At 38.5% G+C, this 72,089-nt stretch overlaps 2 protein-coding genes across 3 annotated transcripts; both read right to left on the reverse strand.

The window, feature by feature from the left end:
• Nucleotides 1–22,434: 22,434 nt before the first annotated feature.
• On the reverse strand, nt 22,435–53,866 carry LOC135473193 (cell division cycle and apoptosis regulator protein 1-like). The gene is given in 24 exon segments (XM_064753064.1): nt 22,435–23,568; nt 29,755–29,976; nt 31,261–31,390; nt 32,141–32,313; nt 32,722–32,776; nt 33,932–34,069; nt 34,801–34,869; nt 35,407–35,613; nt 36,619–36,810; nt 39,181–39,261; nt 39,923–40,063; nt 41,867–41,950; nt 42,579–42,789; nt 46,186–46,466; nt 47,416–47,641; nt 48,117–48,275; nt 48,277–48,321; nt 48,677–48,785; nt 49,482–49,509; nt 49,789–49,903; nt 50,573–50,799; nt 51,370–51,578; nt 52,161–52,222; nt 53,771–53,866. Coding segments are annotated over 23 exon segments (3,396 nt in total). The 5' UTR covers nt 52,213–52,222; nt 53,771–53,866; the 3' UTR covers nt 22,435–23,326.
• A 3,704-nt stretch (nt 53,867–57,570) lies between these two features.
• On the reverse strand, nt 57,571–71,046 carry LOC135467415 (uncharacterized). Of its 2 annotated transcripts, XM_064745191.1 has the most exons (5): nt 70,901–71,046; nt 69,740–70,065; nt 63,932–64,135; nt 59,670–60,054; nt 57,571–58,891 (listed from the first exon to the last, which is right to left on the reverse strand). In XM_064745191.1, exons 3-5 carry the CDS (start codon nt 64,106–64,108, stop codon nt 58,572–58,574), a joined length of 882 nt encoding a protein of 293 aa, XP_064601261.1. In that variant the 5' UTR covers nt 64,109–64,135; nt 69,740–70,065; nt 70,901–71,046; the 3' UTR covers nt 57,571–58,571. The 2 variants fall into 2 exon arrangements, with proteins under 2 accessions (XP_064601261.1, XP_064601269.1); XM_064745199.1 differs by lacking the exon at nt 69,740–70,065 and having other exon boundaries at nt 70,901–71,025.
• Between the last annotated feature and the right edge of the window lie 1,043 nt (nt 71,047–72,089).

Raw genomic sequence — 72,089 nt, forward strand, 5'->3', positions numbered from 1 at the left:
CACAGAGAGAAAACAATGCTCCTCATCTGTCGATACAAACTTTCACAATGTCACAATAAAGGAAATGCTAGAAAGACAACAGTTCAATGTCACTGAAAGACCCCCTATATTCCACATTCAGGCATTTCCTTTGCATTATTTTTTTAACTATCCATCATAATTTATGCTCTTAAAAGCGAATCTTCATTATGGTAATGGCAAGTCGACAAGACGACATTTTTTATTCAGACCCTTTACACGATACAAATGAGGACACTTAAGTAAGGAAGGAAAAAATTATCGTCAATAAAACATTCAAAAAAAGATGTTGGCAAAAAGTGACAACCACTTATCAGTCCGATCACTTGCGTACAATTATACACCAAGTCAGAATATTTTCATTTGGAATCTTGTAACGAACCTTTCCGACTCGGTTGAGCCATTTCTAAAGATCAAAGCGTCACTGCGGCACAAATGTATGACGTATCCTATTTCTAGAGCCTGGTTGAACTAAATTTCTATAGATCAAAAACCCACTGTCCCAACTTATCTCCTCTAAATCATGGAGATCAATATCGATTTTTCTGGGATTAACATGTGACAGGATATAATGGCGAGGCAACAGCTTGCTTGGATTTGTGACATGGAATCAATGTCAATCCCAGTGTTAAAAAGCATATTATGGATGTACTGTGAACAAGTGGTCAAAACTGGCCTGGGAGAATCTGTCCCACGTCGCTAGCATTATTTGTAATGGAGAGATGATTTGATTATGTCACTTATGGTATGTAATATGGCAAATCAATCTAAATGTGTTTATTTAATAATTCATATTTTGCGTAAATTTTTGTGGAATTATGTTTTGTTCTATTCTTCTATTTTGTTAAATTATAGCCCAGATTTGCTCCGCGCCATTTTCGGGTGCCTTTGTAGTGCATTTTAAATCCAATTAAATTCGCCATGCAAATCGCTTAACACGTTTATTTGTCGCAACATTTTGTGGTATTGCTTTTTTTTAGTTCTGCTTGGCAATTTTACTAATTTTGGTCTTTTACCGCATGGTTCTTTTATACCTATTTTCACTATTGATGTGAGTGAGTGTTTAGGTGTTAACGTCGTATTGAACAATTTTTCTGTCACATGACGACGAAGAGTCCTTAGAGTGCATGTAATGTTCCTCCTTGTTGCAGGATGAATATTCACCGATCTTTTATCTAGTGCTGCTTCACCGAGACGACTTACCGAAGGGTCAACCTTTAGTCAGCGACACGTAACAACCAAGCTCTACAGATGTTGGAGGTTCATATTCTTGCAAAGAAAATGAAGTTAGATGACATTTTCTAATTTATAACGTTAAACTTCACAGGCATCTAGACACCAAGAACTCATGGCCCCGGTTGACGTCATAATTATTCAGAAACACTGGATAATGGGCGTGGAATGTGATTTGTTTTACAATACATGCATCAACATGGGGTTAGGACAAACTGCATGCAGTAACACATCCAATCTTCACTACTGTCTCCGCGAATCGACTAGACTGTTTTTATTACAGAATTTCCTAACATGCAACTCTGAAATCATTCTGCCGTTAGATCATACACTACAAGATATAAAGTATAATTCATCTATTCAGGTTATATCATAATAAAATCCGTAAATAATTTTAAATATGACTGTGTCAGAAACACGGTTTAGAGTGAAGTCGAAACCCAAAATATTCCAGACTCCACCCATTCCCCAGCATGACACTTGTTTTTGAATAATTATGACACCCAAGGCAATGAGTTATTGCCGTCGAAACTGTAATTATGCAGGTATAACATTATGAATTAGAAAAGGTGTTCTAAATTCATTTCCTTTGCAAGGATATGAATTTTCAACATGTGGATGTGCACAGCTTGTGTTGTTACGTGTCACTGACTAAAGGCAATCTCCGCATGACTGATTTTACAGATAGCTCCTACAAGAACTGGCCACACGTGGAACCGAAACTCCGTATTTAAAAACTACGATTTTGCTAATCATTCTTGCTATGCAGTTAACAACCCATTGACTATTTTTAAATTTCCAAGCAACTCTAAAACAGTTACTATCAAAGACATTGTTGTTCTTTTACAAAACTCTTCGTTGTCGTAATTTTTTAATGTCTATTTCAACACAAAAGCGTTTAAAACATTTTTCCCACCATGCATCAGTCATTTCTCAAACATTTGCTGCGCAATAGAGAGAAAAAATACATGGTTGCACAGATACGTCCCAAAATGTGTTAGAGATCGACGAAAAGTGTGAAGTGTCGTGGAGACTACCTATAGAGAAGTTGCACACTTCTACATAATGGACTTCTGGTTATAATACTAAGACACATGAAGAAACAGAGAAAAGTACGTGGGAAAAAGAAAAGTAATACATTGGCTTTGAGCCCGAAGCCTCAAGGTACCACATCCAATTGGTTTAGTTCTAATGAAATAACGCGAGTTGACCCTCTGCTCATAGCCAAAAACGAAAGACAGAAACAATATATTGTTGTAAGGTTGATTTCGTTCCCACCGTGAGCTGCAGTAAATCGTTTCGTGCAGCTTGCACGAAGCATCAATGTTAATTAGATGATGACTTTCGAAAAGTTTTGAAAACTTATGTTGCTAATTGCGTGAAAACTACACTTCAAAAACTAATTGCAGACTCGTGATCATGATGTCAAACTATACTAGACAATGCATTATTCTGGTTCTTTTAAACGGTTATTAAAACGCTTAGTAAAACCAAAGTCTTGCATTTAACGCCGTAAAAGATCACGAGGAGTGACTGCACTTTCATAAGTGTTAATGTTTGAACAAGCGCCAAAGTGTTCACATTCCAACGGGTTAATTGACATCTTCAACCATTACTTGGATCACAGTAAAAACCAATTTAATGCAGATGGAATATAAACACTTTGAAGGGTGTTGAAACATTACCACTTTATAATAACTGGTCGGACACATCTTATAAGTACAGTGTTAAAGTAAAAGATAGCTAAAGTATGAAGTCAGATTTATCACACAGACAACTTAAAACTATGCGTAAAAATAACTTCATTTATTTTTAAGATTTTTTTTAGAGTCTTGAAAGCCATTCAAGTATTTGAAAACTATGGTGGGCTTTATAAGCCATACTGACGGTATCTAGAAACTCTGACCTCACATCACCTTTTTTTCCTGATGTTCACCAGAAGGGGGGGGGAATTTTTGGGAATATTATTTCAGTAATCTTTCACTTATTGGTAAGAAGAGTTTTTCCACCATTCTGTGTCGTGATAGAGTGACGTCAGAGTTTCCAATGTCTGATAGTATCGTCCATAAAGCTCACATTCCAATTCAAATGTTTAAGCGCCCTTTAACTCCTTTCATAAAAATCTCAAAAAATAAATGAAAGTATATTTATGTATAGTTTTAAGTGGTCTATTTAGTGATGTCTGCTTCAATAGACGTCTTTTCCAGTTTTAAAAGTGTCGTTCCCCTTTGACTCGGTCGTATAGACTTTACAAACAGAACACTAAGAAAAGGTTTCGCCTCAGGCCACTCCATTCTCGAGCAAAAATCTGTCAAGGGTGTCCTCAAACATGAACCAGGCTTCACTTTGTACACAAAATCCTTTCCTATTCCATTACGCAAAAGCTCAATAAAGTAGAAGGAACTGCTCAGTTTCTGTGCAAAACCGAGCACAGAAAAGCAAATCTTCATTGTGGTAATTTCAAGTCGATAAGGCAAGGTTTTTTGTTCATTGACACTTTATTTGGTACAACTGAGGACAGTAAAGTAAGTCAGATGAAGGGAGACCAAAATTATCCCCAACAAAACTTCCAATAAAAAATGTTGGTAGGAAGTGACAACCATTTAAAAATCCGATCATTCCCATATCAACCTTACAACAAGGCAGAAGGTTTTTCCTTTTAAGTCTTATAACGAGCCACTCTGAGCCGGTTGAACCATCTCTAAAGATCAAAGCGTCACTAGGCTAACTTACTAGTATCTTGCTTGGGTTGTAGAGATCAAAATCAGATTCGCTGGAAATCGCAAGAGACTTGATACAGTGTGGTAGACAATAGGTTGTAGGGCTTTGTGGTCTTGAATCCCTATCTATCCTCCAGTGTTGGTTGTGTCAGGATGACGGTAAGATACCACACAGCCAACCTTTGTTTTGGACATCTCACAAGGGAGTTGCTGATAGTAACCCCAGTCTGCCGTTGGTAAAATATTGACCGATAATGGCGGTTGCGAAACAGACGGTTAATTCTCGAAGCTTCACGTGACTTCCGACCTTGGCTTCTAACCCATGCAGGGCAATAACGAATCGGACCCAGTATTAACGGCGCACCGTAACATACTGCTGACTTCGGTCATTGTAGCGCTAATTCCAAGGCTTCTGTAACTCTAAACCAAGCAAGCTTTAGGGCTAAAATGTTCGGCTCTCGTTATATCCTTTCCTTTCATGGGGCTTAAGGCGTGAACAGAACATACGAAATAAAATTAGATTAAGGCATCCCGTTGTCGTATTCGAAGAATAAAAGTGAATAGGGCACCATTGATCAATAGCTACATAATATTAGTCAGACTATAACAACCACACTCTCCATTATCCCAAGAATGGCACTAAATCTTGAAACGGGATGCCGCTCATCTAACCATGAATCCCATTTGTCAATGTGAATTTTCTTGAAACTTCGATAGGACGGACACGTGAACATGAGTCTGTCTGATAACATCGGATCTCGCTTGAAGCGTGATTCAGGGCGAGTTTGTGGTAATCTTGTTTCATATATCTACCTGTACTACAATGTAATTTTTCTGACATAAAATATTTACAACTATTTTTTTTCAGTTACAAAATATACTGTGTCAGTGGTTTGTTAATATGACCAAATGTAGTCTATGTAAAAATATGAAAGCACACATGATCAAGGAAACTCTGAAACGGAATTGCAGTCCTATATTTCTCGGACAGCGTCCTCTGTCACTCCTGGTGCAGGTTTATCCTAACAAAGCCAGAAGGGAGGGAAAGGGCCTAGGGGATAACTCTTTTGGCGCGAGATTGTATGTGACCGTCTTTGCTTTCTTGTCTACTTGTTCAACAAAACCTGACACAGAATGCTATGCTACTTGCAGTAATACACTGAACGTTGGGCGGACCTATCTCTGATCTCTCTCTTCTTATTGATTTATGATCTCCCGGGATAATGTTAATTGCTTCTCTATTCATTTTAGCTTCAATATAGTAGTTAATTCTAAACATCGCTACACATATGTCAACCACATTTCGTAAACCATTATCATACAGAGCATCCAAACATCGCGATCTCTTTAAACTCCCGTTTCTTTCAGTAGATGAGAACCCGTCTACCAATCGATATAAAGTTCCTGCCTTCCATACGTGTTTCGCTTCGACAAGGCTGCAATATTGCCATAATCATCCATGCATCCCTAAATTCATGCAGACATCATGCTGATAGTCGCGAGACGAGATGTTCTTCCTGACACAAGTCTCTGCTATATTGCTCTATGAACATCTTCATCTCTTCTGCCTGTAATACCAGATGTCCCTGAACGGTTATTCAGATTCTTATTCCAGAGTCGTTCAGACCAGCTATGTATCTAGGACAAAACTTCAGTGATGCCAGAAACATATGAAGAATGAAAACTATTGCGTCAAGTCGTGTTCGTGCCAATGAGCGTTCTATGTATAGATTACAAGGTTTAAATTCCATATTCATTAATAATGTCGTAAAGAAGGGGAAAGGCATTTTGAAGTATCTTATTCAAGCTTTCGATGCGACTGTTAATATATACCTAAAATTGATGTTAAAAGCTGCATACGTTGGCAACCCATGTAGAAATTATTGCGAATTATAATTCAAACCGAAATTTATTTATTTATTTGATTGGTGTTTTACGCCGTACTCAAGAATACTTCAATTATACGACGGTGGTCAGCATTATGGTCGGAGGGAAACCGGGCAGAGCCCGGGGAAAATTTACGACCATCTGCAAGTTGCTGGGAGACCTTCACACGTATGGCTGGAGAGGAAGATAGCATGAGCTGAACTTGATCTCACAGCGACCATATTAGTGAGAAGCTCATTACGCTGCGCTAGCGTGCTAATCAACTGAGCCATGGAGGCCTCCAAAAACCGAAAGTTAGAAAACACTAACCACACTCTGGTTTTCTGCAGAAGTATATTTTCTTCAAAGAAGAAGTATGCTCAGTATAATTATATTTCAGGACAAGCACCTTCACTTCCATAAAATACATTTATCGGATGAAAACAAATTACGAATAAGTTGCATCACCTCAGACTCTTAATCACTGGGATACCAAACTACCCCAAAGGCAACTAAGTTTTATAACGAAAGCTTTCAAGGAACTTCTCCAAAGGGCTTTATTTGTTGAAAACATCAAAAGCCCACTTGAGACCCAGCTCTTTCACATTTAAAATCTAGATGACAATACATACGTCGATATCTACCTAAAAATCAGTTCTTCTTCTCATTTATCCACAGCAGAAATCGCTGCCATGTAACAACTGTCAAATATGTGACAGCTGGTGACACAACCATGTGTAATGGAAAAAATCCTGGAACAATACGGAGTTTTAGATTTTGAAGGTTATGCCCTTCTGCTGAAAGGGGCTGTAATTAAGAATACTGGTGGCAGAGTCGTGAAGTTCCATCCCTCTGGTACTCATAAAACAAACCATAGCGACTGAGAATTTGATTCCTTGGGAATGTGCATGGGCATCAATGTAAACCGAAGGCGAAGCGCGGTTTTCGATGTTGGAAAGTCAAAAGTGACAAAAAGCTTATGTTTATATTATATATTCGGAAGCTCATCTAGGACTTTTACGTCCATGTATGGCACAGAACATTAACTTTCGGTATCTAATGGTAAACTCTAGTAAAGATCTGCTTAGGCACAACAGCACAAACATAACTTTGTATAGCAAGGAAAATCCTTTATGATTGCAAACCATCAGAAAATTCTTTCAGACCTAATAAAAACTCAGATAATTCCAATCTACAGACGTCACGCACATAACACCAAGGATGAAGACTTTTCGGGGAAGGGTGGGTTATAATTCAGGGGAGTGACACCTAGATATATGTGTCATAACAAATGAAAACCTTAACAAAAGACAAAGAGCCCAACAAAAACAGTCTCACCTACCTCCCCCCCCCCCCACCCCCACCACCACCCAGCCATCCCCATCCCCACTCTGTGTCCCAGAGGCACCCTAAAACCCCTCATATAAATTCACCAATAGTCTGCACTGAAGGACAAGTACACTAGTCCATACATACAAAAATAGTAGTTCCTGACTGACAATAACAACGAATCCCTCGCTGTAGACGACGAAATATCCAGTCCTCAACGTTTTCCCCATCCCCTCGAACAGACTATACATTTATACGGTCATCTGGCATAAAATCAAAAGCAACAAAGAGACCTTTGAAATAACGTAACGGTAAAACCAGGCATGGCTTGTGCGAGATATCAGTCGTTAGAGGACTGCTTCCTCCAAACTAGGTTTAACACTACCTTTTATAGGTCACATCTGAACCTCAGGCAAGCACTGCATTCTATCTTCTTCAGCTAGATCGTTTGCCTCTCAGTCAATATTCTAGCCTATTAACTTCTCCTTGGCTGGAAGCTGTTACATCAACGGTTTCAATTAATAGCCCAAGGTGGCCCAGTGAATAAAGTGGCTTTGTCTCAGATTCATCAAATATGGGCTCTGAGCAACGAAGACATCAGCTACCAAAACGATTCATTTAACTAAGGCACGAAGCTAACTTAAGTGGTAATCCGAAACCTTTATAAAAAGTTAACCGCTTAAAGGAGGATTTTTGTTCATAACATGGCTGCAAGATACTTGTGTATTACTGAAATGCAATGATCTTTCTGGGGAGCTTCTGTAGCCAAAAGTTTTAGTATACTTATTAGGATCCTTTAAGTCTCTTTCTCGCCGTGACATTGGTATAAGTACATCTTTTCAGTAACTTCTTGTTAAAGACCTTATCTTAAGAGCTGGTTTCACTTCATTAAAAGTTCCGCATTCGTAAATCCTTCTTTATGAGCAACTGGACATAAAAATGTTCCACCTTAAAACTTTGGACGTCATTTACAGTGACAAAGAAAAAGCGAATGAAACACATTCCTTATTACTAGTTTTACTTGAAGATATCTCCGACAAGGCTATATAACATCACGGTATTTCATCCAGCTGCAATTAACTGAGATAACAGAGAGCAAACTCAAGTACCTTATTTTCATTCAGCAAGAAAGCACTGAGAAGAAAGCAAGAAAAAAACTCATCTCTGTTGTCAGCACTGCGTATTAAGTGGGGGATGGTTAATCCCTATCACACAGTCTTACATGATCTTCTTTAACCAGAACTCCAAAAGTATCCCTGAATAACGTCACTGGGTGCAAATGGCTTCGTTGAATTTTTTCACTCGAGTGAAAAGAAATCGTGAAGCTATACAAGTTCGTCCATAGTATAGGAACTTTCTTCGTCAACACAATTCTCGGCTGCTTTTATCCACTTAGAGCTTACTTAGTGGTGTAAGCGTATGGCCACAGTGGTGACGGTCTTTACTGTGAACCATTATCACAAAAGCCAACATACTGTCAACATCCATTGTAAACCTCCCCATTGTGATAGCTGGCAAATGGTCACACGTAACAGGTGGAATACAGCCTCTTTTAAATTTACCTCAGTCAGGGTTTTATTCTAACTGTTCATGTAAATGCATAAATAGTAGCAATTTACACGCCCCATAGCATTATGGCTTACGCGGAATTAGGTAAAATCAGAGATGCAAAGACGTTCTCTGTGCTGATGTACCTCGCCTATGTGGATACAGCCAATCCCTTTACATATGGCATCGGTCCACACAATTCTCACCAGTGTACTACCGAGCTTGGGCTGAAGAGAATGTCTTTTGCGCTCTATGTGAATGGGACAGGTTCCTTTCCTTTTACCTATTCAATTTTAGGTTGAGTGAATTGACTGACTGACTGACAGATTGATTGGTGTCCATGTCGAGGTCAAGAGTTTGTTAATTTCTACGTGGTCAGGCTTATAGGTGGATAATGCCGGAGTACGACGAGTAAAGCCAACGAACGTCACTGGCACTTCAAACAGACTGTGCCGCAACACACGTTTGAAGTCCTTTTTTCGGGTTATAACACATCATAAATCATGTGTAAATCATTTTCTTACCTATGCAATAGTGCGATGTTTAAGCCTTTATGCATTAGAATTCCTTTCTTAGACCCTGTGATAATTGCGACGACTTAAATCTATTCTCCCTTAGAGTGTTTAATTCTGGAAACTTACTCAAGCAGAATGTAACTTACTCAAGCAGAATGTAACTTACTCAAGCAGAATTTAACTTACTCAAGCAGGTGTATGAATTATACTCTGGTGTTATCGAATATCCTCTCTATAAGCTGACGATCTGTATAAGAAGGTCGTATCTAACCCTTGGATTCCTCATTTTCTAAGCTGAAAAAATGAGTTTTAATTCAATCTAAAGTTGAACCTAAAGCTTGTTGAATCGGTCTCCACATACAGGACAGATACAGGTCTAAATTCTGTTCAATCAGCCCGCCAGTTGTCGGCTGGTAGGCCTCCATAGTTTCTGGTTTCCGATCCCATTATCTGCCGTAGGTTAAAAACTCCGTCACACGAGTACATGTTAGTTATGCCAGATTTATAGCAGCAAGGGCTACTGAGGGCGAAGAGAGTTTTGTGTCACGGCGTCCTTGCGCATAAACAGTAATATACGATCAATCCCGATCGCTCAGTGCCATTCATAAACAGTGTTCCGATAGACTGGACTGACCATGGTTTGCCTTCTTCGGGGATACCGTAAATGGTTTTGAAAGTGGAAGAGCCGTCCATCCGAAAATCTCATAACTATCTCATATCTTATTATAAAAGATTACACAGTTCCAGAAGTACACGTGAAACCACCTGATACATTTTATTGCTAGATATTATTATTCGAAAGGGTGTACATACATGACAAAACCCGATGCACCAACTGTTTGGGAGGCGGGCATGATCTAGGGTTTATGGCGTTGTTCCTTCAATGTCTGGGACACAGGAAGTGTAGTGTTTGTTGAAGGCCACTTTACTTCCATCAATATGGTGTGCATATGTGTACGTCACATGTGGGAAGCTTTGTCAGTGCCAGCGATACTACCTCGAGTAGCACTTAAACTGAATGTAGTTTGGACCTATTTCTGATCTCCAGCTTCTGTTTGATTTATGATCTCCCCACTTGTATTCTCATTTCCGATACATAATTATCAACCACAGTTCATGAACATCGCGATCACTTTAAACAAATTTCTTTCTGCAATCATATTACCATACAAACATACACGTGAATCCATGATTCAACGTGCCCTGAATACATGGGTCTTCACATTGCTGGAAGCACACAAAACTGTTATCTATTTAACTGACAACATAATAACAGAACTGAAATTCACTCTACACCACCGATGTATTCTGTCGTGCGTGACAATATTATCCAATTAGTGGTCCAGGGCCCTTTAATGTTAAGAAAAGATTTCTCAGCCCCTACAGCCACAAGCTCTAAATGCAAAAGGACAACAAAAGTGCCGTTTACAGTAGCTTCTACAGATTTGTTTGTATGTAAGTAAACTTCTTTTTAATGTCGTAACAACGTATCAGTCGTACTCAGTTGAGTCATTAAGTTTGTTTGCATATACTGAGTGTTCTTGTGCCAGGGCGTCTCCATCCCATCAAAGTACTGCCACAATCGAAGTAACTAATGATTGTTAATCATCCCTTTGTCTTAGAGATGAAAAATACCATAAATTGAAAGAATGGCCAGTATGGCTGCAATGTATCATCATCGATATCCGTACTTACTGCAACTTAATAGACCTCATTTTCACGAGGCGTATGTAGTTTTCGGGGTCGTTTAGTCCCATGTTATTCAAGAGCCCTACTGTAACAATTGATAATTTCACACTTCACGAACACCATAGAGTGAAAACAAGGCTCCTCATCTGTACAAACTTGCACAATGGCACAATGAGGAAAACGCAAGACAAAGATGCGGCAGTTCAGTGTCAGTGAAAGCCCCCTTATATTCTACTTTCAGAAACTTCCATTAACATTACTTTCTTTAACTATTCATCATAGTTGCTGTTATGGTAATTATGGGTCAACAGTTTATTTCTTCTCCTTTCCACTTCACGTAGCCAAATAGATTTTACAAATAAAAGAAAAGATTTGGTCTCAATCTCACTTCAAACCAAAGACCTGACCAGGATATCCCCACACGTGTATGTGGACTTCTTCAACCAGGCTTCGAAATGTAAAAAAACCTCTTGTATTCATGTTTTAAGTTCCTTTACGCATACGTTCAATAACGTATAAAGAACTGCGAGTGATATCCAAAACAGAACGCAGAAAAGTGCTAATGGCATGTCGACAAGACGAGTTTTTTTCTATTTTTTTTTTGTTCAGAGGCACTTTATTAGGTACAATTGAGGACAATAAAGTAGGTCAGATGAAGGGAAAACAAAATTATCTTTAATAAAACTTCCAAGAAAAGTTCCTGACAAAACAGTGACAACCACTTATCAATCCGATCAGAAGGCTTTTTGTTTTCTATATTATAACTAACCTCTCCAACCCGGTTGAACAATACCTTAAGATTAAATCGTCACTGCGGCACAGGTATTGGACGTAGCCTATCCCTAGAGACTGGCGAACAAAAGCCTCAGCGGACAAAACCCCGCTGTCAAAAGCCCCGCGGAAGACACCCCCGGTGGACAAAACCCCGAGATCAGTGTATATGGTAAAGGACATAAGTTGTTTTCTAGTTAAAGAAAACTTAAAATATTCTCCCTGAAGTGACTTTGCAGATTCACTACATTATTGCAATCAAGAGAACCCCCTCTTTCACTTGTTCAGTCTCCATATGTTCCATCCGTTTTTACGACATCGGAAAGAGCTATCTCTCAGCGGTATAAAGAATGCTCAACCTTCATTCCAGGCTTATCTGAAAACTAAAGGAGTTTACAGGTATGGTAAACAATTGCTGTTTTGCCACTTTTGTGACTTCTTTCCCTATTCTAAAGAACACAATTCTTAATATATATATATATATATATATATATATATATATATATATATATATATATATATATATATATATATATATATATATATATATATATATATTCTATTAATAGACAAAAAAACCCTGGTGAGGAAAATTTACATAGAAAAAAAATAATAAAAGTTTTAAAGTTTTGAAACTGCAGTTGGAATATAACAGAATGTAGAAAGTTAATAAGGCGTTTTATTATTCCTCTCCGGCCGTACGTGGGAAGGTCTGTCAGCAACCTGCGGATGATAGTGAGTTTCCACCGGATTCTGCCCAATTTCCTCCCACCATAATGATGGTCGCGGTTGTATAAGTGAAATGTTCTTGAATACGACGTAAAACACCAATCAAAAAAAACACACATATATACATATATATATATATATATATATATATATATATATATATATATATATATATATATATATATATATATATATATATATATATATATATATATATATATATATATATATTATTCCTGGATTCAATTTCTACACATCAAAAAATCCCACTGGGCCAACTTATCTGCTCCGAATCATGGAGATCAATATCGATTTTTCTGGTATTAACATGTGACAGAGTGTAATGGCGAGGCAACTACTAGCTTGGATTTGTGACATGGAACCAATGCCAGTCCTAGTGTTGAAAAACACATTAGAGACGTACTGTTAACAAGTGATCAAAAACTGGCGGCGGACTTTCACGTGGGAGTCATTTGATCCAAAAACCTAAAATTTATGACGTGCAGATTACAGTTCTAGGTACAGCCATTCCGCTCTTTAGGTCCTGTATAAATTGTATTTGAACAGAGAAAAAGAACGCGGAAAAAAGAACAGGAAAATACTGGGTGTGAACCCAAAGCGTCAAAGTACCACATGCAATGGGTCTAGTACTGCAGGCCAGCATAGAAATTTCAACAGGGTTTCAAGTCGACAGGTTTGAAGCTAATAAAATACATCACACTTAGGCGTGGTATATATAACATTCCATACCTAAAGCTTTCTCATCTGTCCATACAAACATGCAAAATGTCATGACAACGGTAAAGCAAGGTAGAAGGTAAATTAATATCTGTTTAATGCGAGTGAAATTTTTTCTACACTTTTAAAAGTGTTATGTTTAACATTGTAAATTTCACGAAGAGTGACTGCACTTTTGTAAGTGTTAATGTTTGATCACTAGCCAGAGTGTTCACATTTCAACTAGTTAACATCTTCAGCCAATACTTAAATCAGTTTTAAAAAAATTTAATGCACATGGAATATAAACATCTTTGAAAGGTGTTGAAAACTGGTCGGACACTTGTAATTTTTTTAAGCACAGTTACTTTTCGTGATCTTTGCAGTGTTAAAGTTTAAACATTTAGTTTTGAGAGGGTCGTTCCCTTTGACTTGGTCGTATACACTTTACAAATAGGACACCAAGAAAAGGTTTGGCCTAAGGCCTCTCCATTTCCAAGCAAACATCTACAAACTGTATCCCCAAATGTGTACCAGGACTCGACATGTACAAAAAATTCTTTTCTATTCCTTTGCGCATACGTTCACTGAAGTATAAAGCACTGAGAGTGATAATCAAAACCGAACGCAGAAAAGCAAATCGTTGTTGTGCTAATGGCAAGTCGACAAGCCGGGGTTCTTTTGTTCACAGACACTTTATGCGGTACATCTGAGGACAGTTAAGTAAGTCAGAAAAAAGGAGAACAAAATTATCTCCAACAAAACTTGTAATAAAAGATGTTAAAAAGTGACAACCATTTATAAATCCGATTATTGCCATACCAGTTTTGCAACAAGGTAGAAGGATTTTCCTATCAAACCTTATAGTGAACCTCTTCAACCCGGTTGAACCGTTTCTAAAAATCAAAGCGTCTCGGAGCTAACTTATATTACATGGGTTGTAGAGATCAAAATCAGATTTGCTGGAAATCACAAGGGACTTGATGGAGTGACAATGTGTTGTAGGGCTTTGTGGCCTTGAATCCTTGTTCATCCTCCAGTATTGGTTGTGTCAGAATGACGTTACAGGTCGCGAACCTCTGTGACAAAAAACGGCCATGACTGGGTGATCATCCAGCTTGGACACTGAAACCAAAGGCGGTAACTGACTTACACAGTGGTTTCATTGTTTGGCAAGAGTCATTCGTTCAATGAAATCGCCTTTTTAGTAACTAAAATTTGACAAAAGTTTCTAAATATTAAAATTCTCCTCAGTTAATTCATATGGGAGGCATATGTATAGGCTTGTCAACCTATGTATTTCACTAACATATTAGCTACATTGATATGGTCATATATGAAGTTCTTAAGATGTTAACACACACACTCGTGCCGTGACAAACTACACAGGTTTACCACTGTATCATCGTTTTTGTTTGCTTAAACCCAATTAGTGAGTTTACTGTTTAAATGTACCCAATAAGTTAATTTACGTTAGCCTAAATATTTCCCCACAAATTAAACTTTCTAAACAAAAATGGATTTGTGTACATGTACGTTTGTGGATTTGTTAGAGATGCCTTTCATAAAGTTTAAATGTACATCCAGCTTTCATGGGATGAGCTTGCTAGTGCATATACCAGCAGTAGCAAGCAAGAACTACCCAGTGACTCAGATGGTAGAGATCTGAACTACGGACATTGGGATCTGATTTCAAATCCCGATGAGCGAACATTCAGTTCTTAAATGGAGCCTGCGAAATTAGTACATGACTTGAACCCCCGGTACGCATCACTTGAACACCCGGTACTCATCACATAAACACCCGGTACACATCACATGAATACCTGCTACACATCATTTGCACGCCTGTTGTTCGCCGACAAACCGGTGGGTACATAGGACGAATGGTTCGCGGCAAACAATGGAGCCGCTGTGTAAGTTAACATACCAGACAACCAAACTTTGTTCTGGACATTTCACAAAGGAATCACTGATACAAAACCCAGCCTGCCGTTGGAAAATGTTGGCAGGTAATGGCGGTTGAGAAACAGATGGTTATTTCTGGAAGCTTTACGTGACTTCAGATCTTTGCTTCTAACTGGTGCAGGGCAATAACAAATCGGACCTAGCGCTAACGTTGTACCATTATGTACTGTTGACTTGGGTCATTGTAGCTCTAATTCCAAGGCTTCTGTAACTGGAAACAAAGCAAATTCTGGGGCTAAAATGTTTAGCTCTGTCATTTCCTTTCATTTCATAGGGCTTAAGGCCTGAACAGAACATATTAAGTAAAATCAGATGAAGGCATGCCGTTGTCGTATTCGGAGAATAAAATTGAACAGGGCATTATTGATCAATAGCTACATAATATGAGACGGACTACAACAACCACACTCTCTATTAACCCAAGAATAGCACTCAACCTTGAAACGGAATGTAGCTCATGTAACGTGAAATCCCATTTGTCAATGTGAACATTCTTCAAAACGATAGGACAGACACGTTAATACGAGTCTATCTGATAACATACAAACCTCTCTCTGATGTGTGATTCCGGGCGAATTTGGGGTAATCTTGTTTCACATATCTAACTGTACTACATTGTAATTTTCTGACATAAAATATTCACAATTATTTCATTCAAATTAGAAAAACTATTGTCTGACAGTGGTGTCAGTGGTTTGTTAATATGACCAAATGGAGCCTATGTAAAAATATGAACGCACACATGGTCAAGGAAACTCCGAAATTGAACTGCAGTCTTTTATTACTCGCGCAGCGTCCTCTGCGACTTCTGGTGCGGGTTTATGATAAAAAAAAAGGCCTTGGGGATAATAATTTTGTTGTGAGATTTTTCAACACCGTCTTTGCTTTCTTGTCTACTTGTTCTACAAAACCTGACACAGAATGCAATGCTACTTGCAGTAATACACTGAATGTAGGGCGGACCTGTATGTGATATTTGTCGTCTTATTGATTTATGATCTCCCAGGATAATGTATTCTGGTTAATTCATTTTAGGTTCAATAAAGTAGTTAATTCTAAACATCGATGCACACGTATCAACCACATCTCGCACATCATCATCATACACAGCATGCAAACATCGTGATCTCTTTAAACTCCCGTTTCTTTCAGTAGATGAGAAACCGTCTACCAATCGATATAAAGTTCCTGCCTTCCATACGTGTCTCGCTTCGACATGGCTGCAATATTGCCATAATCATCCATGCATCCCTAAATTCATGCAGACATCATGCTGATAGTCGCGAGACGAGATGTTCTTCCTGACATGATGTTCACAAGTTTCTGCTATATTACCCTATGAACATCTCCATGTGTTCTGACTGCAGCACCAGAATTGATCGTGCCAAATACTTTACTTCCTCTTTAAGGCTTTAGCTTTTATAAATAGAGGGCATTCCCCAACGGTTATTCATATTCTTAATCCATGCTCAGAGTCGTTTAGACCAGCTATATCTCTGGAAGAGGACAAATCTTCAGTGATGCCAGAAACATCTGAATCATGACAACTATTGCGTCAAGTCCTGTTCGTGCCCATGAGCGTTTTATGTATTGATTGCAAGGTTCAGATTCCATATTCATTAATAATGTTGTAAAGAAGGGAAAAGGCATTTTGAAGTTGATGTCAAAAGCTACATACGTTGGCAACCCACATGAATAAGAAAGTATTGTGAACTGTAATTCAAATCTAAATTTAAAAAACACTAACCACACTCTGGTTTTCTCTAGAAGTATTTTTTAAGGAACAAGTCTATGTATGCGCTCTAGAATTGAAGTTAAGATTAAGTGTCTTCAGTTCCAAATATACATGTATCTGATGAAAACATATTATAAAAAATTGGCAACACCTCAGAAATCCGATCGCTGGGATACCAAACTAACACATAGGCAGCTAAATTTCACACCGAAACCTTTCATGGAACTTCTCCACAGGGCTTTCGTCGTGCTAAAGATCAAAGGCTCACTCGAGAAAATGAGTCATACAGATCCAGTTCTTTCACAAAGGAATTCACAAGAGAGTAGACAGCTTTTTGAACCGTATGGTTTTGGCCATGCCCTTTAACCTCGAGGGCTGCATGTCTACCTGACAGTCAGTTTTCCCTTCTCATCTAGCCACAGCAAAAATCGCTGGCGTGCAACAACAATTAAGTATATGACAGCAAAGTCGCGGGTGGCAAATCCATGTGTAATGAACAAAAATCCTGGAACATTATGGAGATTGAAATTTTGAAGGTTATGCCCTTCTTCTTAAAGAAGCTATAATTGAGAATAATGGTTACAGAATCGTGAAGTTCCATCCCTCTGGTACTCATATAACCAAACCATAATGATGGGTTCATTGGGAATGTGTAGTTGTGGACTTATATTTCATATAAAGACATAAAAGTAGATTTAGCATACTACAAAAGAATTGTACAAAGCCATGTCAAGCAATGTGAAGCGAAAGTAAAGCTTGGTTTTCGATGTTGGAAAGTCAAAGGTGCCATCAAGCTTATGTTTATATATCTGGAAGCCTATCTGGGGATTTCATTTCGATGTATAGCAGAGATCATTAACGTTCGCAGTCTGATGGGAAGATCATCAGATATGCGTCATAACAAATGAAAACCTTAACTAAAGACAAAGGGCCCGTTATGATTTTGCACAGAATGTGGGTAGGCCTATTTTACAAAACTAGAAATCCAGAACCTCACCCAGGAGGACCTCCATCCTGGACATCATAAAATTATTCCAGACAACAACTTGGTTTTGTTCTGGTCCCCAATGAGTTATAATGAGGATACCAACTGTGTCTCAGAACATCCCCTAGTGATCATATTAAAGATACACGCCTGAGCTGAGATATTCTCTAATACTAAAACGTAGAAATACTTTTTTAATGTGTTTTATTTTCTTCATCTACGATTCTGGTACCGTTCATGTCAAAAGCCTAAGAATTAGAGAGCAAGCGTAAAAAAATTTCCCCATCAATTTTCCAAAAGGCCTGCTTCATTATTAGTCTCACATTGTCGCAAAACAAAAAAATACATGTCTTATTCGCAAAAGTAAGGCCTGTTGTTCCCCTTATACATTGTGTCCGTTGTGTTACATCGGCTATAAAGAGGCCATAATACTGCGTAATCCAAACTAAACATCTCTGCTATAATAGTACATACAGAGTATCAGTTAACATACAACTAGCTATCTCAGTCACACTCTCCTTGGCACTTTACTCATAAACGCTAACAGCTGCATTGAGACTGTGCCACACACCGACGTTAGTGAAACGATCATTTTCATACTGATCGTCACTTCTCCATTGTCGAACCTCTGTGTGCCAGAGGCACCCCAAAAGCGCTCACGTAAAATCACCAATCGCCTGGGTTGAATGAGTCCTACATTATTCCATACATACATATATAGTTGTTTCAGACTGGCAATAACTACGAATCCCTCATTGTAGACGACGAAATATCCAGTACTCAACGTTTTCCCCTATCCCCTCGAACGGACTATATATTTATATGGCCATTTGTTATCCCTAAAATCGGCAGCAACAAGGAAACTCTTAAAATAATGTAACGTCAAAACCGTTTGTGCCAGGTATCAGCCGTTAAAGATGACTGCTTCCTCCAAACTAGGTTAAACACTACCTTTTCGCTCACATGTGAACCTCGGGTAAATACTGCATGCAATCTTATTCAGCTTGATCGTTTGCCTCACAGCCAGCATTTTAGCCTGTTAGCTTTCCCACGCATGGGAGCTGTTACAGCTGCGGTTACGATTAAAAGCTCAAGGTGGCCAAGTGGCCAAAGTGTATTTCTCTCAGATTCATCAACGATTCATTTAACAAAGGTGCGAAGCTAACTTAAAATGTAATCCGAAACCTCCGCTTAAAGGAGGATTTTAGTTCATAACATGGCTGCAAGATACTTGTGTATTACTGAAATGCAATGATCCTTATGGAGAGGTTCTATAGCCAAAAGATTTAGTATATTTATTAGGATCCTTTAAGTCTCTTTCTCGCCGTGACATTGGTATAAGTAACTGTACCACATTAAAGATTTAGACGTCATTTACAGTGACGAAGGAAAAGCGAATAAAACATATTTCATATTACTAGTTTTACATCATGATGTTTCACAAACCACTCATCACTGTGGCCTGTACTGAGTATTAAGTGAAGAATGGTTAATCCCTTCGTTCTGTCTTACATGAGCTTCTTTAACCAGAACTCCAACTGTATCCCTGAATAACAGTTGTGACAAGGTTCGCCGAACTTTTTCGCTCGAGTGAAAACGTGTTCGTCCAGACAGAAGTCCATAGTATAGGCACTTTCTTCACCAACACAATTCTCTGATACTTTGATTCACTTAGAGCTTACTTAGAGTGTAAGTGTATGGCCACAGTGGTGACGGCCTGTACTGTGAACCATTATCGAGAAGGCCAACAAATTGTCAATGTACCAACATCCATTGAAAACCTTCCAGGCAGAGCCAACATCGGCGCGACGTGTTGTAATTCTGTCGGCCCTGTTAAAGTTGTGCCAAAAGGAAAAAGTAAAAGAAACAAGTGGGATTGATTCGTGCTTTGTTCACAAGAAGACGGCTAGAACTCACCATGGGCAGTTCGTTCTCTGTGCTCATGTGCCAGGACTGTGGTATAAAACAGAACCTTTACACATCGAGCTTGGGCTCAAGAGAATGTCTTTTGCGCACTATGTGGATAGGACAGATTCATGTTGTTTTACGTATTCAGTTCTAGGTTGAGTGAATTGACTGATTGATTGGTGTCACTGCCGTGCTCAAAGAGTGAAGTCACGAACTTCTCTGGAACTTCAAACAAAATGTTGCGGTGTACTGGTTTTTTCTTTTTTTTTAAAACAGATCTTTAACATTAGTTTCAGGTCAAGCAACAGATTACACATCTCAATGCATAACCCTTTCCGAATCAGAAATAACAGCAGGAAACAAAAAACTGTGCAGCAACACATGCTGAAAGTCCTGTCTTTTTTAGGTTCCAACACATACGATTTTGTCATAGGGTTGAAATTTAATTTAGCTTAGCATCTCACTTTGATGCGATTTTAAATTTGACTTCTACATGGTATTTACATATCAGGCCTTTATGCATTGTAGTTGTATTTGTTGGGTCCTGTCATATACGTGATCACTTCAACCTAACTCCCTTAGAGCGCTAAATTCACGAAACTTACTCAACCTAAATACTACATCAAATTCTCTGTTTTTATGCAGTCACAATGACCGAGATTTGGTCATTTGCATGAGATGTAAATACTGTTTATGGACTTGAAGCTTTAAGTGTGAATTTGTTTCATGCCGGACCACCGAGCATTTCGTTCTGACAACGATAAAAACACTGATGGCTGTCCCCGTTGCTTTTACATGTAACCGACTGTACTTAAACTGTATGTGTTTATATAAGAATTACTGTTACTTAGTTTCCGTTAATACTGGTGTAAGAATTAAACTTTGGGATTACAGAATATCCTTTCAATAGGTTGACGAGTAATATAAGAAAGTCGTATATAACGATTGGATTTCTCATTTCTTCAGCTGAAAAAGGACTTTATTTCAATCTAAAGTTGAATCTAAAGCTTCTTTGTTAAATCGGCCTCCACAAATAGAACAGATACAGGCCTAAATCTCCACTATCCTGTTCAATCCCCCCTCCAGTTGTCGGCTAGTAGGCCTCGACAGCTTGTCGTTTCTGATCACGTTATCTGCCGCAGGTTTAGAACTCTTCCCACACGAGTGCGTGTTAATCATCCCAGATTGATGGCAGCAAGGGTTGCCGAAGGCGAATGGAGTTTTGTGAGACAGAGGCCCCTAAGACATGAACAGTAATACCGGATCAGCCCCGATCTTTCAACACCATTCATAAACAGTGTTCCAGCTGACAGGACTGACCATGATTTGACTTCTTCCGAGGTAGCTTATGGTTTTGGAGTCGTCCATCCAAATATCCCATAATCTACAAGGAAGCCATACTAAAGTTATTGTGGTACACGTAGCAACCTTCTTACGAAACATTACACAGCTCTAGGAGTAGACGTGGAATCACACGAGACATTTCTTAGGAGGTATAAACATCTTGAAACACCCGAGACCAGCACCAATTCTTTGGGAGCCTGCCATGGCCTATTGACTAATGGCGCTTATCCTTCAATTTCTGGTACACAGGTGTGGGTTCTAATTTTGTAGCAAAAGTTGCTTGTAACGCCTTTGTGACAATTATCAATCAACGACGCTCATGAGGACGTTTGAGCAGTTCGTTGAAGATCATTTGTTTTCCACCAATAAGGTGTGCATATCCATTAGTCACGTGGGGAAGTTCGTCAGTAATTTTCCAACGGTCGGAGGTTTACGCCCGGCACTTTCCACAACCCATCAAAATGTCCATCGTATAACTAAAAAGACCTTGAGTACGAGATTAAGAACAATGAAACAAACAAATAAATAAATAAACTTACTCAGACGGTTATATGATTGCACAATGACAGGTAGTACTGTCACACCCTTGCGATATTCAAAAAAGAGAACTGTGACAAGCTTATATTTGCATAATGAGTGTGGGGAAATTTACAATGTCATCTCACGAGACTTCATACAGAACTTGCTGATCTGAAAAACTAGTACAAAAGAAAGTGCTAGAACACTGCAGACATTACAAAGGAAATTTTTTCTTCCAGATGCAACGTTTGGTCGAATATATGAAGCTCATGTTCTGATTGCCTGTTCCATTTTGTTTTTCAATTACTGAGATCTGCCCTTTACAATAATACCTGGCAGAAAACGTTCACTACAAAACCATGACCTTAATTATTTCATCTTAAAATTATGCAATATCTTAATCTACGGAACACGGAATGAAAAGAAAACTTGCTCTGTAATTCAATGTCGATTATCGATCAATGTTAACATTTATTATATGGTCATCAGGCATGATTTACAAATGTAGAAAGTCAAGCTTGGAACTATCTATTTGGCGATATATTCCAAGTTTTTGTGTTGACGAAGTGTGTCCATTTAGCGATTACTCCTACTATCACCTATGTGACCGGTCAGGAAGAGCATTACGCTTCAAAATGCCCAGACACCTTTGGCGCTATTCACCATGTGAGATCAAGGTGCTCCCAATCGTAAGTTCACGTATTACTCACACGAATCCTGGTACTAACAACTGACAACACTTACTGAAGTTATTTAATCCAATACCCAGACATTTGGTACTTGATGTCAAAACATTTCTAAGAATGTCTGAACAAAGGGTCATCTTAGATATATCTGGCATAAAATGTTATAATATTTAATACCAAAACGTTGAACAAGATATCCACTTATCTTGGAAAGAAAACCTACTCCAAGACAATCCTCAAGGGACACATCAATCCTCCCAAAAGGTTTAGATAAAAATATGCTGTATAATTAGCATCGAGGGAATTAAAACACAAAAAATGATACATAATGACTTACAATTCTTGACATAAGTCCACGTTTTTCTTCATATATGGGAATACAAGAAAAAAGGCACACGCACTCTTCCCAACACATATTTGGTATGATTGATACTCTGATGTCAAAATAGAACTAAAATAAGGTCTTGAATTCCCCAACATACACCGATTTGAGTATAACAATAAAACTGTGTTCAGAACAAAATACAGCTGGTTTCTCCTTGACGATCCCTGAATAATTCAGATATTTGTTAGAAAAATAAATCTTTCTGCCTTCATCATTCATTCTTGTGTCACATTCAGAAAACTGCACGTCAGAAAATAACTGATGAAAACAGTAGTAAATGCGCGATGAGAAAGCTTGAAATGCATTGTGGAATGGATGACCAGCTTATGACTATCCCCGAGATACCTTTCCTCAAGAAACAACATTTTATATTTGCATTGACATTGATGCACAGTATCAAAAGAAAAAACCGTTGAACTTCATTTTAGTGCTTTCATACCAACAAACATGATATCCAGAGAAATATACAGCATTGGAATTCTATGAAGAAATAAATTGGCCGACGAGGCAGCCTCGTATCAAAATCAAATATTTCTGCTGCCGATTACGTCGTTTTTATTATTTTTTCTTTCTCTCTAAAAATGTTGATTCTTTGTACAGGTACCCCAAATGACTTCAAACACACAAGTTGGTTTTAAGTATGCGTAGTATCCAGTAACTTTCACTTTTTCTCTTTCTTCACAGGTTGTAGCGTAACAGCAGTGTCTAGGGTTTCTATTTCCTCTGATATGTCTCGGAAGGTGTCCTTGACCTTTGTTAAGACAACCTGCATGCTGTCACAGCTAGTCTGCAGTACACTCATCTCGGCAGCCTTTTTGTCCAGGTCACTCTGCAACTTTTCCAGATCAATCTCCAGTTTATCTTTCTTTTCATCAGACTTTGTACACTTGGCTTTCAGCTCACCTGTTAACAGAAAAAGAAAGAGCATTAAATCAAAACTGTCTTACTAGAGCTTACAACCTCAAGGGTTTTGTTCTTACATCCAGTTTTACCTTGAGGAAGAATTGACCTTTACGTAGATAGAAATCCGAAAGTTTTAAGCACTGAAATGATGACGGCATTCTAAGACAATTCGTTACACTTAACAATGTTCAACGTCAAAAAAGTTAATACCAGAACGTCTGAGAAGATTTCTTACATTAAGATAGCCTTTTTTACTGAAATGGCCACAAGCTAGCTTTTCACTTAAAAACAAAGTAAAACACCAAAAAAAAAGGCCAATATAGTATAACATATGATTTCGTGGGAGTAATTCTTTTGGCATTACTTTCTTTTTTTTTTTGTTGTTTTTTTTTTTTAACTGATGCACAGGATGGCATATGTTAACCCAGATGTCAGCTTCTTATTACTTTTCGGTGTATACATGCACATTGAGAAAATTTCCTGTGTTTTTTTTTTGTTTTTTGTTGTTTTTTTTTGTTTACCTAATCCGTCCTCATACTTTATAACTTATATGCCAAACACATATAGCTTCAAACTGCAGGTATAAGTATGAGGCAGATTGAATTATCGCATCCCTGGATAGGACCTAATTTTCTCTTAGCTTATAACACATCAATAAATCATAACCCTTTAATTTTTAAAACGGACATAATACATAACAACCTATTAAAGATAACAGGCTTTGACACTATCGGGTCTACGTACATGGACTGAGTCAGTTAGGGAAATGCTCTATACGTCCGCTTAATATTTAAGACAAAGTATCAATCATGGGACGGCTTAATATTGGAGAATGCCTTAGTCATAAATATCGCTGAGTAGTGGGACAGATTCCATCATGCTTGGAAAAGCACAACAGACAGAGGATATTGAATTTTGGAGATAATATCTGGCCCATTGGTTAGGAACACAAAGCCTGTGTAAAGTATCTGCTCCAGAAACTGGTGCCAGTTAAGCTAGGTACAGATCAATACAGTAGACTTCGACTGTTCGGCAAATCATCAGATATATATTCAGTAGCATCATAACTGTTCTTCACCATCGGGACTATTGCCCAACAGAGGTTAAATCAGCCTAACCCTAGTTGTCACCGATACTGACAGACACACCATCAACCTTACCCATGCACACAAATCCCAGACTTGATACATGGTCAGCCAGCTAGCATTAAATAGATTAAAGCCACAGCCTTGTGTTCAAACCCACTGTGCCCTCCTAAAACAAGGTCGGGAGTTCAGTGCTGTCTGCCGTCAGTTTGTCTCCTTCCATCTTACTTACTTAGCCTGATTATTGCTCAAAACATGCCATACTTTTCCATTACCACACAAAGTCCATCATGTTGAAAGTATGCACCATCCTTACTCATGTCACCATGGATATGAAGAAACTCCTTAAATCACCAGTCACGTGTACCAAAGAAGTGTGACAGGAAGTATGCGTTCACTTAATAAACCAATACATGTACTTATTTTGACACCATCGAAGTGTTACGGCAAGCTTACAAAATACAAGTGCAATTCCATTCCAAGTACAGTTCAAGTAATTCCAACTCTTGAGAATCAGAGAGTAAAAACTAATATGAAATCAGCAGCATATATTTTCCACTACTGATCAACAATCGTGCGTTTATAGGGCATGGGATAAACAGAATGCTTGAATCTTGTGAAGCATTTTTTTCATCCAGATCTGAAGATTACCCAAAAGGTGAGATACACACTGGAAAAGACAGTAACTATCCAAAGGGCAGTAGTTTGCCACGACACTCCAGTTTCCTTCATCAATACAGCCGATAGCCTTTTAAGTGCAAAATTCTTTAGTATGGCATTAAACAGTACCTTAATTCAAATAAAAGAAATTAATAAAGGAGTTATAGCCTCATTAAAGAACATATAAAGTTTAATCAGAACAGCTATCATTTCTTAAAACCCTGAATCCATCATATTCTCACTTGGCCTACTTGTCTGGCCTTCTCCTATGGGGCTCTATGTTTGAGATGTCAGGTACATGTAAGCTTGACTGGGCTAGTATACTATAAAATGCACCGATGCTTTGGCTTATCAACTATTTCCTAGAAGCTTTTAGACAGAGATGAACATGTTCTCCTATTAAATGCCCTGATGTCAGGTATTTGGCATGTTCATCAGACACAACTAGCCAGAGATATCCAATAACCCAAATCAGAAACTCGAGGATCCAATGGTCCATTTGCACATCAATACTCTAGACCAACTGGATGGCTTGTTTCCAATGCTCTGTAACTTTTGATTGTACTTACATCCAGTTCTACTGACAACTAAATAATGGCAGCCGATTTCTAATCTTCAAAACTACAATTGTTTCATTTCAGTCTGTGTTCCGCTTGTCTGGCCTTCTTGAAGATTAAACTCGCGTTTTGATAAATGATCATGATTGAATAGGTATATACACGTTTCCTTCAGTATGCTGTCCCAGACCAATCTATCAATCAGTCCACAGGGATGTATTCACAATTACATGTACATGTTGTCACACAGCCTCCAGCCAGACAGATTCACAAGGTTTGGCATCCTCTGAGAGAGGCACAGTAAGTAACAACCAGGTTAAGACCGACATAGTCATCAAGTTTCTGGGGCAGTACAAGCTTACGAGGAAATGTACCAATCTCTACTTTCTGAGTATGTGAATAGCCTGGCGGTAACAAAGTCTTCTGCTCCGCTGAAGGTGAATCAGACAGGCAGCACTTAACAAAGGAGTCAAATTCTCACCAATTTGGCAATTCTGCCTGGAGATTACAATACTGTCATCACTTGTGCAATTGAAAAGCCAAATCACATTTAGCCAAGGTAACACCAGGTTCGGTCTGTACATGTACATGAATATGTAGATAGGGTTACATTGGATAACCCATGGGTTTTCATGGTGCCTGCATTACAAGCAGGTCATTCTGATCTGTAAAACTGATAGATTTATACTTAACTCAGGGAAAAACCAGTAAAAATTACAGACGACCACTTTCATAACATATACATTATGCATTTTCATATATTCAAGAGGATAAAATGACTAAAGAAACCATCTCATGGTCCATGGGAGAAAGCAGTTTCAACTGCATCACCAGGAAATTAGTTCTCCATGTAAAGGCTTCTAATGGGTATCATGGTTAGTCAGACATTTCTTGGAGGATGGAGAGAGTATCATTTTCTTCGGCTGACCGCACCAGTCTGTTAACAACAGGCTAAGCTGATCATTCGCATTTGATCCTGTCCATAGTACATATATTATGAATTCTCAATGATGTACAGATATTAGCATACCATATAGTCAATGAGGTGATAAACATTTGCACTGATATCCCTAATTTACAAGATGTGATCACCCTCATGAGGTCAGTCATCCATTCTGTATCTTTCAGAGAATGAACTATCTCAAAACAGGTGCCACCAATTTCTCACTGCATTTCATCAAAGTTGCGGGAGTTCCATTCATTTCCTCACGATCACCAACACCCAAAGTTACTTCACACATTTGGTGCACCTGACGACAGTACCATGCTATAAAGGCTATCCAAAACATATCTTGCCAAGGTTGACACATTTTAAGAAAAAGTAGCCTGCAATTTATCAACTCAATTACATGTACGTCATGTATCACTTTATGGCCATCGATTTGACAGTTTTCGAACAATGCCTTTATACCATTCCCTATCATCAGTACTTGACATTCTGATTTGACCAGTCCTATAAAGTACAAGCTTGATTTTTAAGAAATGTTGGAATTTGTACTGGTAGCCTCTCCACTACAAAAACATGCAACTTCATCTGGTATTATAAAATCAGGACACAAACAGCATGTGAATTCAGCTTCATCAGTGTACTGTCCAACTTAATATATACACAGGCATGATTTTGGTTTCCACAGATTTGGCTCCAGGAGCATTACAACCATGGTCATCTAGTGCTCACATGTAATCAAACTTGTTAGTGGACACATCAAATAAGCCTGAATTATTCTACAACCTGTTGTTGCTAAACTGGACGGCTACAGAAATACACACTTGTTATTCGTTTTATTACATTGACTGTATCATAGCACTCTCTGGAATCCCAGCCAATCAATCACTGTAGTTGGGTATGACACATTAAAAGTCACAGGGTCAGGCTCTTACACAAGTCACTTCCAGGTTCTAAATGTAACTAACTTATTAGTCTGCAACAATGAATTTGCCAGAAGCCATATGCTCAGTACAGGAAACACATGGCAACTGTTCACCTCTGGCATTTTGTACTCATGCACAACATCTCCTGAATGTCAGTCCAGACTGTACACCGTACAATGGAATTTCTTTTTAATTAATACAGATATGCTCTCTTCACAATGTGGATGTGATAATGTCAATGCGGCGTTTAGATACATTAATGACTAATTGGCCACAGATGTCATGGTTCACTTTATCTACACAAACATTATCACATGATAGCCAGCCTTCTAATCCATAAAGACAGAAACATTGTAAAGTATAATGTAAATATAAAGGTAACAGAAAGTAAGATACTTTTTCTGAGCTTACGTCAAGATGGAATGATTCAGCTCCATGTATTTCAGACACACTAACACAAGGTATATGTATGTATTCCATAATTTCCATATCTAACCGCTGATTTACTTGGCGTGAAATAAGTTTCCTCACAAGGCAGCAGAAAGCTGCCGACACACTTTCATAATTTTCATGTCTCACTTCACTACTGACCTGACTACAACAGATGACGACACAACCAGGACATCATTGTAAACACTTGCATTTTATATGACAGCATACATCACATGCATGCAGGTCAACTATAACATCAATTTATATTTGAGTGCACCTTTCATTGAGTTTTGCAGGTATTGCTTCCTTTTTAAATTTATACATCCATTTGCACTTAAATAATTATTTCCTAAATTCAAACAATCCTAGTTTGTAATTTGTTTAATAAACACCCAAACAAGTATATTTCTCAGAATGTAACTGGGTATTTGCCAAGTTTTAATAATACTGACTTCTTGATTTTATTAATCTGATTGGTATTTTACGTCGTACTCAAGAACATTCCATTTACATGATCCAACTTATGGTTGGAGGAAACCAGGCAGAGCCCTGGGGAAGTCCACGACCATCTACAGTTTGCTGGCAGGCCTTCCCACATACGGTCGGAGAGGCAGCCAGAATGAGCTGGACTTGAACCTGACCATCTTGGAGTCCATGTATATAAGACCATCAATCCTACAGATTCCCTTGTCACCTCTCATAAACACCCACTTTCTAGGCACCTTGCCTGGACACCTTGCCCAGACCTGCCTAGTCCATGTAAATGTAATGTGTTGAGACATTCATGTTTACGTGGACAAATAGAATTTTATGTGTACAGGAATGTGACAACTAAGCAGCATGTGTAGATATTGAATAAATCACATGAAATATAGCTACATACCAACACAATAAACAAAACAAAGCTTTGATGTCACTAACACTGAGCGACGTAAAAAATTTCCAAAAAATGGTGCCAAAGAGGGGCACAAAAAGACTTGATTTGTGTCTTAGTTTGTATCATTAAGTGGAAAGTTCTGCATGTACTTTTTATTTTTTGTACAGATTTATTCCACGTGTTCTGAGGATTTTGATAGGTTGCCTGTTGTGCTGTGTAAAACGGGGGTAAACGTACAATATAGAATCAAATTCAGATTATCGCACATGGATACTCTTAAATCATTGTGAAAGAGCACATCTTGAGTTGATAGTCTGTGCACCATTTCACTTTAGATTCCCTTCCTGTCTCCTTGTCACCAACTTTCACCTAGCTCACTCACTGGCTGCCTAACAATGTGCCTATAACTCTTACGTGTATCTCTTTATCTTCACTTACCTATCTCTTTGATGGCTGCCTAACAATGTGTATATATCTCTTACATGTATCTCTTTACCTTCACTTACCTATTTCTTTGGTGACTGCCTAACAATGTGCCTATAACTCTTACATGTATCTCTTTACCTTCATTTTATAACTACCTCTTTGGTGGCTGCCTAACAATGTGCATCTCTTACATGTACATGTATCTCTTTAGTTGCATCTATCTCTTTGATGGCTGTCTGACAACATGCCTATAAGTTTAATCTCTAGCTTTACTCACCTATCTCTTTGGTTGCTGCCTGGCACCGTGCCTCCATCTGTGCCCGTGTCTTCTCGCTCTTCTCTAGCTGCTGTAGGATACTCTGTATGTCCAGCATTGCCCCCTTGTAGCTCACCATGCCAGATTGTTGTTTACCCGTAGCACTTTTATCCATACTATTTTTACACTCAGGCTCTTCTGTGGAAGTCTTCTTCCTTGTGGTTTGCAGGAATCCAAGGTTCCCTGGATAGGTAAAAAAACAGGGTTTAGGGTTTGGATAAAATTAGTCTTTTACATTTCATGGTGAAAGATAAAAGCCCTTTTGGTATTACATATAACAAAGATTATCAAAGACTATAAATTTCATGTTTTACTCCCTTTGGGACGCATGTTAAACGCTTGACAAATGACATAAATAGAACAGAACAGTCTATTATGAAATGGGGATGATGTTTTCACTGACAAAAATGAATGGACAGATATCTCACGCCAGGTGTAACAGAGCCTCTCGTGAAAATTGTTCATTTTTTCCCATCCAACGAAAGCTATTGTTATGTCATGATGTCCCAGACAGGTTTAACCTATGTAAGCAGTAAATTGGGGATGATCTGCAACTTGGTATTTCATTCCCGGTGATGGCAAGTACTTGATAGACAGATCGACCATCGACCATATACTTGCTGTGTGTAGCAGACCATATGTAAACAACACTCAGCAGCAGTGTTTATGACAGATCGAACATATACTTGCTGTGTGTAGCAGACCATATGTAAACAACACTCAGCAGCAGTGTTTATGACAGATCGACCATATACTTGCTGTGTGTAGCAGACCATATGTAAACAACACTCAGCAGCAGTGTTTATGACAGATCGACCATATACTTGCTGTGTGTAGCAGACCATATGTAAACAACACTCAGCAGCAGTGTTTATTTCACAGTGAGAAATGTTTCGTCGTCAAACATTACAAGCACATCGGTAACTAGGAATGTTTCACTACTCAAAAAACTTCACAGATTATTTTCAACAGTCTCATTTCCAATCAGTTGGACACTGTCTGAAATCAGTCACCATATAGACTGGTACCCCTTTTGTTTAGAAGCAATAATTTTGACTGGGGTGTGTATCGATGTAACTATTTAAAATAGGGATCTTCCCACACTACTTCAGATGGGGGTGAAAGTGTTCACATGACTCGAGTTTTTCTTATTTAATTACACATTACCTGTATTGAACGTTTTGATGAGGGTTATAGAACAGAAATAATGCTCCTGTTATAGGAGTCTAGCGACAGTTTTATAGTCAATAATCTCATCCAACTTATTGACTATAAAACTCCTGCTTGACACCCATGGCAGGAAAAATTATTTCTTAAATACTTTGTCACCAGCTATTTTAGAGACTGAGCTTGACATGTGACATACATGTATGCTATCAACATGGGTATAAAGGTAAGCCAAAATGTCGCTAAAACAAGTGATGTTCTGAAAGATTTCTGAATGGTGAGTTAACCTCTAGCACTGACCCTCAAGCATTTCCCCATTACTGGTAGTCTTGACAGTTTCCTCACTCTCCTTGCTGTCCACAATCTTGTCTGTCAGCTGTCTGTAGTGGATAGAGTCTCTCAGAGACACCTTCTGTACCAATTTACGCACCTGTCAGAGATCAATAACAATGTTCATATTTGGGCAATCATCCAAAACATCTGACAATGTTTTGAAAATGAGAGACACATGCATCGGGACATACTCCAATCACAACATTCAACCTTGGGTAACGCTATGTCAAATTTAGGTGTTTCCACAGGTGTTGATCCCACTTGTCAATCATATTCAATAATACAGACGATAATAAAGTCAAATGAATAAATAACAAAGAAAACATGGCAAATAAATTGACATGAAAACTAACAAGATGATATATAATCAAAGACTGTAAGTATCAATGTTCCCAATTCTGCTTTGATAATCAAAAATCATATCATTCATGTATCCTCAAATTTAGTCAGAGAATATGGCACAGAATTTTAGATGTTCAACAGACCAAAAGATATGCACCAACAACACTCAATACACAGGTAACAAGTTACAAGGCACTCGCATGATACTCCTCTAATTAGTTTTTTTTTCCTCTAATTAGTAGTTAGGTGTGAGCCCATTACAATAAAACCTCACCTACAACAGCTCCAATAAACGTAAACATGACTTTGGCGAAAAACTTCGTAACGTAATTTGAGAGACCTTATATTCCACACTATTACACAAATCGTATGTAACACAGTTTATAAAGTGGGCCCTTCTAATACCTTTCGGTAATGATGCTGACATGCAAGTAATCAGCTACCTGTACCTGTACCAGCATTGACATTTAATAGCCTATTTCTCCGTATTCGGTTTATATTTCTACTGTGCTCGGGATAGCTGAAGACCGATGGTATGTAGAATGTCTTCTACATCTTTATCCAACAAGTAACCTGTATGATTCTGGTCAAAATACACAAAGGCCAGCAGTAGATGAGGGTCCACAGTGGTACGTTTGGACCGCTTCCTCGTCACTTTACTATCTTTACTGTGTTTATCTACAAGGCATGAAACAATATAAAATTCATACAAAATGTGAACAGCTGTAATGTCAGTTTGGAATTGCTTGGAAAAACTTTTACAAATAATTAAGCATTAAAAGCATTAATCATTAAAACAAGAAAGAAGATTATTGGTTTAATTTATTTATTTCATTTATGTTTTTACGCCTTAATCAAGAATTTCAACTTTTTCGAGGCACAGCCCTGGGGGAAACCCACAACCATCCACATGTTTATTGCTTTGAAGTGGTGTCTTTGTATGTTAGCTTTTTAACAGATACTATATTTAAAATCATGATATGCATAATGTTCAGTTAAAATACACAAAGGCCAGCTATAACCTTTAGTTTTGAGTAAATTTTCTTCACTCAATTCCAACTCAGTCTGTCAACGCTGATAAATTACCTTTTGATTTCTTTTCAGGTTTCTTATCTTCAGTATCTTCTGTCTCTTTTTCTACCTAAAAACAATACCCAAACAATCTCTTTCAAGGACAGGGCTAAAAGCACCACAATACACATGACAAATTAAAGCTTACAATCTACATTTATCACCAACCCTTATACCAGTTTTTACAAACTTTCACAAAGTTCTACATGAAACTATTGTTACACTTCTTCTTTTAATCTACAACAACCTGAATATCACCTAATTCCAGAGCAGAGATCTCTTGTGTAGTTTTTTTTCATAACTCTCTCACTCCAACTAAGTTTTACGTACGCAGTTATTCTCTTCTTCATCAACAACATTCCTTCCATTGCCTCTGTATTCAGAACCCTCACATCATCTTTTCCCCTTCTCCTCTCCTCACCCTTCCTCTTCACCTCATCACCTACATCTTTACTCCTTCACCCACTATCACCTTCACTAAAAACCATCACCCACATCTGTTCCCGTCTCCACTTGCTACACCTATCACCCTCATCTGTTACCGTCTCTCCTTGCTACACCTATCACCCTCATCTGTTCCCTTCTCTCTTTGCTACGTCATCACCCTCATCTGTTCCCTTCTCTCCTCTCTACACGTCATCACCCTCATCTGTTCCCTTCTCTCCTCTCTACACCTCATCACCCTCATCTGCTCCCTTCTCTCCTCTCTACACCTCATCACCCTCATCTGTTCCCTTCTCTCCTCTCTACACTTCATCACCCTCATCTGTTCCCTTCTCTCCTCTCTACACCTCATCACCCCTATCTGTTCCCTTATCTGTCATTTTTTCTTCTCACTATACTTCATCCCTTCCTTCTCACCATATTTCATCACCCTTACCTTCACCTCTTATCTCATCCCCCAGATTTCATCACCCTTATCTTTACCCCTTTTCTCACTGCCATATCTCAACTTTCTTATCTTTACACCTTCTCTTCCTCGCCCTTATTCACCATGATATGGTGAATATTGCAGATGTGGTGTTGTTATAATCAATCATTAATTCATCACCCGTATGTTTACCTGTTCACCTCATCACTGTTATCTTTACCTCTTCACCTCCTCACCATTACCGTTACCTCATCACCTCCTCACCCTTATCTTTACTTTGACCTCATCACCTTTATCTTTACTCATCCTAACCTCCCTATTCCAAGCCACCTCATCTACCTTCTGACTCCTCACCTCGTCATCTGTTCCTTCCTCCTCCATCTCCTCATTTTCTCCACCCTCTTCCTCCTCCTCTTTCTCACCTCCCTCTGGGTTGGCTTCCTCACTCTCTGTATCTTTACTTCCCTTGCCACTGTTCTTTGCTTTCTCATCCTATAAACACACAATGACAATTTGTTTATTTGACAAGATCCAGTAGGTGAAATATACGTCAATATACAGGCATGCTCAAAGAATGTGTTAATGTTGATGTAGAAGAAATCCAAAGTTCACTTAGAGGGATTAATTCCTACATTATAGGTCTTCTATAACTCTTCAACCTTTTTGCATGTTTGTGACGTTTTTATTCAAGCATATTCTGGGGGCATTATTATGTGTAGACTGATAAAATTGTACTTTTTGTCTCCAAAATCAAATTAAAAAGGTGCATAATTCACACTGAAAGTTGACATTTCATATGTGAAAAGGTTGAGGGAATAAGGTAGACACACACAACACTTCAGTCCTTCACACAGATCCAAGAGCCTATTATTAGACACAAAACATTCGTAAGTTCTAATGTTAGAGGATACATGAAACACCTGAAATTTTTTTTTTGTAGTCTAATATATAAAAGTACAAAAATGCTTCTCGGCTTTCTTCTTGGGGCATAAAAAAAAAAACAGCTTTAAACTCGTATTTGACCTGGCTTCAACAGTGATAGCTGTCACAATAACTTTATTCTTAAAAATATGCACAAAATATAGGGGTTAAAAAAAATATGCCTCAATGAACACTTTTTTCTGTTTTCAATTTCCTTAAAACCATAGTCTTTGTTTTACAGTAACTTCTCGTGTATCCTTTAACACATAAATAACATTATGTGATCTACAGTTCACACCCACCTTCTTATCTTTGCTTTTCTCCTTCTTTACATCTGCATCTTCGAATTTGGCTTTCTTGGTGATGGGTTCCTACACAGTACACATGCAATTAACCATCTTATTATCACACCTTACTCTACATCACTTCACAGAGAACAAACATGACAAAACCAGTCCACTATTGCAGATATAACTAATAGAGAAAAGCAAGGTTACAGTGCAGCATCCATCTAAATTATCATCAAGATTACTCAACAGAAATAAACATCGGCTGAACTAAAAGTATGAGATTATACAAAAAAACAATTCTCTGCAGAGTGTCATTATTAGACCGACTTGAATGAGACAGACAAATGAATATTCCACCTACTGCGATTCTGCAACTCTATCAAGATCTTTGTATCTTAAAATAGTGTTTATTATCAAAGGCATATCTTGATGGACTTCCTCTGCATATCTTGAGGAAACTCATTACATTCTGCTTTCTGAAAACGAATTTAAAATCTAACTAACACAGCTAATGTAATTTTATACTTATAATCAAATTCTTAAGTTGCTGATTTTAAATGGGTGCGAGATATGGAAAATATTTGTAATGTGCCACACCCTACAAATACCTTCACCCACCTTTACTGCCTCTTTTCCGTCCTTATCCTTCTCTTTCTCCTTTTCTCTCTCCTTTTCTTTATCCTTCTCCTTGTCATGACCATCAGTTTTCTTCTTCTCCTTCTTGTCTTCCTCTTTCTTCTCAGGGGCAGATAACAAAGCCCTGTATATGCTGTAACCCAAGTCCCTCATCAACATCTCATTGAAAAGTTCCGCAAACAGCGACACCTGAAGAATCATGAGAGTTTAACAGCATAAAGTTAAGAATTTCCTATTAAAGAACAAGATTACCAGACATCCTCAACACCCAATATGTCCTCAATAAAGCTGCTATTAAATTAATTCAGTCTCAGTTTCTGGATACTGTTAGAAATTGTTTGTTCTCATGATGATTACCTTAAATGATAAAAAGTTTCTTTGCCTTTAAGCTGGGGAACTATTTAACTGCACTGTACAGCTCAGCTGAAAACCCAATTTAGCATGAAAATCAACAGGTATTTTCTCTGCATGTGGCAGGTTATTTCACAGCTAGTTTTCATTCAGACTTGTACTTTGCAGGACGTCAGAAGTCAGCAAAGGGTGCACCATGCTCACAGACATGTCAGAAAATATAGTTCTTCCCACTACAAAAGCTCTTCAGTGAAACAGCCATAAAATATGGGACTGTGACCTTGTATAGAGCAAGCTCTTAATTGAAACAGCCATAAAATGTGGGACTGTGACCTTGTTGTATAGAGCAAGCTCTTCAGTGAAACAGCCATAAAATATGGGACTGCGACCTTGTATAGAGCAAGCTCTTCAGTGAAACAGCCATAAAATGTGGGACTGTGACCTTGTTGTATAGAGCAAGCTCTTCAGTGAAACAGCCATAAAATGTGGGACTGTGACCTTGTTGTATAGAGCAAGCTCTTCAGTGAAACAGCCATAAAATGTGGGACTGTGACCTTGTTGAGCAATCATATTTCCATTTCTCCAATGGTTTGCCTGATCCAGAGAGTTCTATTCATGTTAAGAAGGTATTCTGATGTTTGTTTGGAATGAATGAATGAATGAATGCTTGGGGCTTAACATTGTACAATTTTTCAGCCACATGATGACGAAGTTTGTTTGGAACGCAAGATGATACTCTTGATGGAAAAATGGAAGTTTTCGCACCAAATATAATATTTTTCAGCCATTGGGATGGCATTCCCCTGGAGCACCCATGTTTTCCATTCATGAATGCCAACACACCTCAAAGGAATGTTCCTTGTTGTCCTCTTGTCTGTAGTCCAGCAACAGGCTGAGGGACATGACCGTACAGTCAAACTTGCCTCCCTTGGCTGTGGAGGACGGGTGTACAATGATGGCTGGGCTGTCAGGCAGCATGTACCGACGCTCTTGTATAGCCTTCTCTTTCTCATCTTTACGCTTCTTATCTTCATCCTAACAAAACAAAAAGATTGATTAAATAACATGTTTTATACTGTACATAAAAAATTGTCACTTATATGAAGATAATCAGCTTTATGGATGGAGGAAACTCAAAGTACCCATGAAACAAAGATTAGATTGGTGAACAGCTTATCTAGTACACTTATCGTCAACAGCTTATCTGGTACACATCTGGTGAACAGCTTATCTGGTACACATATGGTGAACAGCTTATCTGGTACACATATGGTGAACAGTTTATCTAGTACACATATGGTGAACAGCTTGTCTAGTACACATATAGTGAACAGCTTGTCTAGTACACATATGGTGAACAGCTTGTCTAGTACACATGTGGTGAACAGCTTATCTAGTACACATATGGTGAACAGCTTATCTAGTACACATATGGTGAACAGCTTATCTGGTACACATATGGTGAACAGCTTATCTGGTACACATATGGTGAACAGCTTATCTAGTACACATATGGTGAACAGCTTATCTAGTACACATATGGTGAACAGCCTATATAGTACACATATGGCAAATACTTTTCACACACAAAAACAGTGATGCATAGATAAAGTTTTGACCAGTAAAATGTCTGTCTGACAAGAACCACATCAGTATTTCACAAAAATTAAAGAAGTGTATGTCATATATGTGATTTACCAAAGAATAAATCCCAAAAAGCAAACAAACATGAAGCTGCATTAACCCAAACCTCTCTGCTTTGTACCTAAATAACCCCCTCCTTCCCCCCAAATCACAAAGAATGGACATGTCAATGTCTAGCATGCAGTTTTACAATTATTTATTTATTTATTTATTTATTTGACTGGTGATTTACGCATGCCATACTCAAAAATATTTTACTTATGCAGTGATGACCAGCATTATGGTAGGAAGAAACTGAACAAAGCCTAGGAGAAACCCACCAACATCCACAGGTTGCTGGCAGACCTTCCCACATATGACCAGATAGGAAACCACCATGAGCTTGAACTCACAGCAGCCGTATTGGTTGACGGCTCCTGAATCACTGTTTTGCGCTAGCATCTTTGGAGACACTGTTTTCATAAGTGCCACATGCATATATGAATTTGTATATAACATCTGAGTACAATGTAGATTAACAGGTCATCTGTAGCGACCAAAATCTAATCTGGGCAAGTCAGAAGTGACTCAATGCATGAAATTTCACTGACCATGGCTCAGTAAATTGGAGAATATGTATAGGATTGATAATCAAAAAGTACATGGGAAAGTCTGCCAGCAGGTTGCAGATGGTCTGCCCAGTTTCCTCCCACCATAATGCTGGCCACCCTCGTATAAGTGAAATATTCTTGAGTACAGCTTACATAACCAAATAAATAAATAAACATCAAAGACAAAATCTGACCAAAGAGGCCAGTCAAAGACCATTTGCCCTGACAACTCCCTTATATGATCAAGAAAGCCAACCGGTGAATCCACGTGTGAAGCTTCATCAAATCTGGATCAGTAGTTTTGGAAATACACCGTATATGAAGAAGAATTCTGAATACAAGACAGCAGATAAGTGTCCACAAACTACTGTCCTACATCATTTCCACAGGCTTTCGGCTAATGCAGCAAATTTAATAAAGATAAAAGGATCAGTTCTGAGGATATTTTGGTTCACATGAGAGAGAGGACAATGAACCTTCAGCGCTTCATAGACTATAAATCTGTTATGATCACGTGACATGCTACATGCATAAATTATTACCTAACAACTTTTTACATAAATGGACTTTGCAGAAATCAGGTTCTTTAAACGTTTTGCTTTTTTTCAGCAAACTGCCTTTCCACATGCATGCGCATTTGTTTTTCAAAGGATCTGGTTATGGGTATCTGTATTATTAATATACCAAAGAAGCAAAGATGAAGGGCTTATTAAAAACAAACAAAACTTGTATAAATCACTCATGGCACCTAAATGCCAAGGACAGCAACAGCGGGAATTGAGCCAAACTTTCTTCCATTTCTAACACTTACGAAACATTTGACACATACTCAGAATTACATGAAATCAACCAAAACATCCTCAAAAACAATGAGCCCTTATAAATGACAGATTTAGGAAAGTGACATATGCTTTTTTCTCTGTTTTGGACAATGAAGAACCACTCAGACATTTATGTTATTAATGTTCACTGGGTTCATACACCAATCATTTCTCAAATTTACACGATATTTCAAACCCAGTATTCACATTTTCCGGGCTACTTATAATAAACAGTGTACATTCACACATAAACAAGCTTAGAACAATGTAAACAACCTTATTAATTGAACTTCCACAGTTACGCACAGCTTCACTGTAATTCTTCAACCTTTTTGCCCCCTGGAATTTACCTCTTTGCTCATCTTCTCTGTTTCCTTGCTTTCCTCAACCTTCATAGCCTCTTCCTTTTTTAATTCTTCTAACGCTAAAGCCTTCATAAGAATAAAAATGACAGTTGAATAACAGATACTCATGTACTTATGAACAATTCAAATCTGACAGAAACTAATGGAAGATGTTAATCGAACACATTACACTTCAAACAAATAATATTAGTTTCTTTGATCGAAAAACTGCAGTGAATTTTTTGGTGAAAAATTGCGGTCAACTTCAAATGAATAGAACTATAAGGTGAACAAGTCTTGTACATTCACTCATGTTATTAAAATTCAGCCCATAAATATGAAAATTCATTGAGTTTTACGACACATCTTGAAGAACAAATAAGTCATAATGACACATGACAAACAACTCGTGTTGTCAAATTCTCCTTTAAAATGTTAATGAAATTAATGAATAGACAGACAGCTGTGGATTCCATTAATGAATATTAATGTACTTAATTATGGTAATAAAAGTTAATACTACAACTTTTTACCCACAACCCGGCACTGCATCAAAGTAGCACGTCGAATAACAAATGAACTATCATAAAAGAATTGAGAGTGTATTTTTCTTCTTGAAGTCAAGAAAATACAAGCAAAACTGAATTAGTGTGAATGGAAGGTCTGCTGCACTCGCTAACTGTGTTCATTATCTGTTTAATGCCCATGGGCCCATTAACACATCTCCAAAGCATTTCCCTCTCCTCACCTCTTCCTTTTTCGCTCCTTCCTCTTCTTTTTCTTGTTCCTGTTCAGCTTTCATGGCCTTGGTGAGACGGGCGATAAGCTGTGAGCGCAATCCTCGAGAACTCAGGCTCCTACACTCCAGTTCACGTCGTAAATCTACCAGCTACAGGGACAAAGTAAAGGATCAATCAAATCAGTTTAAAAATTCTGAAAAAAACAACACAAAAAAATCTTTCTACACTGCCTGATCATCCCTCACTCAATAATTAACAATTTCCTGTCAATGCCAAAAAATGGTGCAAATTTTATGCTCTGTGGAGCTCAGCCACAGGGCATCTGCATTCCATCAAAAATCAATGTTCTGACTGGCCACGCTAACACCATTACAGCCTAAACATTTAGCAGATCCAGTACCCCATCCATCTCTTATTAACTAGTGCACTAAATGTCCTCCCTATGTGTACAGGAATATAATGTCAGGTTAAACTTCCTGAGCTTGCTTGATTTGTTGCTGTTTTAGGGAGATGCATGTATATAACATAAACTAAGCATCTCATGTGAACCAACAAGAGCAACCTTAATTAAGGGTAATTCACAAACATAAATGCATTTCACATTCTGGTTAGCTCAAATTTTACATTCCAGACACAACATCGGTTTAGTTTTTACATTTTGGATTTTTTTTCTTTGCTAATTTGAAACAAGGTGACATGATATTATCAAGCAGCTTGCAGAATGATACACTGTTTTAAACTGACACAGTCTACATGTCTGCAATGATAATAATGAAGAAGTAAAGTTTCACTTTTAAACAAGATCCTCTCCATGCACAATCTTTATTAAGTGAATAACAAGATTTATGTCATATAAAACAAACAGTATACAAAGGAAATAAAAGAATAATAGCAGCCAATAAGTTGTGTTGTAACTGCTTTGTCATGTCATAACTTACATGTGGTTACAAGCAAACAACATAACTGACTACCTGTAAGTATCTAAATATTTCACTGTATATTACTTATTTTACTGAAACAAGAGTTCTTGTTTTTCTTTTTTTATAAAGATCCAAACATGAGGATCAAAAGCCTGTGCAGAGTTCATACATCTTACACATCTCAAATTTCAATGCTTTTTCAGGGCTATTCCAGTCTCAAAATTCACATTTTCCAAGCTATGTGGAAAAAATATTTTGCTCTTATACAAGCTAGAAGCAACGTACCCAGCACACCATTAAGCAATTTTGAAGAGGTTGGAAATCAAATTTCCTGAGGAAACCGTCAGCATACCGGTACTATAACCTATAGTTCAGATTGGCTCTAAAGACTCAATTCCAAGACTTTCCCAACTACAAAAAGGATGCCTGATTTTCCAGGCTTTCCAAGGCATGGAAAAGACAATTTCAAATTCCCGGTTATCAAGGCCTCATATAAACCCTGTTACGTGAACAGTCACAGTCAACGGACGACAAATTCCTTTCACAACAGGCATAAACAAATACAGGTTAAAATTGACTACATGTACCTCACAATACTGAGGAACAGGTGTAAATGGACTCAAAACTTGAAAAAAAACAGTGGAAATGATATTCACTTTATACCTTAATTCCTCAACCTTTTCACATATGTAAGAGCTACTTTCAGTTCAATTTATGCACATTTTTAAGTTGATTTTGGAGACAAAACTATATTGGTTAGATTGGCCAATTTCAGGGCCTCACAAAAGGTGGAATTTTATCAACCTACACAGAATAATGCCTTCACAATATGTCTGAATAAAAACCTTGCAAACATGCCAAAAAGTTGAAGAACTACAGTACTCCGATTCCCACTAAGCAGTTTAACAAAGCCGACTCAAAGAGAAGCATACATGTATCGCCACTGCATGACATTACTAACTTACCCCTGCTGAACAGGCATGGCAGGTTAGAGGCTTGCAACATGTGATCAGTTATATCAGTTTGCATTACCTTCATGCTGCGAGGATCAAGCTCAGAAAAGTGAGTGGGATCAGTATGTTCTGAGTCGTCCATAGCTTCGCTCTCTTCATCCTCCTAGAACAGGGTGATACGCAAGAAAACAACATCTGACTTCACAGTCGTCATGAGATGCTCACTTCAAAAACAGCAATGTTACATTTACTGTCCCCCCCCCCTCAACATTACAATTTTGAGCATTAAAACTAGAATAAATGAAAACATTAAGGAAGTTGGCGTAAAAAAAAAAAAAAAAAAAAAATGGGATAAACTGATGATAAAAAAAATTGTTATCTTTAAATGTGATAGAAATATTCTGCATTCAGTCCACACTGAAATTGGTAAACTGGGAAAGAGAAAGGTTCCCTAGACAGACAACAATGTACATGATGACCTGAAAACAAAACAAATCTGGTGCTCGTCAATGTCTGTTTGCTCATTAAGCGTTAAGTAAATGTAAAAACCCGTCCCCGAGGACCCTTAGTGATGAAGCTAGTTAACCCCCGTGAGGACCATAGCTGCTGTGTTATGTGCACCCAATAGGCCATCTTGCTGCTTTTGATCTTTAGTTAGGGATTACAAGTATGATGTCCAGGGTCCGAGAGTTAAAGGACTGGGTGGGGGGGAGGGAAGAAAAAGGGATGGTCATAGGGCCAAGACTGTAAACAATAAAAGAGAGAAAAAATAAACCAAAAGTATGCAGTGCCTGTGAGACTGCCTCCATTCCATCTTCTGGGCTCAGCTTGGAGCGCAGGTGCTTTTTATACGCAGCCTGCAGAGCCTCCCACTCCAGCTGTGTTGGGGTACAACTCCAAACGTCTGGTAAGAAAACCACAACAGTTTCTACACGAGCAGGGACCACCCGGCCTTTGTGGGTCTCTTCAGCACGCAGGTAGCGGATCTCTGCAAACCGATACCTGAAGAGTGATTGGGGTTAACAATTACTACATATCCCGAGCACGAGGGGCCTACTCTCAATGCTAAACAACACTGCTACAGCTAGGCTGATAGTCAGCCATACTCACATTGTCTCACAGTCTTTACTAGTCCCCACTGATTTCTGACAACTGACTATTCTCACAAAACCTTGTATTACAATGTACACGTGCCCTCTGTTACCTAGCATGCAGCTGGCAAGCCTATAACGGAACAGGCAAAAGGCTCTGGGCACAACAACAAACATGACTCTCCGTCGCCTGACTTGCTGAGTGATCTTCTGTTTTATATGTAAACATTACAATTACACATGGAGAAAATTGGTGCAACAGAAGAAGAATTTTGCATGCAAGTCAGGAAATAGAAAGTTAATCAGTCATAACACCATGTGTATGTTGTTGCTGTACTCAGGACTTTTTAGCTGTTGTGCTACCAGACTGTCGGCTGGGCGCCATGCCAGTAACGCAAGACAAACACAATTTTAGCAGACTAACCCCTGAGAGATTAATATGCTTCCCACTTTAACAGGATTTCACTTGTGTTCCCAAAGTACATGTAGTTTCCTCACAGAAATTATATCATAGCTTTATCTAGCAGGACAGGTTAGAATATCTATTAATCTCACAATTAAAAAGAGTGACTTAAAGGAATGTATAAATGTTTTGCACCTCAAAAATTTCTGCAGTCTCAAATAAAGAAATAAGTTTCAGATGTACATATAAATAACTGGTGTAGCCTATAACTCAGGTAAATGTCTGAAGTGAAGGCAACTAGATTATTGGAAGGAGAAAAGAAACACTTCAGCTGATGGGGAATCTTCACATATCACCAGAACTCTGATAAACCTTCTTACATTAAACAACAGCAAGTGGGGGGGGGGGCTTACTTTTGTGAAAACTTTCAGAATCTCAATGTACCAAATCTTAATGAAAATGTACATGAACAGCTCACCATAACTAATTACACGTGCATGTACTATTACATACAGGCTTCATTTAACTGTTCTTAAAAACTTAATGAATGAAGGTTAAATTTTTACATTTTTTTTTCTTACAAAATTATTTTGACACCACTGTCAAATTTTTGTTTCTTTTACTTTTTTTTTTTCATATAAATGGCTATCTACATTTGGCTTTAGTTTCCCTTTTCCTCACATTAGCTCTGCTTAAATTTATATATAAGAATCTTGCAAAATTTGATGTACATTGCACATGCTTTAATTCCATGTACATGACATCAAAAATGGATTAATTGACATGGTACAAATACTGGCATATTCAGGTATCAGGTTGACACAAACATGGCATGCAGGTTAATAATGATTATTGATGTAATATCCAGCACAAGATAAAACTTCACATTTAATATTATTTTCAATAACAAGGATCTTAACTGATATCAGTGTGTGGACAGATGTATGCTTATGTGCAGTTAAACATTTGTAATAACTCTACATCGCACTACATAAGTTAACATCGCTTGTAAGATTTGTCTCCCTTTAGTACAATTGTTTACCAATATACATATAGTGATACAACTAAATTAAAGGTGGAGAAAACACAAAAATGACATAAAGTTCAGATGAAAGAGTGCAAAAAGTTATTCCTAAATGTGGTCTTCAATATTTTTTTCTGATTTTTCCTTAAGGAGAGAAAGACACGTGAAAATAATTTTTGTATGGTGGGTATATATGACCACCTTTTGGTATTTATAGTCTTTGATAATGTCATAAATGAGGATGTAACACAGGTTTAATAAATATTTTTGCACCAGAATTTGTTCTTTTCAGCTAACAAATATATTAAACCTCAATTTGGATCATATTTATATTTTTCATATGTTCATAAATACTATCACAATTTAGGTTAAACGCATATGTTTCGATATAAACAACAAATTTACATTCAAATAAATTTATTAGACAAGCATCACATCCTTATTTAGAACATTATTATATAATGAATAAATACCAAATGTTGGTCCCAAATATCCACCATATAAAAATATCTTCAAAATACCTTTTTCTCTTGAAAAAAAAAAAAAAATCCCAAAAAATATTAAAGATCCATATTTGCAAATAAGTCTTGATGCTCTTTCATCTAATTCTGGCATCATTTTCATGTTTTTCCTCCTCCTGTTTCCAGAGGTCGTGCTTTATTAAAGAAATGAACATGTAACAAAAAATTCAAACATTTACAGTTTGAATGACTAAATATACATTTAACATCCAAAATGCAGATGCAGATGTCTTTTGTTTCTTTTTGCTTTCTGATTTGGTTTTTTTGTTTTTTTTTCTGGTTTCTTATTTTTATACTTCAGTTCTGTGATCCTTTCCACATCCACAAAAAATACAAGAATTTTTATGATGAAAAAATAATATTGTTTGTACCCAAAAACGTAGTTTGATTTAACGTCATCAGGTTGCTTTATCGGTGAAGGAAAGCATCAAATATTACATTTACATTTATATTTATTTTCAGTGAAAATGCTAAAAGAAAGAGCAATATTGAAAGTTTTATCAATTATTTTATCACAGTTTTTAATAAATATGTACCAACATAAGCATGGCTTTATTCTGTTTCACTCTACAAAAGGTTGAAAGAAATCATTTTGTAGATGTCACTATTTCCATAGGGTGAAACAACACAGAGAATTCAATCAGCCTTCTCTTTTTTTATCTTTAATAAAATAATGTAACTGAAATTGCATGTATTGTGCTTTCAGGACATTTTGAATACGTCTACTGAAGTCTGTCTTCTGTGAACCATTTAGAAATTCATTTATCATGAGATGGAGTTCATCCACATCTCACATAAGTCATCTCAGAATTGGGCACTAAAATTCAATGGACACTCCTAGCTCTTCAACACCTTCAAAGGTAATTCATAAATCTCTAGCAGATTCAGTCTTGGAGGCTTTTCAACTCACTATATGCACCAGTGAATTTGAAATCTCACAGGTTTATGGACACTGGATGTTGGAAATCAGGTGGTTCTGGAGCAAGATGCCTAGTACCAATCAAAGCTCTGTCAGGTAATAGGTTGACATACCTGTGCAGATTTCTAATGCAGATAGTCCAGTCTTCAAGACAAAATCCCAAAATGTCACGAGAATGACTTTTAAAGGTGAGTTGAAGTACCATCGAACAGAGTTCACACCTATGAGGTGAGTGTTTGTAAGAAGCCACGGATTCCAAGTTTCGGGGAATATTGGAATTTTTAAAAATGGCACACTGAGTCCATCTAGATGAACAAGTCTACCAGCTGTAGTTGCTACTGTAAGAGAGGACCCTTCATCTTCAGAATGAAATGTGCCCCTCGCCTTTCCAAACCTCTCCCCACTCTCAGCCCACCCCACACCCCATGCCAACAACTCACCACTTGGTGCATCCACTGAGGTCAATTCCTGTCAAGGCTTTTGTGGTTCTAATGGCTGTGTTGATCAGCACCCTCGGATCCTCCTCGGGATTCTGCCCGTCCACTGAAGGGGACCATGCCCCGCCGATAGCCATGGGCTCCCCCTTCCCCCTGAGACCCACCAGGAATTGTATCAGGCGGGTGGGGTGCTGGAAATTCTCTCGGACTTCTGAGGGGTCATCAGCTAAGGAGCAAGAAGCATGGAACAGCTCCTCCATAGACGGGCTGGCCAACAACATGACCTGAAACAGTCAGTGACACACTGAGTCATACTATCAATCAACATGGGTCTTAACTAGACTTACTGAATTAAAACATGTATTTCATAATGAGTCACTTTCGCATTTCTGATGGCCGCCATTTTATTGGCGGTGAAAACCAGAAATTTCAAAGGCAACTGTCCGTGAATGGGTGCTAATTTGATCATGGCTGCTCTGTTGTGGCAAGTGTAGTGAGGCATATCCGGAAATGCCAATGTCACTTATACTGACAAGGATTACATAAAGATCACAGCTACTCTGTTGTGGCAAGTGTAGTGATGCATATCCGGAAATGCCAATGTCGCTTATACTGACAAGGATTACATAAAGATCACGGCTACTCTGTTGTGGCAAGTGTAGTGACACATATCCGGAAATGCCAATGTCGCTTATACTGACAAGGATTACATAAAGATCACGGCTGCCCCGTTGTGACAAGTGTAGTGACGCATATCCGGAATGCCAATGTCGCTTATACGGACAAGGATTACATAAAGATCACAGCTACTCTGTTGTGGCAAGTGTAGTGACACATATCCGGAAATGCCAATGTCGCTTATACTGACAAGGATTACATAAAGATCACGGCTGCCCTGTTGTGGCAAGTGTAGTGACGCATATCCGGAAATGCCAACGTCGCTTATACTGACAAGGATTACATAAAGATCACGGCTGCTCTGTTTTTGATCGGTGCTTTATGGCTTACTCAAGAATATTTCACTTATTTGACAGCTGGCAGCATTTATGGTGGTAAAGACCTGGGCATGGCCCACAGCAATCCCACAACCATTCTCAGACGAGTGGGTGATCTTCTCAAGTAAAACAGCAGAGGATGTCAACAAGAGCTGGACTAGAACACGCAATGACCACATTGGTATGAAGCTCCTGATTCACTGTGCGTTAGATGCCTGCAGCTTGGACACTAGCTTACCTTGGCACTAAACTTGTGGTCAACATCTGCTGGTTCTGGCTGACTAGTCACAGATGACAGAGGCTCTACATCTTTATGCATAACATGAAAATTACAAGACTGCCCCAACTGAAAAGACCGGGCATGGGGGAAGGCCTCTGTCCATGTGAACGTGGTGTTGAAGAAATCGCTGGGAATGTACATATTGCTGTAACGTGATTTTATACTAATGACATTTGCCTCTCGCCTGAAATATAAGAAAAGCAAGGTGTAGACTGAAAGATCATATACTGATAAATGTCCACATGTAGTGAAAAGAGGATGACAGGATTTTTAATATATGGATCTGAAAAGATGACAAAATTTACTTACTCTACTTCAAAGCCTATTTCAAAACATCATTAATTTTAGTTTTTGCTTTGTACTGGACCATAAGTCACCCTAATCAAACACTTTAGTTACTGCATTTCCCTAAAATTTAACTTTTTTCAAGTGACATATTTTGCTTGTTTCTGACTGATTCAGCCACACAGTTACTACAGAAGGTTTTTTTTTTTTTTTTTTTTTTACAAAGATTGATCAGTTCTTAACACTTAAGTATGGCCATCAAGTACAAATTGAAGATTTCCTCTATTAATACACTAAATCTACGTGCATATATGAACAATGAGCACTCTAAATTGGTGATAAATGTTTGAATAACATTACACTCCCTTACTCACATGTCAAAGGAAAGTTTGGGGATCTGGGTCACATATCTGGTGCAGCGCGTACAGGTCGTCTGCGTAAGGGACTGCGAGGGCGGACAGGCGGGGAGGCGCGTCGTCCAGGGGGGGGAACGTGACCTCTTCCTAACCTGGCGTAAACGATCACGTCTCTCCACGGTCTCGTTCTCTCTCTCTATCACGATCTTTGTCACGATCATATCTCATCATTGCTCAGCGCGCCTGGCTGGGAGGTTACTCTTGTTCCTGTTACGCAAAAGTAGAAAACAATGTTTTTATTTATCTTCTACTCAATAGCAGATTTAAATATCTACATGACTTCCATACTTAAGAACTTTTTTGGTGGAGGATACCAGAGTGCAGAGCAAAACCCACTAAACTCTGGCAAGTTTCTGACGAACTTTTCCACTTTGACACATGGATATGCCCACCATGTTAGTGAAAGTCAAGAGGTTTCCTACTAACATTAGATTGCACAAACAGCCACAAAAGTGTTGTTGACTGCTTAAGTCACCAAATGGCTCACAAGCAGCAAGAGTGAAGAAATCTACAAATACCCTATCCAAGGAACAGGTTTGAAGCCACACCTCATTAATCCTAGTGGTTGATAGACAAGCGTCTTTTTAACTACACCACTGCGATCCCAGCAGCAGTTCAAAATATTTGCTGAAAAGAACAGCAATGACTGATCTAGTTATGGCTTGATGATCACATAGTTCTTATTACTTACTTCTGATCACACCGTCTTATTACTGAACTGCTGATAGAACCTCATTTAACAAACTCAAGAATGCCCAAAACTGATTACCTTAAAGATAACCACCACAGTGTTAGTCTGTAACCAATAAACCAGTCTTTTAATAAAGTTACCACCACAAAATAAACAGCTATTTTTGAATAGTCTAGAATTACCATTTTCATCCCACCTAAGACATAGCCTACATAGAGAGCCAAGTCAATCAATATACCCAAACATATGGATTGATGTTTTATAGAATACTTCTCCACAGATAATAGTACCTTTCACACACACAGGTGCTACTATCTGCCTGAAACACTGCATCAAATAAATTTAAGAACTTGCAATCTGCACAATGTTTTCAAATTGATTCGTTAACTTCTGAATGTCCCTTAATAGGGACACGTTAGCATACCTGGGCCCTGTTGACTGGCTGAGCTATGATCTGTGACTGCTGTAGTGGTACCCCTCCCTGACCACCTATGCCTCTGCCATCGCTCCTATGCCTCCACCCAGCCCTCCCATGGGACCAGGTCCCATTAGGCCAGCCATGCCTATGGGGGGAGGGGCTGTGACAGCACCATGTCCTGTTGGGTAGTGACCCCTTCAATCCACCTATGCACCTGCAGGGCCCTGAGCATTGACTGAAGGCTAGATGGAAAGGAGTAAAAAGTGACAAAAATTTAGCAAACTTGAAATAACAAATTACATTTTCTGGTTGAAAACTTGCGAGTTGATGCCATTAAACTAAAGACCAACATACATGCACTATGATGTATTAATAACACCAGCGCGGAATCACGGTTTTCCCTTTTCTGATATAACAGCCAAGTAGAGTATCAATTCGTAAAGGTCTCTGAAGCTAACATCAACTGATTCCTCGAACCATTAGCTGAAAACAAATATGCCAATCCTGCCTTGATGTTTTACCTGATTTGGAAGGACTTGGATTCTGGCTGCATTCCATTTGAATGGCATAGTTGGATTGTAGGTCGCCTCCACAAGAACTCTCTCCCCTACTTTAGGCATGGAGCCTTTCACACAGCTGAAAACAGTAGGAAAACATGAAAAATGTCTACAGGTTATGTAGTCAGCGCAAAATGGTCAAAATCGGCAGTAAAAAAAATATTTAATGGTTGCCCAAAATATTATCTGAACAAAATCTTTGTATAGAGCCAGGGCCTCCGTGGCCCAGTTGGTTAGCGTGCTAGTGCAGCGTAATGACCCAGGAGTCTCTCACCAATGCGGTTGCTGTGAGTTCAAGTCCAGCTCATGCTGGCTTTCTCTCCGGTCGTACGTGGGAAGGTCTGCCAGCAACCTGCGGATGGTCGTGGGTTTCCCACAGGCTGTGCCCGGTTTCCACCCACCATAATGCTGGCCGCCGTCATATAAGTGAAATATTCTTGAGTAAGGCGTAAAACACCAATCAAATAAATAAATAAATAAATTGTATTAAGCCTTGGTGATTACTGAACTGTACTTTATCACAAAATTTAATACAAAGGCCTTGAAAACAATTTAGAAATCAGTTTAAAAATGTTCTTGTTAGAGCAAGCTTGTTCTGTGAATTTCAATTTGATGACAAAACTCGCTCACAACACAATTGCACGCTTCCTTGAAGTGCTTGTATTTGCAAACATCTCCTTTCCAAATGACAATATATGTGTAAAGTACAACAAGTAATTTGAACACTGTTTGAGGGCAGTTTTGTTACCTTTTCTGGAAGAATACATCCTCATCCACAAAGCCAAAGTTTTCGTGAAGTTTCGTGATTGTCCCTGTGAAGACCCTCTGTTTGGGGTGATGTTGTTGTTGCTGCTGCTGTTGGTTTGGCCTGAGGTTGGGGTAACTCACCGGAGGGACAGCATTTGTCCCTAATGAGGTGGGGATGGCTATCCCTGGCTGAGGTATTACGGTATTACCATGTTGTATTTGACCCTGCTGAAAAACAGATCAGAGAGTATTCAAGTAATACTTGCTTTAAATATTCATTTCAGGTTGAGCAGTACGTGTGCAAATTCAACTTGACATCACATCTGACACATGATCAACTCTAGGTTCATGTGCAGGACAACTGTATGATCTGCCATATATGGTAAGATTATAAAAGAAACTTGTTCACTGCTCAAACAGTTTTGCTACACGATGATATTTCTAAAAAACTTGCTGCACTATGTAGTTGACAGAGAACAAATTGCATTTTGTTACCAGTATTTTGTAACCAGCAACTTATAGAGTATGTGTAAAATAAAACCACTTTATCAAAATAACACCTATGTTGTATGCAGGTCAAATGATGTTGAAATATTTAAAATTTAAAGTTTGTATCTATTTATTTATCTATTTGATTGGTGTTTTATGCCATACTCAAGAATATTTCACTTATACGACAGCGGCCAGTTTTATGATGGGAGGAAACCGGGCAGCCCGAGGGAGAAAGTTTGTATCTATGATTTTCCTTTAACAGGTGTTTAAAAGCTGAAGGCATTGCTGACTCAACTTTTCACTCACCTGGGCCTGTTGGATGGCTACAGCTGCTAACTGTTGGGCCGCAGCGAACTGTGGCTGTGGCATGCCTGGAGCAGAGCCAGCCACAGTATACACCGTGGGTCCAGGGCCTGCCACCCCTTGCTGATGGGGGAGAAGAGGGCCCCCAGGGACCTGAGCTTGACCTAGGTTAGGACCACCCAACCCTCCTGCCCCTGACACATTGATGAACTCTGGAACAAAAATAAAATAGGGTCATATTGTATATACTTTGTCTTGGAGTGGTATGACTAAAACTCTACTCATCTAAATTTCTACCTTTCAAGCCACCAGCTGGCACATGGATGGAGGGCAGAGTTTAAAACATAGTGCATCTTGGCTTTTGACATATGCTGAAATTTCAATGACTATGATTACTATTAAAAGACGCCTTACCAATACAGCATTTGACATTTCTGCAAGCTCAATGACTTTATGAATCCATGCAAACTAAACATTGGAACAATTTTAAATTGTGACTGAGGTAAGTAAAATTTTCCTGCTAGACTAATACACAGATAACTGGCCAGGGCTCAATGTACTACATGAAGCAGAGGTCTGTTGGACTAGACTGTGTACATTAGTGAAATAAGTCCATGTAACTCAAGCTACATAATCAGGAAAATACAGCCTACAAGAATAATTTAGCCATATACATACACATTTGATTTAGTAAATTATTCACAATAAAATGAGCCTATTTCTATTTATTATTGGAACAGTTAGAGCAAACAGAGCTATCAGTATCACTATAATAGATAGAGAATGAATCTCACCAGTTGGTCGTGCCCAGGGAGGGTTCTTCCCTGCAGAGAACTGGGACATCATCAACTTGGTGCTGAAGTGTTAAAACACAGACAAATTATCATTTGACATAACGTACTGACATTAAAAATGTACTCAAAAGTTTTCCAGTTATATGATGGCAGTCAGGTTTACAGGTGGAGTTAAACAAACACAATGCAGCATCTGTCAAGTTCATACAAAATGCAGCAAAGGATGTAAGTTTGCGTTCACTTCAGGAGGCAAGTGTTCAAACTATGCTGGTTATGAGTACATGTATATATTACTCTTTCCATCGAAGAACCTGTCTTCTGATAGACTTATTTGGACCTGTCGTCATGACCATGACCACTTCCATGGTAAAACAGCAATATAACTTTCAGCCAGCAGTTGAAGAAACCTGCAATGCATATTTAACTGTTAAAGTGGAAAGGTATGCCACTTATTTCACATACTTAGAATCCTTAGGAAGAATTTGTTTTAGTACCTCTAAGGTTTATCGTGCTATAGCAGAATGTTCATAATGCTAAACTGAACTTTATTACTCCTCTCAAGCAGTCAATGAATTCAAATGTTTACTTGGGTGGGGCATTCATTGTGTGCATGTTTTGAACTTCTTCGGTTCCTTATATGGAAATAAGATCACAACTCTTCAAACCTAACTAAGCTCTCTCGCAGCTCATTTTCTGAAAACTTCCACGTCTGAGAAACAACATCCGTTTAAATAAGTCGGGAATTAGTTCAAAATGAGATGATCATCTGATACAGACTGTATCATGAATGATACCACCTTGTGCAATTACTTTCAGTTCAGATGTTAGATGTTGTGGACAAACAGCAGTCAATGGACCAGTCATTTGGGCCACAAGATAACAAGTTCACGCATCTTGCATGGCCGGGTCTGTCGGCCCAATGGTGGCTGCTGTAAAATCATCATTTTTAGCCATGTTAGTTCACAAGAACCTCCACCTTGTCTCGTCTCAACTCGTGAGATTCCTGGAATGCCTACTCGGAGTCTGGCAGGTTCATGGAGTTTTAGGCAAGACAGTCCTGGGCCTCTCGCAAACTAAAGCAGCTAAAGGGCGTGATATTTTACAGTACCTGCTAATGGCGCCCTTGAGCCGACAGACCTGAGAATGCCAGATGTACCTTCAATCCAGCAAATAGCGTAAAATCACGCATTCTGGTCGCATTAGTTTGCAAGAGCACCCACCCTGTCTCGCATAAACCTCTGTGAACTCGCGAGATTCGTGACTTCGCCAGACTTCTGAACTCGAGAGACCTCTGAAATGCCGATTTGGCTAATTAAACTAGGTGATGATGAATGTTACAAGTTAATCCATACATATAGGAGCTTAAAACCTGGTCTGATAAGCCTTACTTTATTGCTATCAAAGTATTCTACTATATTAAAACAACTGATCTGCTCGTAGAACCAAAACAGTATAGCCTAAGAAAGACTTGACATAAAGATCTAATTCGGGTATTGAACAATGCTCAGTTTTCGTCCACAGAAGATTTGACAAATAACAAAACAGCAAGTGATCGGCTAGGCAATAAGATGTCTGCAAACAAGAAGCCAGTAGTATATAAAAAGCTCTACCTTTGTGGCTTCTCTTGCAACAATGTAGATTCTTAAATATTTGCAAAATCCGTCTGTACACTGTGGACACCACCTCTCGCCCGCCAACATAAATTTACAAACCGGATGTGGTTAAAGGTCACGGATTGACTCGTATCTTGTTAGTGTATTGCATTCACAACATCACATGAACCACCTTTAATAGGGATAAGTCCATCAGCATACATTGTCATTAGAATCCGCCCGAAGTAGCACGTGCAGAATCACCTGGGTACAGGCCACCGATGTGAAATTAAAATAGTAGTCGTAAACACATACAAAGGCCTATGCAATTACATTAATCTATCCAACTATAGGCCTGTAAGTATGCCACGCTGAAGTCATGTACCGGTACAACGTAGATTTACAGAATGTCAAAGTGGAATGATAAAAAAAAAAAAATAATGAGAAGTTACAATTATGACATTTAGCCTGAGCGCAGAATAAATGCAAACTTAAACGGCGTACCAGAAGAAAAACCTCAATTTAAGCCACGCACCAGGGCAGATGTATACAGATATCATTATATCGACCACACTGAAATTCTGCTGGACCAATTTCAGACATTTAGCTCTTGATTTAACAGTGGGTTTAAACGTCTTACATGTAATCCTACGCATAAATTTTTTGTGTTAAAATTCAAATTATGCAGGCCTATGTGATTGTATGTTAAGCATAATGACAACACAGCATTTTGAGTATTTCCAGAATAGCGACATCTAATGAATAGCAATTAACATCACCGCATTTTTTTTTTACCTAACTCTGCTTAAGCCATGGTGCTGGGTGGGGGGGGGGGGGGGGCGTGGCAATTGCTACTGTATATGCATTTACATGAACAGTTAGAATAAAACCCTGACTGAAGTAAACTGACAAGAGGCCGTATTTCACCGATTACATACGATTATGTGCCAGCTATTACACTGTCGTCGCTGCTCTGGTTTTACTCTCTATGCTGTTCGTCTTTAATTATACTTATGTATTTATATATTTATTTGATTGTTTGCTTAAAATCTTACTGAGGGATTTTCACTTAGGCCTATATGATGGCGGTCGTTTTCATGAGTGGAGGAAACCGGAGTACCCGGAGTAAAGCACCCACCTACTTTCCCACACACAATGTACAGGTGTGAATACCACATTGGCGAAGAGAAGTGGTCTTCAGGAAGTCTTGAATCCCGTTGACCACTTATAGTTAAAATTCCTCAGAAGCAATGAGAAAGAAGAAACCTAAATTTAATGCCCATGCAAGGCCATGTATTGTAACAAAACGGTGTAACTTCTTCACAAACTTCTTTTTTTTTGGGCTTTGCCAAGATAGAATCGCTGCAAATAAGGTGTAGTCATTGTTTTAGTGTTTGTTTTAGCCTTCTCCTCGCTTCAAAGTGGCAAAAACAGCGGTAAGTCAACTGGCTTATATTATTATTGATCATTTATTCATCATTATGCATTTATCCCTAGTGTCATAACAATGTAACAGCATGTTTGCCTCTTTGCGCTGCCATAATACATGAAAGGGTAACCTTTAAACAAGTCTACCTACCTCATCGGGAATATTCACGTCAACGAAGCCGCCCTACCTCCCACCTAACGCTACAACGTGTACTTGATAAATATAGGTTTCCTAATGAACCACAGTTTCGACCTTTGCTAAAATTGCGCATGAAGAAATTGTACGCCAATTTCAAACAGATTTCCATGTGTTTGCATGTGGTGAATTACACTGGATTTTTATTTATGTTTTGAACAATACCCATTTTGTCCTTCACTTCCACGGAATATGTATTTATATATAGTCAAAAATCCATGCATTCTTGACATTTGTACTCAATTAAACTAGCGGTTTTCTTTGGTTTTCAGTGTAATGGTGTAGATCAATAATCATGATCACAAAAGGATACGAAATTCTTAAGTTTATACCTTAAACCTGCATATTTTCTTCTTTTCTGCATATTAAGCACCTTACCTAAAATATTGAAGTGTGTATTTCGGCTGTTCTATGCTCTATACGGAAAGTACGTGCACAGAGTATATGGCACTGATTCACGGTATCTACAGTTCTGACTGTGAGGATGGATATCTTTCTTTTCCTTCCAAAAGATACATGTTAGGAAATACAAACACTGTGCCTCAGCCTTTGTTTATAATTCTTTATAAACATGCATTCTCTTTATTTAAAGTATATACAGAAGATGATTTTAACAAACACCTGAAACAATTTTTTGCTGAATGCTGATTAAATAAGCTCGATCGAGGACGCCAGTGATGAGGCTAAGCCTATAAAAAAGCCTCCATGCGTCGCACGGGCTCCAAAGGTCAAATTTGTCTACTGGTGGCAGCGAAGTAAAGCGAGCGTAGAGAGCCATATAGGGAGGACCCTGTTTTGTTTAATTTACCGCACCTTAGAAAACAGCTTCAGGTCAAGCACCCCACAAACCACATGACTTCAGGCCGCATCTGCTGAGCCAAGGGGAACTTTCATTTATCAAGTGCTAGCTAGGCTGTATATATTCCTCTCCGCTATCGCGTTCCGGGCTCTGGAGCATATATATGTATCCGTAAAACTGCTCTCCGAGGATAACACCAAATGATGTTTTGAATGAATTATTAATTGGTGAATCGCGTCGTAATCAAAGTTGTTTCTTTGAAAGGCTGAGAGTGTCATTTGTGGCAGAAGCAGTATGGGCAACATGAGTAGGCCAACACCAGCTAGCGGCCAAGAAGATTATTCCCCCAACATGTGACGTACAGATTTTAATCCCTATATATCCGAAGCTCAGTTGGTTTACCATTTTGGTGGAAGGCAAGATATCATGACAGATCCCTAAACCAGAGAAAAGTAACGCTGCAGGCTTCATGTTGATACCAATGCTCTGAGAACATTGGCACAAGCAACTTTACTGTGCTACCCCAACCTGCCCACAAAGTAAGACAAATGCCTTTGACAAGAGCAAACGTATGCAGAGCCTAACTGGGATAAATTGTCAAGCGGCCGGATTTCAATGGTAGTACGTGTGACCATTTGCAAACTACCGGTATCACACTACCGTCGGTGCTCTGTTATTCTATTACAGTGTTCCTGCATAAACTAGGATTCTGTTCGTGGGCTAAACCAGATCTGGTCAGCTTTGCTTTGTTTTAATGCTATTGTATGTTACATGAGATGACAATTCAACACTTCGAGTAATTCTAGACCAATGACGTCTATTAAATTGCAGTTGAACTTCACAGGAATTCCGTTTCACTAATCCTGCTCAAGTCATGGTGCTAAGGGGTGTGTACATTGCTTCTTTTAGGTATGAAGGGTTAGAATGAATGAATGAATGAATGAATGCGTTTTAACGTCGTACTTAATAATTTTTCAGTCACATGACGACGTGGAGTCATCAGGTGCGTATAGGCCCTACCGTGTCTTCTTGTGGCAGAGTGAGCCCAAAGTGCTGCCTCGACCAGTCCCCGCATCTATGCTCTATCCTCTCAATGCTGAGCGCCAAGCGAGGCAGCAACAAGTAGCATTTTTAAAGTCTGTGGTATGACCCGGACTGGGTGTTCCGACTTCTGAACAATTAGAATAAAACTCCACGTGAGGTAAATTGCCAACTGGCCCGATTTCACCGGTAACAGGCTACGTGTGATCGTTTGCCAATTATCACACTATCGCCACTTCTCTGGTTTTACTCTCCATGATGAAAGCCTTTCGTTATATTTATACATGTATAGACATCAGCAAAACAAAGTAAGACGGAGGCAAATGCTAAAGACGATAATCGTTCAAATCGGTTAATTCACGGTGATATTCTTTTTTTCTTTATTTCAATAAAGATATGACAAAATATATATATGACGAAGATGCAAAATGTAAGTGGAATGAGACTCCTGTAATGAGGCAATACAACGATAAAAATGACAGTGTGATGGAACGATAGACTTGCGTGGATGTCTCTGGCAAAACAACACAAAACCGGATATGATAATACATGCACAATTTTTAACTAATGTGAGCGATACATATCTCTGCAATACGGCTGGTGATAAGTTATAAAATAAAAATATTTTAGTTTTCAAATACTTCTTCAAACAGCCAACGGCGACAGTTAAATGTGACTATACTTGTTTACTCAGGATACCATAAAGTCGGAGACCTCAGCACACGAGAACAGTGGACAAGTGGGTTACATTTGTGACAACATTATGCAGATAGTTACTTGGCAAGTAAATAACAAGTATTCAAACGTCAATGCAGTATTGCAAACCAAAGACAAACCAAGCTAACGTACAAAAATCTGCGTCTACTCTATACCTGCACTTCCATTCAGGTGAGAACTTTCACATACATCTAAAGTCACTTCACTGGCGAAAGAAAAATACTTTATCAAATTCACAACTTGTATATTGAAAACAACCTATATATATACGTGGAAATTCCTTCACAAAAATAACATACAGCTGATTACAATTCATAAATGACGCGGCATTGAGGGGAGTCTAACACGTATGTGTTTTAATATCACAGCTTTCTTCATACATCATAAAGCAAGAATGGATATATATACTATCACAAGTTACAGCTTTCCAACGAGCAATTATTCGAATTCATATACGAGTGTTAATTACTGCTGTTTACGCACATACTTGGACGTCATGCCCTTTGTCTGAATAAGGTTTATACTTGTACATGATTGACATACATGCTTAAATGCGATGATAGGCCAAACATCTACAAATGCTAGTGAGGCATAAAATCCCTTCATTTTGCTTTCACAAACCGTTTAAGCCACCACATTTAATTCAGGTGAAAGAGCGTCCGTAACGCTAGCAAGGTAGCTGGTACCATGAGCATTGTTTTTGATGGTAATGTCATTCTGGTTGCCGGTGATCTTCCACAAACGATGTGTTCATCGTCCTCAAATGGTGGAGCCTTCCCCCAATACCAGCCTTCCTCTATATCATTCTCCAATAGACACATGTACACCTTGGGCACCTCTCCCACTTTAATAACATCAGAGAATCCTATGGAAATGTCCGCACAGCCGTAAAACTGTTCCTGCGCCCCAAAACCGATTCCCGACTGTCCCGTCACTTCATCTGTGCCCCAGCTGTTCCCTGAAAAACCAGAATGAACAAAACCAATAAAAACCGGGATTTTTAAGCAAAGGACAACACAAGAAAAAATGTTGATACCAATGTGATATTCTGATGGCTTATCGTTAAAGGACTAATAAATAGAATAAGGAACTTGCCAAAAGGTTGATGGTTTACGCTCGGCAATCCGGTTTCCTCCGGTGCTTAAGTGAAACATTCTTGAGATTGATGTTAAACATCAATCAAATAAAACAAAAGTGAAATAAGTAATAAAACTATTTTATCTGTGAATTCAGGGTACTGTTGGGAAGTTTTTAGATGAACCGTTAGAATAAAACCTAAACTGAGATGGACTGACAATGAAGGGGCCATAAGTCACAGTTTATCTGACCATTTGCCAACTATCACACTGTCATCGCTGCTCTGGCTTTACCCTCCATGCTCTACAGTCTTTCAAAAATATTGCTCGAGTTTGGCTTTGGCCACTTTCCACAATTTGTAAAATATAGATACGTTAATCGTGAATATCATGGAAATGCGTTTTCTTGCTTATAATTAAATCAGCTTGCGTTAAATACTTTGTAGAAAGCTGACGAGGTACTAATCTATTATCCATGTGGACAAACAAGATTTCTGTTAACACTGGTTCAATTTTATTTACTTTTGTAATCAAACCGAATCTTTCTGTCGCTTTGATCTGTTTTCCAGTTAACAAAAATTAAGAACGTGATGTGACGTGAGTGAAAGTAGGCCTACACTTCATCACCATATATTAGCTATTCAGCAAGACATATCTTACCTGCATTATACTTCCACTGGAGGACACATTGTGTACAGATCAAATCTTGTGGAAGCTGTAGTTTGATTTCAAATTTTTCACTGACTCCGTACCCAACCTTGCCGTATACCTCAAAGCGAGTTCCGCCATCTGCAAGCTTTAGTAGATTCTTGTCCAGACATTCGTGTGTAATGCGCTTTCCCGGGTTATTGTTCTTGCAAATTCGAAATTCAAACCAGCCTTTGTGATTCGCTGTGAGCTGAACCGTTACAGAGATTATCTCCCCTTTCTCATACTGCTTCACGATAATACCATTGGCGAACTTGCCGCCAGCCTCGTGTTCCCGCGGTCCCTGCCAGGGGTCACCACAAACGCCACATTTACCGCCATGGACTTCCCACTGGTTCTGGAAAAGAAAGAAGTGACATTTTTCCATTAGATATATGGCTATAAAAGGAAATGTAAAAATATTTTATGCGAAATATCAGGATTTCTTTCACAGACTAGCCTTATTTAAATAAACAGGAAAAGTTGGCTGTGAGCAATTATACTCTTTCAAAGCAAACAATACACCCAGATGTATACCATAGCCACACTTTATTTGTAACAAATTTGTTCAGAAACATTAATGTGTATCTTGTATTCATCCTGTTTATGTACCTATACATTTAATGTGTACAATATTGTGTACATGCGATACACATCTTGTTTACATCACGGGCTACACAAACAAATGTGTACAAAACGTCACACATGTTCTTTTTGAGATTATCTCTCCAGTAATACAGCTTTGCGACCCAAAATATTTACGTACTTTATTTCAACACATAACAGGCCAACTATTTTATATATATAGTTTCCAGACTCTCCCACTTTTTTCAGACTGCATGACATACACGAAGAATGAAGCATTTCTCCATTGATTATAAAACACCTGACATGGTTCATTTGTTTTTAACGATGTAGATGTCTTTCACATTCCTCCTTAACATAAATCAAGTTCAACTAACATACGGACACGACTGGTAGAGCACATCTCTTGCATTAACTGAGACGCTCTTGTAGCTGTCACGAGACACATTTTACATCTCTTTGTACTGTATGTGTTCGCTAAGATTTATTTATCTAAGACTTAACTAACCGTGTGTAGGGTGAGTCTCTAAGCAAGCATTACGATGCGTATGTTAAATATAGCATCACTGTAACAACACTTACATGTAAGTCACATAATGTAGATTTATTGCACATTTTTTGTCAAGTGTAGGGTGAGTTTGAGCAAGCAATACGACGCGTGTGTTAAATATAGCATTACTGGAAAGGTCATTTACGCCACAGTATGTAAAGGGAAGGCAGACAATGTAATCTTATGTTGCACAATGATGCCATTATGTTAAGGAATGTTCTCAGTCGTGTAGAAAAATCATGTACAGAAAAACTCTTTCCTAAAATTGAAGTAATAACTGTATAAAAGAAAGGTGTTTATACAAAGTTTAATTATATGTATATCTACATCAGTTCCTCATACGTACGGTTTGTGCTCAAATTCAAACATTGCTCTATAGACTGCAACGATGTGCTTACATAGACGCTTACCTTGAAGCATAATAAAGTGCCTGCTCCTGAAAATCCACTGTTTAAGATCCCGTTACTATTATGAATACAGCATCTACATTTTTACACTCCATACATCTACATCATTAAAAGCACAGAACTGACACAGTCTAGTTCAAATTACATATGAGCACAGTTCTTGGATACACCTTAAACACGCTTAACGTGAAAAAACTAATTCAACATACAATATTTGTCATAAAAATACATCTATGTAGTAGACGGTTCAAATAGCCTGGCCAGACCTGCATGGCTGAGGCAAACGCCAAATAGGCCTCTATATAGCGAAATAAGCAAGTCAGTCATGTGTGTGTGTACATGTTATATACAGTTTTATTCCACATGTTTACTCTTAATTATAGATTTATAGGCCTGTATTGGTATGAACTTTACCAACGAAGTTTATGGGCTTAATGTGTAAGCCTAAAGATAATGAAGATTATAGTTTAAATAAATAAAATAATATTATATTTTTGACACTATATAGGAGGCATGTTTAAAATACTGCAGACATTCACAGACAATGCAAGTGAACATTGTAGGCGATCAACCCATGTTTGTTCAGGTTAACATTTAGTTCATTTAGCCCCATATGACAGACCAACCACACCTGCAGATTGTTTGTGTATTAGTATGAAAGGTAACAGCCGCTCTGCGCGACGTAAACTGCCACAACAGACATAACTCCCGGATGTAAATCAAGGGGAGTGCACAATCGGGTCAGTGAATTAAACACACACACATACCTCAGCCCACAGCATGATGTTGTAAAACTGGCGATTTTTTAAAAATTAAAAACCCATCTCTATTATGACACATACGCACGAGCAGTAATTAGCTGCAGGCTACATAGGGTTATCACAAAGAGCAATCTTACAAATGTATGTTACCTGTCTCACATCATTGACTTCTACATTCAGCTTTTATGGAAGCTCAGCCATTTCTTTTTTGCCTCTAACACACTATGCAATTTGTCATGTTTATGCCTTTATATAGGTACAAACTTTTTAAGGCTCCGTAATTAATGCACGGATGAATCAGTAATAAATGCTTGAGTAATAACTCCTGGTCCTGCATAGTTGTCTTACATATAGAATCATATTACAGTCACAAGAAGGATATAGAGGTCGTGACAAAACTCCATATAAGTTCTAACACGCAACCCGGTTTTGGCACATCCATTAGATTTCGTCAAGTGTGCTTTCGTTAAACGGTCGTTTTCTCCATCAAATATACAACGAAGAAAGTTTGACTGGTAAAGGAAATGGTGTTAATCTGCAGGATTTTGACTCTGCATGACCAAGAAATGACTTATCAGTGTGAATAGATCATGGGCGGTATGAGAAAGTATAAGGTTGAGATGGCTGTACATGTATCAACGGCAGGTGACTCGTTACTTTTGTTGTGTGTGGAGAATGAGAACATCCTAAAGCTCAAACTACTGTGGCGCTTTATTTATCACCAATTTAGCTCACAAAATAGCATTTGAGTTTTTTTCATTCAAAATGGTATATTTATGCCCGTATTGTGCTTCCTGCAAGCACTCTGTTAGAAATATTTAAGATTTGGATTTCTATCAGTTAACTGGCATGTTGGTTTTTCCTTTACTGACCACTTAAGATGCATATACATTCACTGTCATTCGCATTTGATCAATGAATTGATAGTGCCTTGCTCCCAGTAAATACCAAACATGCGCAAGGTTCTTTGACTATGTAATTTTATAATTACCAAAAACTACTAAGTTTAGTATCAAGTTAGTGTTTTTCTATCCACGAGTACCAACACTTATAAGGAAGTTATCTGATAATGTTAGCCTCTGTAAGGTATATAATAGATTTACGTCATCTAAGTAGAATTTAAGGCTGCTGGAACTCTCTCTTCCATTAGTGTATGAAATCATTGGAATTTGATTGTAATTGCATAATTGGCCTTAACTGTTTAAGTCCCCAACGAGTAAGGTATCGATTTCCCGTAACCTTGTGTGTGCCTCGAACTCTTGTGTACAAATAAGAAAGCTACAAAACCAAATGTTTGAGGACATCCAGAAAACTAGCTCCGATGACTTGTTATATTTTATCCATGTCAACATACCTATTGTTTTCCAAGGAAACAAGGCTAAAATCACACAAGATAAGTTAGTCTGTGAAATGCATTGCTACCTCAGCTGGAAGCAGTGATTCAACTAACAACCTAGTTGTTCAGGGTCAATGCGGGTCAGGTGAATATTTGGCCCAGGCCTAGCCGGCCATTGTGTGATATGTGGGACAGGTCATCTTCATATGTGCACTTGGCTATTTGTTTATTTGGGGCATCACCAGGGAATGTTTCAGGCCAGTCAAATCCACAAATTCTTTAACACATTACTAACCCTCTGTCATCATATTTCCCCGTAAACCAATCCATTTTGTGGATTGGAGTGGTTTTGTTTCGCTGTTTTCTGTGGTAGACGGTTTTCTAAAATTTATTTTAATCGAATAATACTTTCAGGTTTAAACAAAAATGACCAAAATGTTATTTGCAGAGAGCAAGAAGAAATTCTTATCCAACCTTTGCCTACCACAGGTCGTTTGAAATTGAAAAGGAATATAAAAAACAAGACGTCTTACTGAACTGCAGACCACAAAATGTGTCACAATGGGACAGAATTACATATTTAAGAGTACACATACCTGAACCCCACCACAGAACAACTGATTGTCATCGTAGTTATGAGGTGTGGAGAATCCGTATCTCCACATGGATGCTCTAGAAGGAGGGTCAATCAGTCGCCCGTGACCCCCCACGTGCTGAAGCCAGCCTACCAGGGGCAGGAGGAGGGTCAGGCTTCCTTTGACTGTCAACACCATTGTAACCACTCACTAGGAAAGGAGTACCTGAAACACAGAATGACACTAGTAAGATTAAACAGGGGATGTTGTTAATTAGCCCTATTTACATTAAGAGATCACCGTTGCAGGAATAACGTGCTGGAGATATGAAGTAAACTAATTTGAGACTGTTAAAGCCGGAGAGAAATGTCGGGATAACGGTTGTTTTTGTTATATTTATCACGGATAAAAAGTAAACTGGACCCCCCCCCCCCCCCACTTCCCTTTCCGGGTCCTGGGCTGTCACACGAATTAAACCCTTTGTTTTCCGTGTGAAGCCCCTGGCACGGAGAACAAGCACAGCTTCCCTGCAACTGTTTGATTCCACAATGGCGATATCCAAACCTTGAGCGAAGCATCATAGATTTTTCACACAAAAGCATGTCACCGTAACGGTCAATCGATACAAAATCAACAGCATTTCGAAAACATCCGCCACAACGGGGCCACAACTGGGGCCTTGACACGGTGCAAACGCTAAATGTTAAGAAAATAATAAGCACAAATGTTTTCTTTCGCAGACACTGCTGTCACTCGCCTGTCTCTGCTGCATCCCCTTCGATCAGGGAACTTTAATTGCTGCGCTTACTGAGAAAATAAAATGAATAAAAGAATGTCCCAAACCAATGTACGCCACAGCATGAAGGATGAAGACAAATCCTCGACAAAACGTTGTACACTTACAAACCATTGACTGCCAATAAGTTCGTTTGCAGAGCAATTCAAATAACTTTGCGTCGAGTTCGTATTAGTTCTCCACAGAATCTGGTTATCAAGACGTTCACTTACCTATCGCCAACAGCTCTATTGATCTGACTTTACAAGTTTTGTCTTATAATTCTATTTTATATAGCCCATGATAGGGAAGTGTTACTTGCCTCACCTGATAGCACGAAAGTACTTCGTTGTTTCAGTTATTACATGACGCCAAATTATCCGTACTGTTACTCTTACTTCGTGATGAGGAATTATTGTTCAGTTTCATGCATGTAATCATAAAGAATTACATACATCTGCTTAACTGAGTCATTCCCTCATGAGGAAGCATTCCTACCATTTCACTAATAACATTCATATTGTTTCCGTCACATGAATCACGGTGAAGAACCGTTACCCTTGCACACAAGCCGTCTCGTCTACACCATCGTTAATATGCCAACACATGTATTTACGTTTTCCCTGTTTACAGTGACACTTTTGTATTGAGATTTTAAATCAGAATATAGACTCCAGTTGAGCAAATAATAAATTAGGCAAGTATATACTCTGATCACTATATATACCATGTAGATTATACCGTGATACCTCCAACACTTACTGCAATGTTATACATGCCTTATTCGGCATTTAAACTTTTTTACATGAAGGAAGTAGTGAATATTCGAGGAAGTTTAAAGGGGAAAATCTTTAGTATCACTCACAATTAGCGTGATGGGAAAACTTAAATATTTATGATTTATTAATTTGATTGGTGAATTACGCCATACTCAAACATAGTTCACTTACACGACGGCGGGCAGCAATACAGTGGGTGAAGACTTTATGATGAGGGAAGATTCACAAGGAGAGGTGCATGATTATTAAGTACTTTCAAACCTTTCTTAAATTTCGACGTTGAAATTATGGAGAATAGAAGTTGGAACAAGCCTTGGCATAACCACAGGCTAAAAGCTAGTCTGTCAAGGTTAATCAATCAAACGCCTTCACATCGAGTTTCTTACAATGAGTATAGTTCTCTTGTAAGTCTAGGGGCATAATATTCATTGTGTTGAATTAGATCGTCAACTTGGATACATGAACAGTTGCAATCAAAGCGCAACAGAGATACATATTTCATTATCGACTAATATGCTAGCATGGTATACGATTTGAATACTGATTTCACTCACTAGCCTAGAGGCTACTTTTCGTCTTTCCAACACCACTTTCGTACATAATATCCTTTCTTAGTTCTTAGGTGGTTTGTGTTATTCGTGGTTTTTTGGAATTGGCCTTGCGATTATTGACTGGAATGCCCATAGTGGTAATAGACGACTGGTGTACGAATGCCTGTTTCCACGCATAAATTTATATATTTATTTGGTGTATGCCCCTGACATCAAAACAGTACACATATACACTAGATACAGACGAGAAGAAATCTGTTAGGACAACTGGTACAAAGCACCATCACTAACTCTGCAAATAAACGCTTGCAGTTGAAAAAAAAATGAGTAACAATAATGCGGATAGTGCTTTTAGACATGAGAAAATGTTCATTTCAGATTTAAAATAAACACGTTAAAACTCTGGTCGCTTTATAACATGTATTGTAGGTATCTTCAGAACAAAGTGTACTCCTGTGGACAAAACAGTCAGTGCTAAACTGAATCAGCCCAATATACATGTACATAATAGATCCAGTATATATCATACACGGCGTATGTTGTGTGGCGAATCAATGGTTCCCTTGTAAACGAACCCAGACTATCTGTTAAAGATTACATTGATCCGACTATTTGTGCAAATGTGATGATTTTCTCACAGTTTCCAGGCTAACTGATTTTAAGTTTTTAGCATGATCACAACTAATATATGTATGGTAATGACAGTAGAGTAACTCCATGTACGTATATATGAGTTATCGTGGGCTCCTTCTGGGTTAGTCAGAAGTGAATGCCGGTAAACAGTAGATTTTGAATAATACATGTATATATCAGGTAGTATAACCATTCAACGAAACATGGACGATACATCTGTATGTATAGAAATTAAACTCAAATCAAACATTCCGCTGGCTACTATACATTTGACGCTGTCAGCGGGTTTATTTGTCAGGTAACAGGCGAAGAACGATTGCTTCACCGAGATTATGTATATATGCCCGGTTTCGTCAATCTATAAATAAAACAATTGTTTTCAAATGAAGAGCATTTACGAGCAGTGTATAATCCATCGATATGCATTGATTGAGTTATTGATTGTTGATTTATGCATTGGTTTGTTCATTTAATGATTTTTTGATCGATTTGTTGAACAGTTTGTTTAATTCCTGTATGATCTGTGGTCGTGCTCAGAAACTGATCCTTAAAACGATTTATTTAACTGACAGATTGATTAACTCCATATCAAAGGGCCAACCTCGTAATGTTAAAGAGGTATGGAGCTTGCCGGCGCCTAAACTTCCTGTCAATCAAGGTTTGAATAAAACAAATGTGTACATGTATATCTAAGGGAAACCTACGCCGGCAAATTGGGGAAACGAATACAGGAAATCCTAACAACTCTCTGTTCCTGACTCGCTGTTTCATAACTGTGTCTAATTCCATTTAACCCGAGGCTAGGGGATGTATATCCATCGCGTTGACTAATATCGCCTCGTTGGATATATAAACAGTTGCAACCAAAGCGCAGTTGAGGTATATTTTGATTAACGACAATGATATAGACACAGGCTAAATTGAATCTGTCTCATCGCCGAAGTACTTGCATATTTACAACTATACATAACTCGTTATGCTTAGAAGTGTAAACTAATCAATGTCCACGGAGTAAATATATGTGTATAGGCTAACAATGGTCTCCTAACTATGACCAATTCACTGCAGCCTAAATTTTCAGTTACATACCTCACCCCTTCTGCCTCCCCATTGACTCACATGCATGGATTATGCAGTGATCCATATGGCTACTGAGCTATAAAGAAGCACAGTTATTCTCAATTAGGTCGAGATCTCAATTACATGTCTACCCACTGCATACACACACTTGTGCTGTAAACAGGTTTTTTGTTTCCGTTTGTTAACTTAACATCAGTTTTCCATTTAAACTCCACAGTTAAGTTTGATACATAGAGGGACTCAAAAACCACTGCCAGGGTTTTTGGATGGGATATACGTATGATAACTGCCATAATGGGTTTATATTAACAGGTTCGGATGATTTGATGCCATAATTTACTATACATACACGACCCTTTGATGTGCTGTCCAAACATACTTTTTACATTACAGCAATCGTACTGTAAACTTAATTCCGTGATAACTTACAAATTTTCACGCCTAACCGGTGTAATCCGGCCTATTCCCTCAGGTAGGGTTTTATTCTAAAACTGTTCATGTAAATGTGTATCAGTAGTATCGTACTGACTAATCGGGTCGACCACGGGCTAAGCAAATTTAGGTTTTACAGCAAGCAATCATGTAAATAGGAATTACTCCAAAATGCTGTGGCGGCAAATGGCAATGATCAAGACCTAGAAAATTCACATATGAATAAGCTACATCAGGTAGATATTATATTTGGACTGCATGCATGCAGGATTCAAATCGCATACGTATGAATATCATGAACCACTTACAATTACCCATATGCAGATGCTGAACATTACCACTAGCTTTTCCGTTGAACCGTAATAACGCTAACTTCTCCATTGAACCTTAACACCACTAGCTCCTCGTTGAACCTTACAACCACTAGCTTCCTCGTTGAACCTTACAACCACTAGCTTCCTCGTTGAACCTTACAACCACTAACTTCTCAGTTGAATTTTACCACTAGCTCCTCCGTTGAACCTTAATACCACTAGCTTCCTCGTTGAACCTTACCACCACTAGCTTCTCAGTTGAATTTTACCACTAGCTTCTCCGTTGAACCTTAATACCACTAGCTTCCTCTTTGAACCTTACCACCACTAGCTTCTCAGTTGAACCTTATCACTAGCTCCTCCGTTTAACCTTAATACCACTAGCTTCTCAGTTGAACCTTATCACTAGCTTTTCCGTTGAACCTTAATACCACTAGCTTCCTCTCTGAACCGTACCACCACTAGCTTCTCAGTTGAACCTTACCACTAGCTTTTCCGTTGAATCTTAATACCACTAGCTTTCTTTTTGAACCGTACCACCACTAGTTTCTCAGCGGAACCTTACCACTAGCTTTTCCGTTGAACCTTAATACCACCAACTTCTCAGTTGAACTTTACCACTAGCTTCTCCGTATCCACAACTTGTAATGCTTAGAAATGAATTAATCAACTAGTTAATTTATCTTGTCACAATTGTTCCTACCCTCGGCTGAGAGACGTGGATTCCTCGAAAAATGGGCGATGGTTTAGGTCGATGAAGCCGTTCTGAATGATTCCAGGCAATACTGTGTTTCAGCGTCACACATGTATTTATTGAGAGGCGATGAGACGTCATTCAAGCAAGGTTGGTACTAAATAAGTGGCAAAGAGCGTATTGATTCGAGATTCAGCGAACCCTTAAATTGCTTCGTCTTTGGCCTATATATAGTTATGAACCAAACTCTTTGTGTGCCGCTGTATGTATATAAGCTACTACTATATAAGTCTGTTTTACACGTGGTAAATATATATATATATATATATATATATATATATATATATATATAATGGGCTTATACCGGATTGTATTTTGGAATTCCCTATGCGCTCTGAAAATCATAGGTCTTATATGATATGAGCCTCAAAGACACGAAGGACATACTGGATTATCTATATAGCAGAGGAAAAAGCCGGAGGTACGACATGACATAGACAACAATCTCGGTATATTCAACAAATGTCGTTACAGTGTGGTCTTGTGTTTTCTGTAACCCGCTAGATCTTACCTGCAGTCAAGATTTATCCAAATCCAGCAGTCCGGTATACAGGACGTGTGTGACAGGTAATAACAGCCTTTCTAGTCTGACGTAGAGTTAATGAATTCACCACCTTAAGCTGCAGCGACAGACACGGAAGTGTGGGAGCAGCCGTGTGAGTCACAGCCGGAGAGTGCCTCCTGACCCGATTGCAGTCAGCGGGAGTTCCCCGTGCTCTTTCTGCCGTACAAACCGTGTTGTCAGAAAGTATTCACATGACTGGGCGTAGAAATCAATGGTTTGAGTGTTTGACGTATATTCTCAATGTAATGAAAAGTGTCATTGAAAGCCCTTTTCTATAAAAAAAAAAAACAGGATGAGTGTATTCAACATTTTGTTTACCTGCAGTTAGACTGACCTACATATTTAGAAATAACGTGTTTACGAGGTTAATGCACAAAAATAAGCTTTTTACTTTAAAGATTTTTACAGTTTTATGGGCATAAAATTTCAAAGTTTAAAACTGACTATGATACCTACATCTGGTTAATACTGCCATTCAAATAGTGCAGTTTGCTTCTATATCAGTAACCGTACCTGGAAAACCTGATGGTAGTAGGGTGTTAGGCAAACATACATGCAAGGTTTGATAATTTAGAATTTTGATAGGTAATACAGAGTTCGCCTTCCAATGATAAATGTTAAGGCTAATCATATACCTTTCCATGTTTCCAGTTTTTTAAATGTTTAAGTTCATGTACAGACTTATTCATTTATCTTTTCACCGAATGCTACAGCACCAGCGTCAATATGAGTGTTGAGTACGGCGTAAAACACTAACCAAATAAATGAGCAAATCAGTATGAGCTATATTGTTTGAGCTAGTATGTTACTCTCCCTTGGGGTATATCAAAGATTACACATGTATTATTACGATATTTGAGCAGTCCTGGGGGCCTGATATCACTGAAGATACATGAAGGTAAATTGTTCACATTTAACGGGCAAGGAGTAAATATACGTAGAACAGAGTATCTCCTGAATACATATACTAAAGCAGACTACAGCCAGTATGCTTAGTCTCATGCATCCCGTTCCTCTCCCCCTGACTCACATGGCTTATGCCCCGTACGAGCAACTACCCAACTAGCTAGGAGAATTTACGTAACTCGGCTAAATGTTGAATCTTACCATCGACTTTTCTGTATTCACGAACTGTGAGGTGCACAGAGCTATTAACATCGTCACTGATGTACTTTCTATGTATCCACCGCAATCGGAATTCCGGAAAAGACATCAGCGTTTAGGGGCTCGGACGTAAACTCGTAACGACTACATAATGGGTATTTGTGGTCCCCCAAACCGCCTCGGGGTAGATGTATGGACACAGAGTATTCACCTCAACTAGACACAGGCGCATAATGTCTAAAAGCTGCGCACAATTAAATACAGTTACACTTACACTTAATGTGGCCCACAGATAAGACCACGCTGTCTATAAAGACGCTCGACCTACATCTGGAAACAAAACTGTATTGTTTTTTTCTTCTTATATACGTCCATAAGTCATCGCATGTACTACAGACTGATGTACTTCGTGCTGTGCAAATTAGTTTTAATTGTTGAAGATAAATACATTACGGAATAATTAATATTTCATCTGACATTCCTTCTTTAGTTTTGGACATTTTATTCTTTAGTTTAAATCCGAGGAGCAGCTAATTTTGTCAAAGTATACTCTGTAGGTTAAAATGCTTTGGCAGCAAAATTCAGCCTAGAAAACAAAATAATGAGTTTTCTGTGGTTACAAATATGAAACCAAACTACACTAACTGAATAGATTCAGCAAATTCATCACACAAAGTTGTTCAGCCTTTATATACACATTCATGGACTTTTTATTCGCGTTTGGCAAAAGTGTCATAATATGTCTAAAGGAAATGATTTGCAGATATATTAACTGATAGTGCCGTTGTGACAGGCAGAGGCCTTTCTTGAGTTAAAGTGTCTTTTCTACTTCTTTATACTCGTGTCTATATCATTGTAAAAACCCTGTCTTCGGACGTTTACTCTGTACGTTTTTACACGCATTCATTCGTGTTGTGGTTTATAGATGCTCTTTTGAAATCTGAAAACATGCAAATGCTGTGAACCATAAGCCTTTTCTCATTCATGGACTCAAATGAGAACTTATAATCTCAAATACTTCAAATGTTCATCATGGTTAAACATATATCAGAGTCAGCCTGGATACGACACAGCAGTGAGCACAAGCCGGCTTGCTGACCTCAAAGCGTGGGCTGCCCCCATAAAAGGCAGGGTAATACAGCACGTGACGTCGTCAGGGAGCTATTCTCGTCATAGCTCTGCGACCTGTGCT

This window comes from Liolophura sinensis, chromosome 1 (genome assembly GCF_032854445.1).
Source record: "Liolophura sinensis isolate JHLJ2023 chromosome 1, CUHK_Ljap_v2, whole genome shotgun sequence".
NCBI classification, from domain to species: domain Eukaryota; kingdom Metazoa; phylum Mollusca; class Polyplacophora; order Chitonida; family Chitonidae; genus Liolophura; species Liolophura sinensis.

Excerpts from the sequence above, each read along its gene's own strand:
- LOC135467415 (XM_064745191.1), bottom strand. The coding sequence starts at position 64,108 with ATGGTGTTGACAGTCAAAGGAAGCCTGACCCTCCTCCTGCCCCTGGTA. Across the intron at positions 60,055-63,931 it reads TGTTCTGTGGTGGGGTTCAG|AACCAGTGGGAAGTCCATGG; the intron begins GTATGTGTACTC and ends TTTCTTTTCCAG. Across the intron at positions 58,892-59,669 it reads CCAGTGGAAGTATAATGCAG|GGAACAGCTGGGGCACAGAT; the intron begins GTAAGATATGTC and ends CTGGTTTTTCAG.